At 38.3% G+C, this 72,089-nt stretch overlaps 3 protein-coding genes across 6 annotated transcripts; all 3 read left to right on the top strand.

Moving 5' to 3' along the window:
* Positions 1-32,786: 32,786 nt before the first annotated feature.
* On the top strand, positions 32,787-38,085 carry LOC110865451 (COP9 signalosome complex subunit 2). Of its 3 annotated transcripts, none has more exons than XM_022114702.2 (12): positions 32,787-33,078; positions 33,226-33,318; positions 34,749-34,827; positions 35,042-35,282; positions 35,378-35,452; positions 36,051-36,185; positions 36,790-36,977; positions 37,073-37,141; positions 37,222-37,312; positions 37,391-37,525; positions 37,605-37,717; positions 37,807-38,085. In XM_022114702.2, the coding sequence occupies exons 1-12, from the start codon at positions 33,069-33,071 to the stop codon at positions 37,895-37,897; spliced, it is 1,320 nt and encodes a 439-aa protein (XP_021970394.1). In that variant the 5' UTR covers positions 32,787-33,068; the 3' UTR covers positions 37,898-38,085. The 3 variants fall into 3 exon arrangements, with proteins under 3 accessions (XP_021970394.1, XP_021970395.1, XP_021970396.1); XM_022114703.2 differs by having other exon boundaries at positions 32,903-33,078; positions 33,232-33,318; XM_022114704.2 differs by lacking the exon at positions 32,787-33,078 and having other exon boundaries at positions 33,226-33,338.
* A 2,702-nt stretch (positions 38,086-40,787) lies between these two features.
* Positions 40,788-43,622, top strand: LOC110865452 (leucine-rich repeat protein 1). Its single transcript, XM_022114705.2, has 6 exons — positions 40,788-41,385; positions 42,667-42,738; positions 42,843-42,986; positions 43,065-43,136; positions 43,223-43,294; positions 43,374-43,622. The coding sequence occupies exons 1-6, from the start codon at positions 40,994-40,996 to the stop codon at positions 43,444-43,446; spliced, it is 825 nt and encodes a 274-aa protein (XP_021970397.2). The 5' UTR covers positions 40,788-40,993; the 3' UTR covers positions 43,447-43,622.
* Positions 43,623-65,790: 22,168 nt separating this feature from the next.
* On the top strand, positions 65,791-69,005 carry LOC110865426 (ABSCISIC ACID-INSENSITIVE 5-like protein 2). Of its 2 annotated transcripts, XM_035974739.1 has the most exons (5): positions 65,791-66,208; positions 66,298-67,141; positions 67,230-67,301; positions 68,652-68,762; positions 68,851-69,005. In XM_035974739.1, exons 2-4 carry the CDS (start codon positions 66,329-66,331, stop codon positions 68,730-68,732), a joined length of 966 nt encoding a protein of 321 aa, XP_035830632.1. In that variant the 5' UTR covers positions 65,791-66,208; positions 66,298-66,328; the 3' UTR covers positions 68,733-68,762; positions 68,851-69,005. The 2 variants fall into 2 exon arrangements, with proteins under 2 accessions (XP_035830632.1, XP_035830631.1); XM_035974738.1 differs by having other exon boundaries at positions 68,652-69,002.
* The last annotated feature ends 3,084 nt before the right edge of the window (positions 69,006-72,089 follow it).

Below are 72,089 nucleotides of genomic sequence, written 5' to 3'. Positions count from 1 at the left end.
TTCTTTATAGAAAAAGAATTCGTCTTTCGGAGGTTGACCAGATAGTTGATCTTTCTTTGCAACATACTTCTTCCCTGGTGGGGTTGAAGTTTGTTTCTTAAGTTTTTCATAAAAATCCAAAGGTACATCCATCTTAACCGGTTTGGTTGAAGATGGTTGTTTTCCATAATCAGAAACCTTTGGTTTTGGAACACTTGATGTCTTAACCTCAGATTTTGGCTTCCATGTTTGTTATGGAGAGGCAACCCGTTTGTAAAATTTATCAGTTTTCTTTACCGACTGTTTTACAGGTTCAGTTTTGACTTTGATGTTTTCATTTTTCAAAATCTTCTTCTCAACAAACATTGGAGCTTTGCCTTTGACATCATTCTTCTTTCTCGGATTCTCAACAACAACAGACTAAGGTTTTGAGTTGGTGCACTTTCGAGCAATGTGTCCAACTTCGTTGCATTTGAAGCACGTACGGGTGTCAACTACCCGACTTTTCCCTTCAGTCTGAGGCTGTGAGGCCTTCTTTGCAAAAAAATCTTCATTAGTTTTCGAAAAGATTTCCGACTCTTGCTCAGAAATTGAACTTGAGCTTTTGACAAACACTTTCTTTTCGACAAACTTTTTGTTCTGAAAGTTCCTCTTTTGATTGTTCTTACCACCCTGATAACCACCCGACCATCTGTTTTGGTTGTTATTGTTAAATCGTGGTGGTACAACATGTTTCTTATAGTAAGATTTGTCTCTTTCAAAGTTCAACAACCTTTTTAAACTTTTTAACCCTTCAATCTCATAAACCTCAATCTCAACAAATTTGAAAACTTGCTTCAATTTTTCAACATTCACTTTCTCGATTGGAAACTCAATATCTGAGTACAACTTATCAGAACCACACATCTTGTACATGACAAGAGTAGGTTCGTCATTTGATTTGTTCTGGGATTTTGGTTTCGGAATGTAGTTATTCAGAAAACACTCTCCGTCTTCAGTCGAATCACTGTCTGATTTTAATACTTTCTCTACCACATTCTTTACGACTTCAAATTGAACACTATCTTCATCAGATGATGAAGTGAATGTGACATCAATTGTTTCTGGCAAATTTACATCATTTGTTTTCTCATTTGTTTCAACTTCATTAACCAACCCAGATTGTTTCTTTGAAAAATTGTTTATCATAGGCGGTGGAACTTGATGATAACCCACCCCCATTCCTTCCGAGTACACATCTTCACTGGCTTTGTTCTTCCCAATTGGTTTGGGAACGATGTGTTGAAGAACAAAGCTAGCGGAGTTGTAACTGTTCAGTTTCAGATTTATTATTTCATTCTCAATCTTAGCTTCTTGGAATTGAAGCTTAAGACTTGCAATCTCATCCAATTGCTGATTGATTTGCTTTTCTTTTGCCTGAAGAACTCCAGACAAATGAACATTTTCTTTGTAAGTTTTACCATTTCGCTCATCAGAATCTTTTACTGTTCTTTTCAACTTCTCATAATTTTCAAAAATTTGTCTGTTTTCAAGAGTTAACTTCTCATTTTCTTTCTTAAACCGTTCAACATCACTTTTTTCTTTTTCAATCTTTTCATTTAATTCTTTAATTCTTTCATTTGAAGCTCTAAGCAGTTTATATCGATTTAAAACTTGTTTTTCAAGCATGTCGACTTTTTCAACTAGATCTTGGATCGTTTTGTTTGAGAGATACGCATGTGTGATGCAGACTTTGCACTCTTTCGTGCAATTTCTACAAACACTTTCTGTGTTAGCACCATCAGTCTTACCTGATTCATTGTTTGAACCATTATTACTGACCTTGCTTGTTGACTCAGACGCAGATTTGGAATCTACCTCGAGTGCCTTTGCCATAAGAACTTTGTCGGCCATTTTCGTCAGGTTTTTTGCCGTCATTTCCTTTGTAGTATCAATGATCCCATTGTCTACCTTTATTGACTTTAGCCTTTCTTCTTCAGCTTTCTTTGCTTCATCTCTCTTTCTTTGTTCTTCATCTGTCGCTATTGATTTTATAAGAGTTTCGACTTCGACTGATGATGGTTCTACAATCATGTTTCCTTTCGGATCTAAGTAGCATTCACGATCCGGATCCCATCTATTTGCTCTTTTTGCTTCTTTCCAAGCTGCGTAGATCTTATCCTTCGTATGTAATGCCAACATCTTTCGACAGATGTATGTTCTTTCTTCTTGTGTTTGTTTAGTTTGTGACATGAATGCAAAACCAACTGTATCATCTTCCGGCAAGAACTCACTCCAATCGAAACCTTCATTGTCCTGAATCACAGCTAAAGTTCTCGACTTCTCCTTTAGAGTTTCCTCGATCTGTTTCATTCCGGGTGGCTCTTCGCGATTTCGGTGATAAACAACTTTCTTGTAGTAGTCGTCATGAAAAGGGTTAGCTGTTTCATCCGCTGCTGAGTTTCTGCATTCCCGCTTGAAGTGCCCCTTTTGCTTACACTTGAAGCACGTCACTTTGGATTTGTCAAAACCCAGTTTTGTCGAAGGCCCTCCAATGGAATTTCTTCCTGTGATCTCCATGAATCGTTGAGCTCTTATTACGCTAGCCATGCACCAACTTATATCGATTAATTCCATCTCTTCAGGATCAATCTGGTCATAATCCTCTTTTGTCAGATTTGTATTTCCGATTTTTCCGGCGACCAGACTTTCATATGATTCTAAGATAGAAGCAAGGAACACCATTTGTTGTTTCGCTGTCTCCTCATTGAAGTTTTGAGCGTTGTTCAAGTTTACAGCGATGTTGCATTGAAAAACATTTTTTGGAACATTTTGTTGTTGTTGATTCCCTTGAACAGACGAAGAAGAACCACTATGATAACCACTGCTGGGTGATGAACTGCTGCTTTTCTTTTCTTGAGTGACCATGTTTGAACTTTCAGCAGAAAATGCGGTTTTTGGTGATATGGTTTTCGGAATCATACTACCCCTGCAGTAGAGATCAACATTCTGTTGATATGGAGTATTGTTCACTTTGTTCATTTTCTTGATTTCCAGTTCATGACTCTCGAATCTCTCAATCAGCTAATCAACCGTCATTTCAGCCATTGGTTTGGTATTTTTCAACACCAAACCGTAGTATTGCCAATTTCTCATCTGGTAAAGATTCAAACAACTTATCTACCATCTCATCTTGAGCAATTGTGACCCCGTATCTGACGAGTTCTACCTTCAGGCGGCAGAACCTTTCAATCATGTGTAACACAGTTTCATTCTTCATACATGCAAATAAGTCAAACTCCTTTTTCAACAGTCGTTTCTTGTTTTTCACAATCTCTTCTCCCCCAATACACTTCTTTTCTAGTTTAGTCCACAAATCCTTTGAATTAGTTTAGTCAATCAAGGAAATAATATCGTCTCGGACGGATTGATGAAGCAGGTGATCGGAGTGTCGCGCTCCGGTCAAAGATAATATTTATAAGCCCAAATTACCCTTAACTATGTGTTAGTGGTAGCAACGGGTCGAACCACGAAGAGTATGTGGTTTGTGTGTGGATTCGATTGAATTAAAACAATTGTCACGCTTTATGAAGCTTACTAGAATGATGTTGAGTTTTCGTTTGATTGAAAGATGTGAGTTTAAACTAAGTGAATATATTAAATTGATTAACAACTAATAATTAACAATTACGAAAAACTTGATTGCTAGAACAATAATAAGAAAAAGGAATCACACCCGGTTTCGGTAATTGTTAACCTAGGATTTCTACAAGTTTTAGATTCAACTCAAATGCATTCGATTAACGGATTTAGTGTACCGTGACTTAGGTGCTAATAACTATCAACGTCCCGAAGAACGGACAAGAATACACTTTCTAATCAACACAAGTAAATCCTAACCACGACAATGCACAATTACATATCACCATTTCGCAAAGTCATAACTTTTAACATCGTTCGACAATTCACGAATTCGTAACAAATGTAACACTATTATCAAAGGTTTCAAAAATCAAACACAAATTGTCACAAAGTTGAATCAATAAACAATTCGAAAACCTAAATTAACAACTACCTACACCGGGGTGAAACCGAGATGATTAGCCGCTCATGATTGAAGAAGCTTGATCACCGGATGATTGGGATGCGAACTGAATCATATTGAATCTTGTGGAATGGTAGAAGGATGAGGATTCGGGTGTTGGTGGATGATGATGGTGAAAGGAATGATGATTGGATGAACTAGGGTTTGGTGGATGATGAATGTGAAAGATGATGATGGTCACGATTCTTGATGAAATCGGGTTGTGATGATGAAGGTAGATGGAATAGATGATGAATGGTCATGAAAGATGGGTGCTTGATGGCTCCAAGATGAAGATTCCCACCCTCATAAGTTGTAACTTACGATTTTAATGGCTCCCCAACCAATTAGAATCGTTCCCAACAACCCAAACACCAAACTTCGCGTTTCAGCAAACCACAACCCGTCGCCGACAGCCTGGAGCCCGTCCCTGATGGAGGGTGTGAAACCCAGGTGTTAACGTGTTTAAAGATTGTGGTTTTGGTGCGTTTTACGCGGTTATATATTGCGAATATGATAACTACGTATGTTTGTGGTTTTACAGGTAAAACGCATAATATGGCGAAGTTAGAGAGTGTAGTGATGAAACGGAACAAGCGTGGATGGAAATCAAGATAATATTACATCATTGGGGACTTGTTTGGGTCGAACAAATATAACTTGGAAACCCATGAGATGGCTTGAATGCACAAGGACATACAAGAATGAAGTTGAGGGGCTGTTTAGTCATTAGTTGAAAGTTGAGATAAAAAGAATGAAGCCTACAGTTCAAATATATCAGTCTACAATGGTTTCAGCAATCTCTTAACGTAAGCTACGGTTTCCTTTTGTAGCTTACAGTATGGTGAGAATTAAGAAACAGACTTTACAAACCGTAGCCTACGGTTACTTAACGTAACTTACGGTTGGAATTAAAAGGCAACATATGGAATCTTACAACATCGCAAGTGGGGCGAGACTTGACACATGCACAAAAAAGTCAAGGGTTATTATTTTTTAATAATAACAACATCATCAAAGATATTCTTGGGGGGGGGGTGTATTGGATGGCACATGTGATGGGTTTATTCGAAAATATCACATTAATTGAATTAATTAGAAAGGCCACATCACACATCACTGAGTGGAGCATCACGTGAATTGATTTGAGGGGCATTCTTGGTAGCATATTTGAGAAGTTAATATTATCACACCATCAACATCACGTGGCTTTAAGCCATGACACAAAAGTCAACAATTAAATGAACAATATCATCAATCATGATCACGTGGATAAAGGTGGATTGATTTTTGGCGGCACATCAAAGGAAAACAACAACTGCACGTGTGGACTTCCCTATTGGGCCACACATTTAAACATATCATCATCAAGCAGCATGTGGGATAGTGGGCCGAGAGACATCTCGTGAACTTTTTTGGATTGGGCCGATAATATGATAGAATCATCATTGGATTTTCTTTTGAGAAGGGCCATAATCACGTGAACAAGACTTCAAGGACATAGGGTTTTTATTGGGAATTCGATATGAATTCATCATCATCATTCGCATCGGCTGAGTTGGAGGTGAAGATCATTCGATCCACATGAACGGCTAGTCTCCTAGTGGTTTCCTCCGGATGGAGGGTTTTTGTAAGTTAGACAAAACTATGTGTTTGTTATTATCGTTTTGATTAGGTGATCTAAGCATTCGATGCTTTTCACCTTTGATTTGATTTGATTTATTGGTTGTAAACAGTTACATTTATTTAAACCTTAATTTCTAAGCATTCAGTTCCCGAGAGTTCTAGTAATTGGGATATATTTGACATGGGGTTAGGGTTTGTAAATTGTGATTGATAATCATTCGATAACCTCCCGTTATGTATTGACCGGAGTACTTAGTCGTTGGTTATCACAATTGATGAATTAAGTTAAACACTTATGTCTATATGAGTGTTTCGATTAAACACATAATTGAATCTAGCTGCAAAACCTGAAATCTGGAGGAACCATTGTTCTCTCCAACTGTTTACAACCTCGTATTTTCGTAGTTTGTTAGTTAATTAAACAATCAAACCAACAACTGAGTTTCACTTTTTCACTAGTAGTTAATTAAAACTGAGCATTACACACTGTCCACAATCCTCCTCTGGTTCGATATCCGACTTACCCTAGCTATAGACTTAGTTGGTTTTTGCATGTCCTTAACGACAGACATCAAAATGGCGCCGTTGCCGGGGAGGCGTGCGCAAAGTGTTTAGTGTTAAGTTTTTAGTAAAATAGATAAAAAAAATTCAAAAAAAATCCAAAAATAGTTTTTTATTCGTCACATATTCCACTGTTTGCTTTTACCTTGGGTATACTAGTTTTGTCTGTGCAGATTTATTGCAGATCTTATTATGGAAAGTGCTTACTGGTCATGCCGGGGTTGTGGTAGTCCATGTCACACGCGTGACGATTGTCCTGTGTTCCGGAAAATGTGTGAGGACGAACAGAGGAGAGCAGATGAGTTGGATTTTTATTCTGATGATGATGTCCACCCATACTATTCTTATTCTGATTCGCTGCGAGTTGCATATGATTACCAGTCAGATACGAATTATTGTTATGATGAGCAGACATGGTATGAGAGTAGCTATGATCCAGGGATGGTACAAAGCGTGAGTTACCAAGAGGAGTATGACGATTGTTATGATGAATACTCTCAATTTTCTTATGAAGACCATCCTATACACTATCAGGATGCTTATCATACTCAGTATACAGTTGATCAGGGTGAGTCTGAATGTGCACCCCAGTCACATAGTTACTATCAATCACCCCAATTTAGAAGTCTTATGGAATATAGGAGACAAAGAGAGCTGGCATACATTGAAGAGCAATTGGCGAAACCTGACCTGTCAAGAGAGGACCAGTTGGAGATGTGGATTACGAAGTATAACCTTATGATGGCTGAAGTGAAGGATGATGGGCCAAGAATGACTCCAATGGAAAAACGCCAAGCCAGGGATAGATGGGTGTCTCTACAGATGTCTCCTTCTCAAGTAAGGGATGAGGTTGTGGAGGTTAATACCACACCGATGATTCTCTCAATTGTTGAACAGTTAGATGTGGAGGAAATTGTTGAAGGTGATGAGGTGAAAGAAGACATTCCGAAAAATAAGTGTGGGGATGCACATATAGAGATGAGGAAGGTGACGGTGAAGGACATCGGACAGATCATCATAAAGTGGTTGTGCAATAATCCAACTTATCTGCTGATATTGAGTAAAAAGAAACGTATGTGGAGAGTTAACTATCGAGTGTATGTTGGGAACTCGATAGGAAAGTGTGGATTGAGGCCGGATTGTAGTGCTTCAGTGGACATCTTGATAAAAATTAGACCCCGCTGGATCAACGATGTCAGGTACTGTGCATTCATGGGAAATACAAGGGGTAAGTGTGCATTGAGACCACCGTAACGCATATCAGGTACGGTCTGGCTGAAGACCTTTAAACTTAGCGCTCTCGGGAGGCAGCCCGAGGATGTAGTGTAACGCCCTGTGTTTTGTACTTTCTATTTATAGCTTGTCTTACTCGTGTTGCTAATTTTGGAAGCTTTGTATCATTGTACTCGTTCCTTCTAGTACTCGTTGTAAACTCGAGATTTTGATCATGAATGAAAACTTGCATTTCCTTGTTACATACTATACATACACCATAATACGATTAATCATGAGATCATTTGATACTTCTTTGTGATACTTACAAACATATGTTGAACTTGTAAATATGTGACATATACTTGTTACTTACAAACATGTTACATACTTGTACATTACACTTTTTGCCTAGTTAAATCATGTTTTATTTCATATTTCACCTTGTTACAAGTTAGGGGAAACATTGTTGCATATTATTACACAACTTAACTAATAAAATTACTCATTATAATGTTTTAAAAAAAATAAAAAACTAAAGAAACATGGCAGCCCAAATTCAGCAAAATTCAGCCCCATATAGTTGGGTTTTGTGGGCTAGTTTCAAGGTGTAACCCCTTCTAAACACTTCCAAAGCCCAACCCATTGAAACCCTAATCCTTCCCCCTATAAATACCACTTATAACCAGCCTCCCTACCACTTTTGCAACACTAAAAACTCTCAAAACATCCTCCAAACCGTAGCTGAAAGCAAAGGTTCGAGTAGATTGACACCCCTTCACGAAAATGAGCATAACTCACTCAATTCTTATCCGATTCACTCGATTCTTTTTCCTACTTGCTTGTATAATCATGGGGTTCGATTCCTAGACTTCTCCTTGGAGAAATCAGACCTGGAAATGCCCCGAAATAGTCCATAAACTTTCTGTTTGTTTTTATGTTCATCAAAAACTTGTTTAAATCTATGCAACTTGTGTCCAACACATCTCATACCTATGTCCTAATGCTTACAACTTATCCCATGGTTGGTTAAGCTTAAAAACAAGGTTGAGACATCTAAATCAGAGGTTAAAACCTCATAAACTTTCTGTTTTTAATTAGGGTTTTACCCACAAGTAATGTTCAAGTGTGAAACTTGTTGAATGTGTGATGGTTGGATTAGCTTGGGCTATCCTTCATAAGAATCCACTCATTACTTGATGTTTTGCTATAGATTAGTTGTTGTTAATACCTTGATACTTGTATGTTCATGACCCTCCTTGTTGTTTATAACAACAAGTGTAGTGGTGAACAATAGAGGTGCCTAAATGGAAGCTTGTTCTTCCTACCTCATGTATGTATTCTATGACACAAAGAGGTACCTAAATGGAGACATTAATCTCCTACCTCATGCTTGAATCATAAGACTTGTAAACTATATAATATCTAAGTTATTCTATATGTATACATCTAAGTAACTAAGACTTGATGATGACTTAATAGTTATTTGTTAAGTGGACGTTACATCATCTATGACCATGCCCTTGTTACGACTCTAATGGATCTTAGAATCCATGAAATCATACCAACTCTTTTGAGTTTCAATAGTGTCAAGAACAAGAGTTATGCGTACAAGATGATTATTTTCACCTATGTTACTTTCTATATATTAAAAACTCCGAATCTATAATCTTCCGTTATACGCCAAACTCACACACCTACGTTTCCTTGTGTAGAAGGACAAGGTGCTCCGAACTAATTCATCTACAAACTTGCTCTCGGAATTTCAAGTCACCACTTGTAAACCGTGAGTATACTCGTATTTCCCCTTTTTACTTTTACCACTTTTGGGGTGTAACATGTTTACCTATTAACTTACACATGAACACTTTATTAAACACATGAACGTTCCTATAACATGCTTGTATACGTGATGACTTGATACTTTAAACTTGGGTTATTCTTATGTGTTGAACTTATCATTAACTTCGTACGAGCCAAACCTTGACATATGTAGCGCTATAGGATTAACGACCCGCCCGTAAACTTGAGGTTATGTCTTGAGCATATTGCGTTTTCTTGGTTTGATATGTTAGACACATGCCATATTTAAGGTTTATCTTGAATCATATGCTTGCCATGAGGAATTGATCACACTTTTTAACTTATGCTATGTACGTACCAAACTTGTATACTCGCCTTTGCTTTTGCATTGAATTGTATTTTTAAACATGTTACAGGTTGATGATGATGAAATGAAAACGGATAGCAAAGATGCCTAAATACTCACTTAGACGTTTAGGTTTAAAGTGTTGTATCAATTTTGTTTATGTTATGTTGAACAATGTTGTTATTTGCTTTTCTTGTAATGTTTTGACATTTATTTTGGAAATGAAATTTGGATTATTAAATTATTGTCACAAATAGCGTTATGATGTCTCGAGCAATCTTCACACTTCGTCTCATCCCGATGTTTCCGCCATTGGTTGGGGTGTGACAGATTGGTATCAGAGCCATAACTATAGGGAATTAGGAAACTTTTGCCCTAGTCTATAGTTTTAGGAACTTTGTCTCTTATTTGTTGTTTAAAACATTTGTGCTCTATCTTACATGCTTCCTAGCTACACTTCTTGTTAATAAATTTATGTGCCTTTCCTAAGGCTAACACGAATACACTTTTGCTATTTTATACTCTTGTAACATCAACGAGACAACTTTACCAAAATAGGCGTGAAACCCACAATTTGGTAAACGACTCTCACTCTACCTTTAATCTATTTTTGCACGAAATTTCACCATTAAGCTAGGAGTGACATCCACAACTTAATGGTAATTTCCATTTCAACTCTAGTGGACCCTTGTCAAAGTGTCAAAATTTTATTTTGGCCGACAAGTACCAACCACATTTAGGGTACGAAATCGTCAAGTTAGGGGTGAAACCCGCATCTTGTCGATTAAGTCCCATTCCTTGATTTTTTTTATTCTCGCCAAAGTCCCGAATGTTCCAATCATTTAGAGATGTGTAGTAACCGGAAGGGTAAGATACCGTTAATCGCTTCTCGACGAGAGTATCTTACTTATAGGCCAAAGCACAATATCTCTAAATCGAAAGGACTTTCGACCCACTTTGGAATTGTCGACGTTTCTCTACCCGAAACATTCCTATGTTTTATTGAGCCTCTCTTTTATGTATCTCAATTTATATGTGATTTTATACTTGAACGTTCATTCATTTCGAAATGTCGTTTTAATCATGTCGCACATTATCGCAATCACAAACAATAATAATTCTCATGAACCAACTAAATTTATATTTTCCTATTCGCAACTTATGTGCTATACATGTTGAATGTGTGTTGGAAACTTATGCTTTATGTGAACTTTACTTGGTACTTGAACATCTACTTGCTTTGCATACACAAACCTTGTTTTCAATTAATGATCAAAGTCTCATCCTTTCCCTTCTCTTTCAAATCTTTTAGATGTCTTCTAGTTCATCCAAGAAACTCAAGTCAAAGAAGGGTTCGACCTCCTCCGCCATGTCCCAAAAGGATTGTATGAAGTTTATGGCTAAACAATTTGCAAAGGTCCTACCCGACATTGTTAGCAAGATCCAAACCGATTCACCCCATGGTTCGGTCGACTCAAAGGCCGACAAACCCAAATCGACCTTCCAATTTAAGCACTTCATGGCTTGTAAACCCTTAGAATTTACCGGCAAGAATGGCGCTACCGCCATGATGAACTGGTTTGATGCCATCGAGCTTACCTTCTTGCAAAGTGGTTGCCCTGACGAACTAAGAACCTTGAATGCAACCGGTGTGTTTCGTGAAAAGGCACTTGAGTGGTGGACAACTGAGCGTAACAAGAGAGGAAACGAGGTCGCACACGCTATGCCGTGGGACGATCTCAAACAACTTATGAAGGATCACTTTTGTCCCCCTCACGAACTCCAAAAGTTGGAAAATGAATTCTGGAACCTCACGCAAAAAGGGAGTGACATGGATGGTTTGATTACACGCTTCAAGCAGCTTAGTGTTCTATGCCCTGGTCAAGTAGAAACCGCCCCCAAAACCGTGGCCAAATTCATTCGTTGTGTTGCACCTTCTTTAACAAACCATCTTGCATCTGCCAACCCTCAAACCATTGAAGACGCGTACCGCATAGCTACCGAACTTAACAACAATTGTGTTCTTCATGGAACCTTTGACAAGGTTTCAACAAAGAATGCGCACCAAGCCACCATTGACTCCCCTAATGAGTCTAAACCCTCCCAGCAATCTAAGAGAAACCAAGGCAAGAAGCGGAAGGCTTCAAGCCAAAACTGCGCGGTCGTCACTCCGCCAAACCCACAACCCCTTCAAACTGTGCCTGCTTTCGATGGTGAACGCAAGGTTTATACTGGAACGCACCCAAAGTGCGACAAATGCCGATATCATCACCCCCCAAACGCTCATTGTCGAAAGTGTGACAAGTGTGGCCGGTATGGGCATCTCTCGCCATACTGTCGTATCCCCCCACAGGCCTACCAAAACCAAGCTCTTTTGGCTCCAAATCAAGTCGCCCCTGTGCGAGCATGCTTCACGTGTGGTGATACCAACCACATGGCCAATGTGTGTCCTCAACGATATCAACCACAACAACCTCGACAGCAACAACCACAGCCACAACCCCAACAACAACAACAGGTTCAAGAACCCGCTAGGGGTCGAGCTTTCCTTCTCACCACAGCTCAGGCTCAAAATGCAAACGACGTCATCACTGGTACGTTTCTCATTAACCATGTCTATGCTTCATGCCTATTTGATACTGGTGCCGATAAAAGTTTTGTGTCGTTAGAATTCGAGTCTTTGCTCAAGTGTAAACGCTCTAAGTTGCCAAAATCTTTCGCTGTCGAAGTTGCTAATGGTAAAACCGTCAAAGTCAATTCTGTTCTCTCCAATTGTTCACTAATCCTTAACGATCATACGTTCTCAATCGATCTCATACCTATGCAAATGGGTAGTTTCGACGTCATAGTAGGTATGGACTGGCTTAGGCGAGTTCGTGCTGAAGTTGTCTGTTCTGAGAAGTTTATTCGCTTGCCTCTTCCAAATGGTGATTCTCTACACGTCTATGGTGAAAAGCCTTCTCAAGGCCTTAAGCTTATGTCATGCATCAAGGCAAACAAGTGCTTACGCAAGGGTACCTTCGCCTTTCTCGCCCACATCGTGGAAAAGAAGGATAAAGGCCCAAGCATAAGTGACGTTCCTGTTGTACGTGACTTTCCGGATGTATTTCCCGAAGACCTTCCTGGTCCTCCTCCTGCTCGTTCTGTCGATTTTCGCATCGATTTAGTGCCTGGCGCTACGCCTGTCGCTAAGTCCCCCTATCGTTTAGCACCCTCTGAGATGCAAGAGCTCTCGAGTCAACTTCAAGAGCTTCTTAACAAAGGCTTCATACGCCCTAGTACTTCTCCTTGGGGCGCTCCCGTTTTATTCGTCAAGAAGAAAGATGGGTCCTTTCGTATGTGTATTGACTATCGTGAGCTCAACAAGCTTACTATCAAGAATCGATACCCTCTTCCTCGCATTGATGACCTCTTCGATCAATTGCAAGGCGCAACCTGCTTTTCAAAGATCGATCTTCGTTCTGGGTATCATCAACTTCGAGTACTCGAAGAAGATGCGCCTAAAACCGCCTTTCGTACGCGTTATGGTCATTATGAGTTCGTGGTCATGCCCTTTGGTTTGACCAACGCACCTGCTGTCTTTATGGACTTAATGAACCGCGTGTGCAAAGCATACTTGGACCGTTTTGTGATCGTCTTCATCGACGATATCCTCATCTATTCCAAGACGCAAGCAGAGCATGAGCAACACTTGCGCCTTATTCTTGAACTCCTTCGTACTGAACACCTATATGCCAAATTCTCCAAGTGTGAATTTTGGTTACAAGAAGTTCAATTCCTTGGTCACACTGTCAACAAACTTGGTATTCACGTTGATCCCGCAAAAATCGAAGCTGTGAAAAATTGGGTCGCACCTAAATCTCCGTCCGAAATCCGTTCGTTTCTTGGTCTTGCTGGTTACTACCGTCGTTTTATCTCCAACTTTTCAAAAATCGCTGTTCCTTTGACCTCCTTGACTCAAAAAGAGAGACCTTTTGTTTGGGGTCCCGAACAAGAAGAGTCTTTTCAAACGCTCAAGGACATGCTTTGCAATGCTCCTATCCTAACGCTTCCTGATGGTAACGATGATTTTGTCGTGTATTGCGACGCTTCAAACCTTGGTCTTGGTTGTGTCCTTATGCAACGTGACAAAGTTATCGCTTACGCATCGAGGCAACTCAAAATTCATGAGAAAAACCATACTACTCACGACCTTGAACTTGGTGCGGTCGTTTTTGCATTGAAGATTTGGCGACACTACCTTTATGGTACTAAATGTGTAGTCTTCACCGACCATAAGAGCCTTCAACACATCTTCAATCAAAAAGAACTAAACATGCGTCAACGTCGTTGGGTGGAATTGTTAAACGACTATGACTGCGAAATCAAATACCACCCGGGTAAGGCGAATGTAGTAGCCGACGCCCTGAGTCGTAAAACTCACGTCCAAAGTATCCGTTGTTTCCAACTCGTCCACGATCTTCAAAATCGCATACGTAACGCCCAGTATACATCCGTTAATGAGGGTAACCTCTACAACGAAATGCAATGTGGTGCTGAGAATAGTCTTGTGTCCAAACCCGATGGTATTCTATACTATCTCAATCGCATCTGGATTCCCAATCGTGACGATCTTCGCAATTTCCTGATGAAGGAGGCCCATAACACAAAATATTCTATTCACCCTGGTGCCGATAAGATGTACCATGATATGCGTACTTCCTATTGGTGGCCTGGAATGAAGAAGGATATAGCCACCTTCGTTTCTAAATGTCTTACGTGTTCCAAAGTAAAAGCCGAACATCAACGTCCCTCTGGCTTGCTCGAACAACCAATAATTCCCGTTTGGAAGTGGGAGAGCATTGCCATGGATTTCATCACTAAGCTTCCTCGCACTACAGCTGGTCATGACAGCATATGGGTCGTCGTTGACCGATTGACCAAATCAGCTCACTTCCTCCCCATTCGTGAAGACTTCAAAGTCGAGAAATTGGCTAAGGTCTACATGAAGGAAATCATCTGTCGTCATGGGACGCCCATTAATATCATTTCTGACCGTGATGCTCGTTTTACGTCTCGTCTTTGGGAAACTTTTCAATCTGCTATGGGTACTAAGCTTAACCTTAGCACCGCCTTCCATCCTCAGACTGACGGTCAAACCGAGCGTACTATCCAAACCTTAGAGGATATGCTTCGTTCATGCGTAATAGATTTTGGTGGCAACTGGGATTCATACTTGCCCTTGGCTGAATTCTCGTACAATAACAGCTATCACACGAGTATCCAAATGGCTCCTTTCGAAGCATTGTATGGTCGCAAGTGCCGTTCGCCTATTTCTTGGCACGAGATTGGTCAAGCCCAAATCACCGGTCCCGAGCTTATACAAGAGGCTACGGACAAGATTTTACAGGTTCGAGACAACTTATTGAAAGCCAGGAACCGACAGAAGAGTTACGCTGACAAAGGACGCAAACCTATGGAATTCGAGACAGGTGACAACGTGCTTCTCAAGGTATCCCCTTGGAAAGGCGTGGTTCGATTTGGCAAGAAAGGGAAACTCGCACCTCGCTACGTTGGTCCTTTCAAGATTCTCGAAAGGATTGGCAAGGTTGCGTATAGACTGGACCTGCCTGAAGGACTCAGCAATGTACACCCTGTCTTCCATGTGTCCAACTTAAAGAAATGCCTAGCTGACGAAGGACTCCACGTTCCTCTCGAAGACTTGCAAGTCAACGAAACAATTCACTTTGTAGAAAAACCGGTCGAAATCATGGACCAAGGAACCAAGCAATTGAGGCGCAGTCGAATTCCTATTGTCAAAGTTCGATGGGAAGGAAAACGTGGCGCTGAATTTACTTGGGAGCTCGAAAGCGAAATAAAATCGAAATATCCTCATCTTTTCCCTGAGTCTTCCTAAATTTCGGGACGAAATTTCCTAAAGGAGGGGAGACTGTAACGCCCTGTGTTTTGTACTTTCTATTTATAGCTTGTCTTACTCGTGTTGCTAATTTTGGAAGCTTTGTATCATTGTACTCGTTCCTTCTAGTACTCGTTGTAAACTCGAGATTTTGATCATGAATGAAAACTTGCATTTCCTTGTTACATACTATACATACACCATAATACGATTAATCATGAGATCATTTGATACTTCTTTGTGATACTTACAAACATATGTTGAACTTGTAAATATGTGACATATACTTGTTACTTACAAACATGTTACATACTTGTACATTACACTTTTTGCCTAGTTAAATCATGTTTTATTTCATATTTCACCTTGTTACAAGTTAGGGGAAACATTGTTGCATATTATTACACAACTTAACTAATAAAATTACTCATTATAATGTTTTAAAAAAAATAAAAAACTAAAGAAACATGGCAGCCCAAATTCAGCAAAATTCAGCCCCATATAGTTGGGTTTTGTGGGCTAGTTTCAAGGTGTAACCCCTTCTAAACACTTCCAAAGCCCAACCCATTGAAACCCTAATCCTTCCCCCTATAAATACCACTTATAACCAGCCTCCCTACCACTTTTGCAACACTAAAAACTCTCAAAACATCCTCCAAACCGTAGCTGAAAGCAAAGGTTCGAGTAGATTGACACCCCTTCACGAAAATGAGCATAACTCACTCAATTCTTATCCGATTCACTCGATTATTTTTCCTACTTGCTTGTATAATCATGGGGTTCGATTCCTAGACTTCTCCTTGGAGAAATCAGACCTGGAAATGCCCCGAAATAGTCCATAAACTTTCTGTTTGTTTTTATGTTCATCAAAAACTTGTTTAAATCTATGCAACTTGTGTCCAACACATCTCATACCTATGTCCTAATGCTTACAACTTATCCCATGGTTGGTTAAGCTTAAAAACAAGGTTGAGACATCTAAATCAGAGGTTAAAACCTCATAAACTTTCTGTTTTTAATTAGGGTTTTACCCACAAGTAATGTTCAAGTGTGAAACTTGTTGAATGTGTGATGGTTGGATTAGCTTGGGCTATCCTTCATAAGAATCCACTCATTACTTGATGTTTTGCTATAGATTAGTTGTTGTTAATACCTTGATACTTGTATGTTCATGACCCTCCTTGTTGTTTATAACAACAAGTGTAGTGGTGAACAATAGAGGTGCCTAAATGGAAGCTTGTTCTTCCTACCTCATGTATGTATTCTATGACACAAAGAGGTACCTAAATGGAGACATTAATCTCCTACCTCATGCTTGAATCATAAGACTTGTAAACTATATAATATCTAAGTTATTCTATATGTATACATCTAAGTAACTAAGACTTGATGATGACTTAATAGTTATTTGTTAAGTGGACGTTACATCATCTATGACCATGCCCTTGTTACGACTCTAATGGATCTTAGAATCCATGAAATCATACCAACTCTTTTGAGTTTCAATAGTGTCAAGAACAAGAGTTATGCGTACAAGATGATTATTTTCACCTATGTTACTTTCTATATATTAAAAACTCCGAATCTATAATCTTCCGTTATACGCCAAACTCACACACCTACGTTTCCTTGTGTAGAAGGACAAGGTGCTCCGAACTAATTCATCTACAAACTTGCTCTCGGAATTTCAAGTCACCACTTGTAAACCGTGAGTATACTCGTATTTCCCCTTTTTACTTTTACCACTTTTGGGGTGTAACATGTTTACCTATTAACTTACACATGAACACTTTATTAAACACATGAACGTTCCTATAACATGCTTGTATACGTGATGACTTGATACTTTAAACTTGGGTTATTCTTATGTGTTGAACTTATCATTAACTTCGTACGAGCCAAACCTTGACATATGTAGCGCTATAGGATTAACGACCCGCCCGTAAACTTGAGGTTATGTCTTGAGCATATTGCGTTTTCTTGGTTTGATATGTTAGACACATGCCATATTTAAGGTTTATCTTGAATCATATGCTTGCCATGAGGAATTGATCACACTTTTTAACTTATGCTATGTACGTACCAAACTTGTATACTCGCCTTTGCTTTTGCATTGAATTGTATTTTTAAACATGTTACAGGTTGATGATGATGAAATGAAAACGGATAGCAAAGATGCCTAAATACTCACTTAGACGTTTAGGTTTAAAGTGTTGTATCAATTTTGTTTATGTTATGTTGAACAATGTTGTTATTTGCTTTTCTTGTAATGTTTTGACATTTATTTTGGAAATGAAATTTGGATTATTAAATTATTGTCACAAATAGCGTTATGATGTCTCGAGCAATCTTCACACTTCGTCTCATCCCGATGTTTCCGCCATTGGTTGGGGTGTGACATGTAGAGTATTGTATTTTGTTTTGGTTTCGTTTGGTGTGTTGTGTTTTGACAGGTTTATACAATTCTATCTTCACGGATGCAATGAATCAAGTGTGGGGATGTTTGGCAACATCCCCGGTGAGATTTCAAAGAATCTATGAGGGGCGTATGTTCCGGTTAGATCGCAGCAGCTACACCACTACAAACACTCACTTGTTTTCTGATCAGGTGCATGTGTTTATCTATCTTGTGTTTTATTTGTTTTCGTGTATTTGGTGGTGTGAATTTTTGTGTTGGGAGTGGTTTCTTTGTGTTGAGTCGTCTAGTTGTTAGCCGTTCATGGTTTGTAGGTGGTATCTCTCGAGTCTAGAGTATAAATTGCACCATACATTGGGACAATGTATCCCAAGTGTGGGGATGCGGTAACTCGAGAGAGGGTTGGTATGATTGTTGATCTTGAAATGCTTGAATTGGTTGAAATTTGCTAAAAATTGAAAATTTTTAAAATTTTTTCTTGAGTATGCTTGAACTACATGAAAACCAACATTTTCAATCACTAAAGGGTTCCTACTGATATTAAACGAACTTAGATCCCTGGTCATGGTCGTCCCTTTAAGTTTCATGAGAGTATTTCTGACAAGTTTAGAGAATAATTAAACAGAGATGCCTAACTAGGGGTAACATGCTTTAAGAATTACACATGCTACGTGTCGGTAACCCATATTCCTTTTGTTCGGTGAGATATTTGAGCCTACTTATTGTTAGTTGAATTGCAATAAATGTTCATTTGCTGAGAGTAGGCCATATGTTGCTTTGTGTTAGAACTTGTATGGTTTGATACGTGTCGAGACTGTGATTTAACGTATGCATAGATGATAAAGGCATTAGGATCCCTTCATTATTTCATATGTTGATTGTTTATCCACCCATCTTAGTTAACCATGTTGAGCCTTTATCCTTCGTTTGCTACACCTTGTTTGACCCGTTTGACTACCAACCATGAATGACAAGTACGTGTTAGATGTTTGGTTGAAAAAAAAAAGAAAAAAAAAAGAAAAGAAAGAAAAAGAAAAAAAACAGAATCATTGTTATGTTCGTGTTAAATAAATGGGTTGAAAAATAAACCAAAGTGTTAGTATCATTGTGAATAAGTTGTCATGGTTTGGTATGTTCGTTTGTGTTCGTCAATAAACATAAAAAATCAAAAAATATATCCCTACCTTTACCTTTAACCCAAAACCCGTAAGTCCTTTTGATATGTGTTACGTTATTGATACAGTGGAGGTGTGATTGCTATACAAGCTTATGATTGCAAAGTAGCATATTTGGTTTTGAGTGAATTATATACTAGCACATTACACGCTAGTCTTGATTAAACCAAGAGGAGTGATTATTGTGAGGGGCGTGTGACATGTGTTTAATATCATAAGCATGTTAGTTTTAGTTAGGCAAGTCTTATGTTGTTTTAAATGCGTATTACTTATTTGTCAGATTGTCAATCTCGATTGTGTCAGTCTATGGGACAAGTATGACTTGGGACCTTAAATTGCTAATTCGGTAAGGGATCTAAAGGAGATTTGCTAATAAGGTGAGTAATGTTTGTAATGGTTGCTTGAGGACAATCAATGATAAGTGTGGGGATGTGATGGAGGGTGTGAAACCCAGGTGTTAACGTGTTTAAAGATTGTGGTTTTGGTGCATTTTACGCGGTTATATATTGCGAATATGATAACTACGTATGTTTGTGGTTTTACAGGTAAAACGCATAATATGGCGAAGTTAGAGAGTGTAGTGATGAAACGGAACAAGCGTGGATGGAAATCAAGATAATATTACATCATTGGGGACTTGTTTGGGTCGAACAAATATAACTTGGAAACCCAAGAGATGGCTTGAATGCACAAGGACATACAAGAATGAAGTTGAGGGGCTGTTTAGTCATTAGTTGAAAGTTGATATAAAAAGAATGAAGCCTACAGTTCAAATATATCAGTCTACAATGGTTTCAGCAATCTCTTAACGTAAGCTACGGTTTCCTTTTGTAGCTTACAGTATGGTGAGAATTAAGAAACAGACTTTACAAACCTTAGCCTACGGTTACTTAACGTAACTTACGGTTGGAATTAAAAGGCAACATATGGAATCTTACAACATCGCAAGTGGGGCGAGACTTGACACATGCACAAAAAAGTCAAGGGTTATTATTTTTTAATAATAACAACATCATCAAAGATATTCTTGGGGGGGTGTATTGGATGGCACATGTGATGGGTTTATTCGAAAATATCACATTAATTGAATTAATTAGAAAGGCCACATCACACATCACTGAGTGGAGCATCACGTGAATTGATTTGAGGGGCATTCTTGGCAGCATATTTGAGAAGTTAATATTATCACACCATCAACATCACGTGGCTTTAAGCCATGACACAAAAGTCAACAACTAAATGAACAATATCATCAATCATGATCACGTGGATAAAGGTGGATTGATTTTTGGCGGCACATCAAAGGAAAACAACAACTGCACGTGTGGACTTCCCTATTGGGCCACACATTTAAACATATCATCATCAAGTAGCATGTGGGATAGTGGGCCGAGAGACATCTCGTGAACTTTTTTGGATTGGGCCGATAATATGATAGAATCATCATTGGGTTTTCTTTTGAGAAGGGCCATAATCACGTGAACAAGACTTCAAGGACATAGGGTTTTTATTGGGAATTCGATATGAATTCATCATCATCATTCGCATCGGCTGAGTTGGAGGTGAAGATCATTCGATCCACATGAACGGCTAGTCTCCTAGTGGTTTCCTCCGGATGGAGGGTTTTTGTAAGTTAGACAAAACTATGTGTTTGTTATTATCGTTTTGATTAGGTGATCTAAGCATTCGATGCTTTTCACCTTTGATTTGATTTGATTTATTGGTTGTAAACAGTTACATTTATTTAAACCTTAATTTCTAAGCATTCAGTTCCCGAGAGTTCTAGTAATTGGGATATATTTGACATGGGGTTAGGGTTTGTAAATTGTGATTGATAATCATTCGATAACCTCCCGTTATGTACTGACCGGAGTACTTAGTCGTTGGTTATCACAATTGATGAATTAAGTTAAACACTTATGTCTATATGAGTGTTTCGATTAAACACATAATTGAATCTAGCTGCAAAACCTGAAATCTGGAGGAACCATTGTTCTCTCCAACTGTTTACAACCTCGTATTTTCGTAGTTTGTTAGTTAATTAAACAATCAAACCAACAACTGAGTTTCACTTTTTCACTAGTAGTTAATTAAAACTGAGCATTACACACTTTCCACAATCCTCCTCTGGTTCGATATCCGACTTACCCTAGCTATAGAGTTAGTTGGTTTTTGCATGTCCTTAACGACAGACATCAGTCCCCGACGGCCTCCAGATCTCTGAAATCCATCCAACGGCTTGTTTGGCTGTTTACGGGCACCTTTTGACGACGGGACTTTCTAGAGCCCGTCGGCGACGGCCTAGAGACCGTCCCCGACGACTTCTAGTTTTTCCTGTTTTGTCCGAAACTGTTTTCTTCATAACTTCTTCGTTATAGCTCCGTTTTACTCACCGTTTTCGCCTACGTACTCGTAATTCAGCCCTCTATCATGACATCTTCCAATATATTCATTTTAAATCCATTAACATTCCCAAAACACATCCAATCTTCGTGATTAACCCGGTTTTGTTCATTTCACATCCCCGGTTGATCCGATTCACGTCCCGGTGCTCCGTTTAGCTCCCGATTAGCTCCTTAAACTCTTTTAGACCTGTAAAACACGAATCCCATTAAAAGTAGGCTATTCAAGATTAAAAGCTATGTAAAAACATCAACTTAGGCACAAACGATAACCAGTTTTCGACCACGTATCACATCCCCACACTTGTCTTTTGCTTACCCTCAAGCAAATCTGTTTTTCACTTTCACGTGGGTCGAACAACGAATACACTTCCCATTCCCGAGACGAAGGTTAAGGTCTATTGTCATACAAAAGTTCAAACCTTTTACAATTTACAACATATTTAACGATAAAGTGAGCATTCACATATACAATGGTTATCCAAGATTAACCCGCCTGTAAAACTAGCAAGTTATGCACATCCCTCACAATGTTCTCTCAACTCGGCTTACAATTTAGCTAATGTGTATAATGTATTAGCACTTCAATCAATTAATCGCTCAAAACCGATTAGAACACCTATCCGCATAGGCTTGCAACTCAATCATTCTCCACCATCGATCACGAATACTAAGCACAAGTCATAAGGTCTTTGTAAGGGTTGTAACGGGGCTAGGCTAAGGGTAGGAAATGGGATATTTTAAAGTGGCTAAGGTGATAAAAATTCGATTTTTATTACAAAACAACGAATCTACGCACAACTAACTACCAATATCAAACTAGAAGGCAACAAGCTCTCGCCTTTTATTTCTCAACTAAGAACACATATTTTTGTTCTTTTCTCAACAATTTTCTCGTCTTTTTCATAACATTTTCTGAATTTTCTCTCTTTTTTTTTATACGCAAACAACAAACAACTATACAAACTTGACTACTATAATCGAATTTCCATCACACGCGTTTAAAAGAAAAGGTTTAAGGTTATGGGCTATAGGGTGATCAAATGAAAGGATTAGGCTCAAAATTGGCTACTAAGGGATAATTTTTGGGTAAGGATATAAAAATGGTGTAAAATGAAAAGGTTTACCTAATGCCTTAATCATTCTCATGCTTGTATTCGGTCTATGGTCTCGAACGTATCAAAAGTTGCAAGTTCTACAATACGCGACTAATGGTCCACTCAAACAAAGAAACATGTATATGTAAATCTATGATATAAAAGTGGCTCAAAACCTCACGTATAAGGGTATGGTATGTGATATGCATAAAATGCTAGTTCCTTAGGCGAATTATTCCCAAATAACCACCCGCCAAATACCCTTCATGCTATTAATTTGAACTTGACCATGACAAAAGACCAAATGGGTTGTGCCATCCCTTGTTGACTTAGTTACTTATGCTTTTAAGATCGCTTTTGAAACAAGATATTTTTGAAATTTTCCCCCATCCCCACACTTGAGGTAAACATTGTCCTCAATGTGTAGTGTTTAAATGAACGGGTCAAAATCGAAAACTTTTACTACTCCCACATCCCCACACTTGAGGTAAACATTGTCCTCAATGTGTAAGAACTAGAGTTTTTGAAACACACAAGGGATGTAACACGACTAACTTCCCAAACATTTCACCCCGGAAAAATAATATACAATTTACAATCCACTTATTTGCTAACTAAAAATCAAAACTAAAAAGAAACGTATGCACCTGATTTTGAGCTCATTCCTCGTGTGCTCCTCTTCTCTTCATGAAAGCGGTTGTCCCACGAACACAATGTACCTACAAATCTTAACCCTTGTGTAGAAGCATGCTTCTACAACCATCAAAATTTGTTAGTTACCTAGTTCTACCACTTTTATGAAAAAAAAATTACCAAGCCATATGTTATTTCACTTTGATTTATGTGGAAAATAATTTACAACAATAATAAACCTAACTCACTTTCGTAGGAATCACGGTTGCATTTAGCTTATGCAACAAGCCCTTTTAAACCACCCGATAGCTCGAGAGGATGAGTAGGTCTCGTGAGGGTTATATAGGGAACACACCCACAACGTTCATTTAACTACTAAACCGAAATAACAAAATTATACAACAACAACAATACTAACTAAACTACGGATAACAACTAAAATGAAATGCGAAATAAAATATACAACAACAATTGACTTACCACCTCATGGTGGTCGAATAGCATGCTTGCCGTCCACGAGCTCCTCAAAATCACCCACTGGTGATTCGTACCATTTGTTGCCAAACGGTCCAAACTTCCTCACCTCCTCTTCCTTTTTCTTTTCTAGAGGTGACTTCTTTGCTTTCTTCTTCTTGACCGTCTTCTTCTTTGTTTCTCCACACCTACCAACCATAGCACACACCTTTTTGTTTGGATTCATGTCCTTTTTAGGACACTTATCCTCACCGAGTGGGTTAGTAAAATTTGGAAAAACATTTAAATTTAATTCCCGGTCCCCAAACTTCATGCTTACCGTTCCCGTTGCACAATTTATTATGGCATTAGCAGTTGCCAGGAACGGTCTACCCAAGATAACTATCGGCTGGGTGTCCTCAACACACCCAACATAGTCTACTACCAAAAAGTCAATTGGGTAGTAGCAATCATCCACCTTAACTACATCCTCCACCATCCCCCTCGGATGCGTGGGGGTTTGATCGGCCAATACCATGGGAGTATCAAATTTTTTCAATGGACCAAAGTCGTATTGGTCATACAAACTCCCTAGTAAAATGCTCACACAAGCTCCAAGATCCAGGAGTGCCCTCTCTATTTTTAATGTTCCAATTTGAATTGAAATAAGAGGATCTCCTGGGTCTTGAGCTTTTTGAGGAAGGGCACTCGATAAAATAGCACTAACATGAGATATCAAATCAACCGGTTCGGGTAATTTGTTGTGCTGTTTTTCGATGCTTAACTCCTTTAAGCATTCCACTTGAGCCGGAACCTTTTTAATGTCATCTATTAACGGTAAATTAATTTTTGCTTGTTTAAAATTTTCCCACCTCTCGTCCTTTGGTGGGTACCGTTCTTCAAATTTTGATGCATTAATCGGTTTAAGTTCATTTAAACAATTTTCACAAAAAGACTTTTTAATTACATTTTCAGTTTTAATTTGTGAAATCGTTTCTTGTTCATTTTTACCTTCTGGCGCATCTCTTATATTTCCCACTACACCATCAACGCATTGTGGTGGTGGAATGCTTTCAACACTACTATAAACTTCATCATTCGAAAGAAGACTTACCGCGCTAATGTGTACATTCCTCACATTGCCCGTGCTTGAGCTTTGATGCTTCGGGTTCATTGCAGTGTCGCTTGGAAGTCTTTCTCCACTTCCACGAATCTGGGCCATTTCTTCTACAAGTTGACCAACTTGCTTTTCCAATGCCTTGTGGGATTTATCCCGTACTTCAAACTCTTTCCGCACTTCGGTTGTAAAGGTACTCATAGCATTCATGAGAGCATCCATTTTAGAATTGAACGAGTCGTCACCTTGAGAGTTTGAAGCATTACCCCCATTTCCACTTTGGTTGTAACCACGTTGATAATTGCTTTCTCGGTTTTGATACCCTTGGTTACCCCCTTGATTGTAATTCCTTTGGTAACCCCCTTGGTTACCACCTTGACGATTGTTATACGAGGACCCACCTTGACCACCTTGATTACCCGATTGAAAATTCGGGTTCATTTGATTCGAAGACTTACCATACCGGAAGTTAGGGTGATTTCTCAAACCCGGATGGTAAGTGTTGGAGTTCATGTCATATTGCTTTCGATCCCCATATACTTGGTTTACCTCCTCGGTGTAATCACACGTCCCCGTTGGACATTGCTCGGTTCTATGGCCTATGTCTCCACACTTCTCACATACTGCGAATTGAACCACATTCACTTCCTTCTTCTTCATACGAGCCATTTCCCGCTCTAAGGTGGAAATCCGATCTTTAGAGTCGAGATCGGGAAGTGACCTGGAAATGGGGTGTTTCTTAGCTCGATCAGCCGATTCTTTCTCTTTTGAGCGTTTACTCATCCGCTCCAAAAACTCCCAATCATCATCTTCATGGTTGCTTAGAAGGGTCCAATTGCTCGTTGATTCAAGTCGGTTCCATGTGTTGTCGTCTAGACCCCGTACAAAGCACTTGACCAACTCCCACTTCTCTATTTGATGATGTGGGCACTTTCGCATCAACTCCCTAAATCTTGTGAAGGCTTCATGCAACGGCTCGCCCGATGATTGGCGGAAAGACCTAATTTCATCACGAGCATCGTCGGTCTTTGCATTGAATAATACTCATCCAGAAAAGCTTGTTGCATTTCTCCCCATGTGCGAATGCTATTGGCCGGAAGTGTAAGGAACCATTGCTTCGCTTTGTCTTTCAACGAAAATTGGAACAAGCGAAGTTTGACCTCCTCTAGTGCGAAGTTATGCCCCCCGATAGTGTTGCAAATGGAAGAAAACTCCGCTAAATGTGTGTACGGTTCGTCGTTAGACCTTCCATTAAAATGAGGAAGTATGTTGATGTAATGTGGTTTACAATCAAACATCCTCCTCTCACAAACGATTGGTGAATCATTCTCGGTGACCACCGGCCTAAAACGGTCATTCACTCCCCGTGGAGGTTGTTGACGATGATGCGGACCGTTAACTTCTTGATCACCCATTCTTCGGTTATCCCTTCTATCATCTCTTCTTTCATTCCTTCTTTCACCCCTTCTTTCATTCCTACCTTGGTTACCTCTTTGATTGCCACCCCCCACAAAACGAGGAATCCGGTTATGGTGAGCATTGTTGTTATTGTTGCGACCCCCACCATTCCGGTTCCGTTGATAATCATTTCGTGGTTGACGGTTGTTCTCGTAACCATCATTTCTTCCTTCCCCATAACCATAATCGTCATCCCCAACATAGTTGCCATTTTGATAGCCAAATTCTTCATCTTCATATCCTCTTGCATTATAGCCATTACCCCGATTTATGTATCCCCAATCTTCATCATCATCCACTTGATCATCATAGTAACCCCCGTCATCCGAATTTTCTGTATGAATGCTTACATGTTCCGGCGATTGATAACCGGGAACACTATAAGGTTCGTCATCGGGGATTGCATTCCTCAAGTCATCGTTGTTGAAAAACGTGTCTTCATTCACGGGATTGCCGCGGTCTCGATTACCTCTACGGTCTGAGTTGACATTCCGATCATCAAGGTTGATGGGTAAAGAAGCTTGTCGATGAAGGTTTTGTTGTTGGGGTGTTCATTGGTTGTTATTGGGATTTTGGTTTCTGAAAGGTGGTGTGGGTGGTCTAGAGTTGACGTTACCACCCGGTTGCTCTTGAGGTATAGGTTGGACGTTTTGGGCGGGATTGAAGTTGCTTCGGTATTGATATTGGTTTTGGTTTTGGTTGGAGTTTTGATTCGCCATTGAATTGGTTTTGATGGTCGGTGTGAGTTGTGGTGTTTGGTCGGTTTGATTAGAAGCAAGTGTTGCTTCCAATCGGCTTGCTAGGTTTCTTCTTGCGACTCTTTCGATTTCCGGTTCGTAGACTAAAGGTGAAGTCCTCCCGGAGTTCCGCGTATGCATGCACTACCTGTATCCTGCACAAGTAACACACCCCGCGTAACAAGGAAAAAGACAAGTGCAAAAAGAAAGCTAAACAAATTAAACAGATAATCACGCAAATTCAAACAATAATCCAAACACAAAGCGCACGCACTCCCCGGCAACGGCGCCAAAATTTGATCTGAGTGTCGCGCTCCGGTCAAAGATAATATTTATAAGCCCAAATTACCCTTAACTATGTGTTAGTGGTAGCAAGGGTTCGAACCACGAAGAGTATGTGGTTTGTGTGTGGATTCGATTGAATTAAAACAATTGTCACGCTTTATGAAGCTTACTAGAATGATGTTGAGTTTTCGTTTGATTGAAAGATGTGAGTTTAAACTAAGTGAATAGATTAAATTGATTAACAACTAATAATTAACAATTACGAAAAACTTGATTGCTAGAACAATAATAAGGAAAAGGAATCACACCCGGTTTCGGTAATTGTTAACCTAGGATTTCTACAAGTTTTAGATTCAACTCAAATGCATTCGATTAACGGATTTAGTGTACCGTGACTTAGGTGCTAATAACTATCAACGTCCCGAAGAACGGACAAGAATACACTTTCTAATCAACACAAGTAAATCCTAACCACGACAATGCACAATTACATATCACCATTTCGCAAAGTCATAACTTTTAACATCGTTCGACAATTCAAGAATTCGTAACAAATGTAACACTATTATCAAAGGTTTCAAAAATCAAACACAAATTGTCACAAAGTTGAATCAATAAACAATTCGAAAACCTAAATTAACAACTACCTACACCGGGGTGAAACCGAGATGATTAGCCGCTTATGATTGAAGAAGCTTGATCACCGGATGATTGGGATGCGAATTGAATCATATTGAATCTTGTGGAATGGTAGAAGGATGAGGATTAGGTGAAAGGAATGATGATTGGATGAACTAGGGTTTGGTGGATGATGATTGTGAAAGATGATGATGGTCACGATTCTTGATGAAATCGGGTTGTGATGATGAAGGTAGATGGAATAGATGATGAATGGTCATGAAAGATGGGTGCTTGATGGTTCCAAGATGAAGATTCCCACCCTCATAAGTTGTAACTTATGAGTTTAATGGCTCCCCAACCAATTAGAATCGTTCCCAACAACCCAAACACCAAACTTCGCATTTCAGCAAACCACAACCCGTCGCCGACAGCCTGGAGCCCGTCCCCGACGGCCTCCAGATCTCTGAAATCCATCCGACGGCTTGTTTGGCTGTTTACGGGCACCTTTTAACGATAGGACTTTCTAGATCCCGTCGGCGACGGCCTAGAGCCCGTCCCCGACGACCTCTAGTTTTTCCTGTTTGTCCGAAACTGTTTTCTTCATAACTTTTTCGTTATAGCTCCGTTTTACTCACCGTTTTCGCCTTCGTACTCGTAATTCAGCCCTCTATCATGCCATCTTCCAATATATTCATTTTAAATCCATTAACATTCCCAAAACACATCCAAACTTCGTGATTAACCCGGTTTTGTTTATTTCACATCCCCGGTTGATCTGATTCACGTCCCGGTACTCCGTTTAGCTCCCGATTAGCTCCTTAAACTCTTTTAGACCTGTAAAACACGAATCCCATTAAAAGTAGGCTATTCAAGATTAAAAGCTATGTAAAAACATCAACTTAAGCACAAACGATAACCAGTTTTCGACCACGTATCAGTAGGGCTATGCACTTTTGTTCAGCAATAAACATCTCTTGTTCATTGTCAGCCAACTTTTCATAATCTCGTCTTCCAATATCATACCCATTCTTCAAGCACCTCCAACTCTGGTAAGTAAAAGCCTTTAGCCAACCATCAAATCTGTTTGCCCATCGGTTGTAATCTTCAATCGCCATCAACTTTGGTGGCTTATTGTTAGTTCCATAGGCATTGTCGACGGTAAGAGAATCTGCGATCGCCTTTATCGGATTTGTGTTGGAATTGGTGTTCGTGTTTGTCGATGTCTCTCCAGTGTTGTATGCGAAGATGTCGCTGAATGCATTCAGAAAATCGTCTCCCATTTTGATAACACCTGAAAAAGTCAAATACTTAGAAAAATTTCACAACTTTCAAAAATCTCGAACTATTGCACTTGGATCGAATGGTGATCCGATCGAATGGTGATTCGATCGGATGACACGGATGAGAAATGAACCAGGTGTCAAGTGTCGGATAGCACAAGTGTCGGATGGCACAAGTGTCGGATAGCACAAGTGTCGGATAGCACAAGTGTCGAATGGCTATCCGATCGGATGGTCGTTCGATCGAGGTGACTTGTGCTTTAAAAACTTTAACCCTCGAAACCAATCCGACCGGATGGTGATCCGATCGAACGAGTTTATGACGTCAACAAAGATCAATGAATCAGAATCTAGTCCAATCCGATCGGATAGATGACGTCAGCATATGCGAAGAACACGACATAGTTTTTGATCAATTTTAAGCAGTTTTAGTCCGAATATTTCAATGAAACTTTGTAGGATTGTTCTATGTTGAATTCCGATCTGATTGATATCAAACTTACTCAATTTTGTCCGTGAAATCTTGCTTAATTTTGAGTTTTTCCGGTTTTAAGGTGTGAAAATGTAAAAACTGCAAGAAATGTAGGAGAAGATGAAGAAATTGTCAGAATCTCTGGTGAGATTTAACTGAAATCTGCAAGAAAATGGCTGAAAACTCGGTGTAATGTTGTTGTAATCTCTGATCCGGCTTCCGGTAGCTCTGATACCACTTGTTAGGCCACAGTCTGGATCTGTTCTTGACGAAGTACGTAGCGGAATCGATCAGTGTCGAGGTGCGGAATCCCTCTACACCGTCTGAGAATCACTAACAACAATCTCAACGCTTAACATGTCTGATTTCATTGATTGATGGTGAAAATACAACAGTTCCTGATGAAAGACAGACAGAGCTTCGCTTCAGCAAATCAGCAAAAGGTTCTAGACAACTACCACTAACCTACTATTTATAGGCAATCAGGGAAGGAGAGGGTGTCACCCGGTCGGATGGTCATCCGATCGGATGGTCATCCGTTCTGCCATCCGTTCGGATGACACATGTCGTCCGACGGATTTCATTTAGCAGTTAAAGCACTGTTCCCTGATTTGTCTAGACATACAATAAATATACATACATATACAAAAACACACAAACAGGACAAGATACATAAGAATCGATGCAGACGGAAGCTACAGACATATGTACTAACATAGTAATATATAGTAATTATTAATGAAACCTAAAAGTGGCGTAACCCTAAAAATCTAGGCCAAAATTTGTAATTTGTAATTTATTTAAATACTATCAATTTTCAACATATTGTTGCATTATTTGGTTGTACCTTGTGTTTATGTGTGTGTCTGTGTTTTCTATGAGTAGTACTTGGTGCTTATTTGGTTGTATGGATAGTGGGTATTTAAAGTGGGTTTGTATGTGGTGTGGCTTCATTTGTAAGCTAGGTATTTCTCTACCGTCTTCTCCCCCAGCCTTGTCGACGCATCTGCGCTATCTGTGCTCCAACGTCAGTTGTCATTTTTAAATGCTATTTGTACCCATCCTTCATACATCTCTAAGACATTATATTTTCGCCTTATTCGTCGTTCAAACCTTACATTTGTGTGGTTCGTGTGGTTTCTTTAAGTTTTTTTACGACGAAGCCTTTGGTTTTGCTTTTTGATGTGGTTGCATGTTTTTGCTTGGATGTTTGAGGGTTTATGTGATGTTATGTTGCGTTGTTGTTGTCGTTGGGGCTTTTAGTTTTTTCTGATGAAGTTGTTGGCCATTGGGGCTTTTAGTTTTTCTAATGCAGTTGTTGGCCGTTGGGGCTTTATTCTTTTTGATGGAATTTTTTGTTATAGTTTTATGTCTTGTGTTCCTTTTTAGTTGATGTCGATGAAGATGAAGATGACGATTAGGTTATCATCCAAGACTGTTTGGGTAAGATGGTGTTATGCTCAACTGAGAGGGCTGGCTATGGTGGTTCTTCAAATATGGCATAGCATTTTTTCTTGCAGCCTTTTGGAGCTATTGAGCCTGATTTTTTAATGTTATGTGTTCGGTTGTGACTATGATGACACACATTGTGATTTACATGTGATCAATAAGTAACATTTGGTTGCTTTACAATGTTGTACATGTCTATCCGATTTGTTTTTGTATCTTTGACGATGGTGTGGTGCTCATGTTAGAGTAATGACTATAATGGTTATCTAGCTTTGGCATGACACTTTTTTGTTGCAACATTCTAGAGCTTACGAGTCTCATGTGATTCATGTTGTACGATCGGTTGTGGCCGTTATGACATGCATTGTGGTTTACTCATCATTAGTTTTTTCCTTGACATTCCGGTATAAATAAGCACTTCGTTACCAAGAACATGTAAACCCTAGTCTCTGTCAAAGTACAATTGTATGAATTCATTTCACGAAGTCAAAGTTGCTAGATTGTTCGACAATTCGTAAATTCAAAACAATTACAATATAATTAATATAAACTTCAAATATTCAAATGCAATTAGTCACAAATCAAAACTAAAACAAATGTCAAACCCTAGAAATCTTAGAAAATCTACACCGAGGTGAAACCCGAGAAGACTAGCCGCTCATGGTACGCAAGACTTGAACACCGGATGATAAATGCGAAGAACTAGCCATTGAGTCTTCATTGTTGATCTTAAACGAATGACTGATAGGATGATTAGGGTTATGGGATGATTGGTAAAAATTCTCCAAGAATGTTGGATAATATGATATATGCGATAATGAGTGTTGATGATGTGGTATGATGATTACGATGGTGATGATTCTTGATTGTTGTGTGTTATTGGTTTCAAAATTGTGTAACTCTAAAAAAAACGCCCAAAACGATAATATCTTCCCAAAACTTCAATCAAACAAGTCAAACCCAAGCCCTAAGAGCGCTATTTTACATCGCTGCGTCCGTGACGCTTAAGTCCCGGCATTGGCGACATAACCATGCATTTGACGCTCTATTATTCTTCCTACGGATGCACTGTTAATGTCGGTTGCGTTGGTGATGGCCAAAGGCCAAGTCGCCGACGTGGATAACTGGTTTTGTCCCCGTTTTCTTTGTTTCTCGTGTTCGGCTGGTCCTAGCCTCATCCCGATGTCTTGTAAAGCTCTCGAAATGCTCCTTAAACTTCGTTAGACCTGCAAAACGCAAACCAAATCAAAGTAGATCATTTGGAACTAAATTTCGTGTAAAAACACAAATTTAACTACGTTAAGCACCGGGCTTTCAACCACGTATCCTCTATACAAATAATGACACCGTACCGATATTTTGACGAACTGAAACGATTCCGACCAAACAACATCAGTACCGATATTAGTATTTTCGAAACCAATACCGGTATTCATTTTTTTTTGGTTTAATCTTTCGGTTGGTATAACAAGTGCCAATACCATAGCAAACCCAACTAAAACCCATCGAGTCCTCGTTGTGTAGCGAGACCGAATCGATTCCGGTCGAACATTGTTGAAAACAGATCTATTTGATAGAAAAACATCTGTACTAATATCACTATTATCAGAATAATTACCAATATTTGTTTTATCAGTATTATCGGAATCATTACCAATATTTGTTTTTGTGGTATGTAAAACTAATGTAGATATCCTTTCGGACATATCAGAACTTTATTAATTATGTGTTTTTATTACTATATGGAAATATCGGTATGATACTAATATCCTAATGAATCGAACCAAATAACCGATACAAAAGCACCTTGGGAATTCTAAGCTTGAGCCCGAATTTAAATAAGCAAATCCGTGACAAAACACCCTTCTCCAAGACATCTTCTTGAGGCACGGGGCCATACCACCAGCGAGAAATCACTGTTACATTTCCTAAACCAAACCCTAGGTCAATTATCACTCCTCCATCTTCCACTCATCGTCAAGCAACCATGGGTTCAGGTAACGTTAACCTTCACAATCTCTTCGCTACGTCTTTCAATTTCAGCCAGTTAATCGAATTATCTGTACATACATGCGTTTATTTGCTTTTTGTTTGATCAATTGATTTGCATTGTTGATCCAACGCCTTTTCGTGTTCTTCTTTAGACGCAGATATGGAGGATTATGGATTCGAGTACTCTGAGGAGGAACCTGAAGAACAAGATGTGGATATTGAGAATCAGTATTATAATTCGAAAGGTACCGGATATCGTATTTAGGTATATATAGATATGTATATACTGAACTCGTAGGTTGTAGTTTTTTAATTACTTACTGTAGTAGTAGTTTAATGTTGGTTCTTACGGTTAAATTCGTCATCCAAATTGTCAGAAGAGGTCTAGTTTAGATGTCATTTGTGTTATATAAAACTCTCACACTTTGTTTTGATGTGTTTGGTATGATTTCACATTTCCAAAAGAAGGTTTTTATTTATGAATCAGACTTATCTGACTAGAGAGGGCATTAATCTCGCTTGATTATGTGTTGAATCGCGTTAGGCATCTGTTGCTATTTATAGGCTTTTGTTTTTATGCATTTAAGAATATAGACATAAGGAAATATGACATGGGATGACAGTTTGGACAAAGTAATGTAATATGAACCTTATGTTGTTAGATTGGTTATTGTAATGTTTTGGTTGATGAGTCGTGAGGTGAGGTCACTCCTTTGTGATCAATTTTTGATGGTTTTGCTAGTAAGTCTTTTGTAAATTGTAAGTGTAACACCTAAGCAAAAGAAATGTATCAAACTATGCTCGTTCTACAGCAAGTTAAATGCTGTGTTACATCTTGCACGGTATGCAAATAAATGTTTTGTGATTATGAATCCATGTGACTGTGATAATCTGTGGGTCGTTTCTCCCAATACTTGTGATGATGAACTTTGTAGATGTAATGATGTTTTGGAATCTTAGGCAAATGAGTAATTGTGTACAAAGGCATTTGACGTGTTATAGATGAAACAGGGTGCAATAATGGCTTATGCAATCTTAAATAAAATGCTGAATGCCTTGGGCATCAGGTTAGAAACTTGAGTCAATTTAAAAATGAAAGAAAAAGAGCGTCTCTCACTAGAACAAAAGCATCGCTACCGAAAAAGCTTAATGCTATTAGTGACTTGTATATAAGAAGAATCATCTATTCAGAGTTGTAGAGGGTAATTAAAAAAATATAAGCGATAACACATGAGGAGTGTTGGAAATCTAAATACAAATGAAGTCCTTTAGGCCAGAATGGCAGAATGTCGAGTGTGAAAGTGTCAAATGGATCCTTTGTTATATGTTTATACATAAATTTCACCATTTCAATCATTATTTTCTACTTGTTAAATGTTCTATATATGCAAACTTATTGTATCGGTTAAAATGGTATGCTCTATCAAGTCTTTATGAACTGCATTGAGTTAATTTTCTGGGCCAAATAAGTTATGCAGTATGCACATCTTGCTTATATCTGAATGGGCTTTACACTTAAACAACTAGCAAAGTGTAAATCTAGAATTCAGCTAATCTTTCAATTGGTTATATAATTTGGTCAGTGTTCTATACTTTCTGCCGTATGAAGTATGACTTCTCTCATACACTGTTATATGAATCAGTTGATTGATATCTCATTTCTTGTTGCCGACAGGTTTGGTTGAGACTGACCCAGAGGGTGCACTTAGCGGATTTGCAGAAGTAGTTCAGATGGAACCAGAGAAAGCAGAATGGTGAGTTTATTGGAATCAGATAGCTAATATTTTTATGGTCATACTGTATTCAATAGGTAAAGAAATATATACCCAAAAAAAGTAAACCATGTAAGCGATTTTACTTTTTCAGAAGATAAACACGTTCTTGATTGGATCTGTGTGAATATATCATTTTTTTTTTAACAAAGTTTGTTTGCAAAGTCAACGATGATTCTTCTGTTATGTTTAACAGGGGGTTCAAAGCACTTAAACAGACTGTGAAGCTTTATTACCGTTTAGGGAGGTACAAAGAGATGACAGATGCGTATAGGGAGATGCTAACTTACATTAAGTCCGCAGTGACTCGAAACTATAGTGAAAAATGTATAAACAGTATCATGGATTTTGTATCTGGTTCCGCTAGTCAAAACTTTGGTCTTCTACAAGAGTTCTATCAAACCACCTTGAAAGCACTTGAAGAAGCAAAAAATGAGGTAATCATCGTTCATTATTTCTAATAAAGTGAGCTTAATTAATCGTTTAATCATATTAAATTCAATTATTCCATTATTTTGGTTCTGTTTTGTAGAGATTATGGTTCAAGACTAACCTTAAGCTTTGCAAGATCTATTTTGACATGGGCGAGTATGGTAGAATGAATAAGGTATGCAGCTGAACATAAAAAATCACTGTTTGATACTTGAGTTCTGTCACGGTTTAAACTGTCATTATATATTATATATATACTTAAAAGGCAATTTTGTCAACATCAATCAACTTTGGCCCCTCAACTTTGATAATGACATATTTGGCCCCTCAACTTGGTAATGACATATTTAGCCTCTCAACTTTAATAATGACATGTTTAGCCCCTCAACTTTTGTCAACCTCAACCAAATTTATCCCCTCAGCTTCGGTAATGACATACTTAGCCTCTCACCTTTGATAATGACATGTTTCGCCCCTCAACTTTTATTAGGTTTTCTTTTTTCTTTTATTAAAAAAATCATTATTTACCCTTACACTTTATTATAGTGTACTATTTAGACGCTGAACTTTTAGTTTTTTTCCTTTTACTTATTTTCTTTGGTTTCCTTTTAGTTTTTTTTTTTCTCAATGTAATGGTTTTTTCTAAAATTTCCATGTGTACCATCGTAAGTAGTTTTTTTTCTTTTACTTATTTTTATCCATGTTTCAAACCCGCTGCGAAGTGCGGGTGGTAGCCCACTCACTAGTTTAACATAAAATACTTTATATAACAGATCTTGAAGGAGCTTCACAAATCTTGTCAGCGGGCAGATGGGACCGATGATCAAAAGAAAGGAACTCAGTTGTTGGAAGTTTATGCAATTGAGATTCAAATGTACACGGAGACAAAAAACAACAAAAAACTGAAGGTGGGATGATTTAAATACTAGGTTTTTTTTATATTTACGATATGTTTTATGTTTTAAAACTTTAAGAAAGCTAGTGACAAACTGGTATTTTACTTCATCTTTTATGTTAGCGTATAAAAAGCGCATAACGTGTTTCTTTTGTGTTTGAGTAAAATGCCATATTCGTCCTCGAGGTTTGGCTAGTTTTGCGACTTCCGTCCAAATGCTTGTTTTTCCGCATCTGGATTCAAAAGGTTTGAAATCTTGCCATTTTCATCCAACTTGTTAACTCCTTCTATTTTTTAACGTTAGGTCAGGGGTATTTTCATCTTTTTAGACATTTTTTTTGTGATGATTAAAGGGTTTTGGTGGGAGAAAGTCAACAGAGGTGGATCTTTATTTCTTATAGTGTTTTTTTTTTTTTTTTAATAAAAAAATGTCTAATAAGACGGAAATGCCCCTCATTTAACGGAGAAAAATGGACGGAGTTAACAAGTTGAATGAAAATGGCAAGATTTTAAACCTTTTGGATCCGAATGCAAAAAAACAAACCTTTGGACGAAAGTCACAAAAGTGGCCAAACCTCAGGGACGAAAATGACATTTTACAATTTCTGTTTTTACAGCAACTTTACCAAAAAGCACTTACTATAAAATCAGCAATTCCCCATCCTAGGATCATGGGTATCATACACGAGTGTGGTGGCAAAATGCATATGGCAGAACGCCAATGGGCAGAAGCAGCTACTGACTTTTTTGAAGCTTTTAAAAACTATGATGAAGCTGGGAATCAAAGAAGAATTCAGTGCCTCAAGTATGCTATATACATTTTTTCAACAGCCAAATCTTATCTATGTTTTTTTGAAAATGCCATATGCTTAATTTGACCCTATATTTTATATGTTACAGATACTTGGTACTGGCTAACATGCTTATGCAATCTGAGGTCAATCCTTTTGATGGGCAAGAGGCAAAACCGTACGTGACAAACTTGATCATTTTTCTTCCTTTGAGCCTTTTATATATTACTTTCTGATTGCAAATTTTAAAAATCGCAGATACAAAAATGATCCGGAAATCTTGGCAATGACGAACTTGATTGCAGCATATCAACGGAATGAAATATTGGAATTTGAGAAGATTCTCAAGGTACAAGTTATACACGGTTAAGTTTGTCTAGTTTGTTCTAGTTTTGTAAGCACAAGTTCCCAAAATGCTTTTTTACAGAGTAACAGAAGAACTATCATGGATGATCCCTTCATCAGAAATTATATTGAAGATCTTCTTAAGAACATCAGAACTCAAGTGTTACTCAAACTCATTAAGCCGTACACAAGAATCAGGATCCCTTTCATATCAAAGGTAACGCTCTATATATACACTCCCGTGCACACATACATACTTATATGATTACATGTACTTATAAACTGGTGCTTCTCAGGAGCTTAATGTGCCTGAGGCTGATGTAGAACAGCTGTTGGTCTCTCTGATATTGGATAACCGGGTTCAAGGGCATATCGATCAAGTTAATAGGCTGTTGGAGTGTGGGGACAGGTTAAATCTTATCTACATAATCTATTTCCATATGTTATAGAAGTGATTGTTTTGTATTTATGGTAAATATGGAATTTGGACGGTGGCAGGTCAAAGGGAATGAAGAAATATACTGCTGTGGAGAAATGGAACACACAACTTAGGTCGCTTTATCAAAGTGTTGGCAACAGGGTTGGTTGAGATGTTTGAAAGTATAAGTTTTGATCAGTGAGTAGTGATTGCTACTTTGGCATATTTTGTTCATCATGGCAAGTGGGGATATTAGTTGCACACAATGTGGAGTTGATATAGTATTATTTGTCCCCTTCATCACTATCTTGCGCCTCTAATTTTACGATATCTTTATATTTCATCTTTTGAATTGATGATGTTGAGTGGTTTGACTCCATGAAAGGGTGTTTACTGTTAAAGAGTCAGTAGTAGAGGGTTGTTTGGTTTAGGGTTTTAGGTTCTAGGAGTGTTGGTCTCGATAGGTTGTTGGGTTTATTGACCCGTTCGTTTGAGTGATGAGAAATCTCGGCCAAATTGCTAACTATGGTTACGAGAATGACAAACCAAATTGGTTAGGTTGGGTTGGTCGGCTGGTTTGGTTTTGGTTGTTTGTCGGTTTAAACCTTTTTTTTGTAATTTTCTTTTAAAGTCATTAGCTTCGTTTAGAATTTTTAAAAGGATAAAATGGTTTATGGTTTTTAAAATTTTATACATTATAACTATATATTTAAAAAATGTACTATAAATATTAAAGGTTAAACAAATGGTTTGATATACAGAGCTAGTTCCAAGTTTCAAACCGTCATACCATGAAAGCCTGGATATCAAAACGACCGCCTTGCCTTGGTTTGGACGCTTGCCAACTTAAGAAGACCTGTCATATGCATTGAAAGTAATCAATATTAACATTGATCTTAAGGTTAATGCACTAAAGGATATAAGCTTGACTAGCTAGTAGCTAAGGCATCTGATTGATCCTCATCTCACCTCAAATACTATCAACGTCTCCACAGTTAAGACTGCTTGATAGGGAGCAATCTATGAGAGGTGACCTTATGTCAGATTTTCACTTGGCATGTGATTGATCCTCATCTCGCCTCAAATACTATCAACATCTCCACAATTAAGACCGCTTGATTGGGAGCAATCCATGAGAGGTGACCTTATGTCAGATTTTCACTTGGCCAACCAAGAACAAATTCGTGAGTTCCATGTAGATAATGCGGGCAATAAAAGAGAGAGAGAGAGAGAGAGAGAGAGAGAGAGAGAGAGAGAGAACAATTAGAAGGGAATCAAGAAACCTAAATTTCTTAGACTAATAATGAGTCACTACATTGTATTGGATATAAAAATACACTTCCTCGTATGAACTAAAACTTACTTCTGCAAATGACCCATGATCACATCCAATGACGTCTTTGAGAATTCACGTACCCTGTTCAAGCTCGAAAAATGGGCCCATATGCTTTAATGATAAACAATATAATTCACCTGATCTTCAACGTGTTTCACACTGAATCGCTAGTCTTCAAATCGTCGTTCAAGTTTCCTGCTGCTGTTCGTCCATCCAATTTCCTGCTGCGTATTTCTTTTTTTTTTTTAAATCATATTAGTATTGGATATGGCCCAATAAACTTATTGTTAAGTTGGGTAAATTATAAAAAATACAAATCTTTTGATAATGGGCCTCTATATTGGATTTGTTATGTGTGTACAATTTTTTTTAAAGAGTAAAATGCACGGATAGTCCCTGTGGTTTGGTGAAATTTCACCTTTAGTCCCCAACTTTTCAGAATTACACTCTTAGTCCCTGTGGTTTGACAAGTTGTTACTCGGATAGTCCCTAAAGCGGATGAAGGTTACTCGGATAGTCCCTGTGGTTTGACAAGTTGTTACTCGGATAGTCCCTGTGGGTTGACAAGTTGTTACTCGGATAGTCCTTGTCATTTCACACCCACTTAACCAGAAAAACTAATTTCCATCCTCTTTGGGGACTATCCGAGTAACAACTTGTCAAACCACAGGGACTAAGAGTGTAATTTTGAAAAGTTGGGGACTAAAGGTGAAATTTCACCAAACCACATGGACTATCTGTGCATTTTAAATAACATATATATTTCGAATTTTAAAAAAAAAAATCCCGTGCCCCTCGAAAAAACGGGCCTTGTGCGGAAGTCCTCCCCGCACACCTAAAGAGCCGCCCATGATCACATCAATAATTAATTTTGTTATTGTTGACCAACTTGAAGAATGAAAGTATAATCTAAATACCGCAATTAACTGCTACCAAATATTGAAACGCAAATCAACATGAATATAATAAAACATGAACATTTATAAACAAAATAGACTTGATCAAACGAAAAAAACAACCTTTAATAAGGGCGTTCGGGTGGAGCGGTTGAGGGTCGTGGGTACCATTGCGGGTACACCGTTGTCTGTACCAGAATAGTAGTAGAGGGTAGTGGTTTGAGGCTTGTAATCACCGCATAGATCGTATGAGAGAGGTAGAGATGGTGGGCCTCAATCATCCCCATACCCTATCATCTACCGCCCTTATTAATTTATTTAAAAAATAAAAAAAAAGTTAAAGAGGGTATTTGGGTAAAGTGTTGCACATGATTAAATGGTTTTAGGGTACTTCAAGATATATCTGACATGAAAGTGCATGATTGTGTGGAAGATGGTATTAGAGGTGTATAAAGAAATCGGTTTTTCTTTAGCCGTTTTTTTTAAACCGGTTCCAACCCAAACTGTACCGGCGGTTTGTGTAGCGGTTAGGGTTCTTGATGTTTGAAACCGGTTTTTAAAAAACCGTTTTTTGGCTAAAACCGGTTAAAAACCGAAACGAACCGGTTGGACCGATTACTGTTTTTTGTTTAAAAAACCGACTAGTAACCTAAACCGGTTATAAAAAAAACCGGTTTTTGTTTTTGAAGAAGAAAACCGATTTGTACACCTCTAGATGGTATCCACACGGTGTAAAGTCAATCCGATTTATGCCTTCGGTGTGAACAATCTATTATCCTTTCTTGTTGGGTTATCTGAAAAAGGGGCAATGAAATCATCTTCTCGAGTGAGAGCACGGATCCGAGGAAAATATTGCAACACATCAAGATGAGGAGGTTCCTATGGTCAAAAAATAGATCAAAAATCTCTGCGTTAGATTAGGAAATTTGGTACAACTTTAATTTGTTTTTTCCTAACACCACCTTGCTAGTTTGAATGAAATCGGCCTTAAAAAAAAGAAAAAAAAATGAAAAGAAAAGACAGTAGTGAGTGTGTATGAGGACATTAAAAACAAATATAATATTGGAAGCAAGAGCAAGTGAGCAACCTCTGGTCAAAAAAAAGACACCCCCTGTTTGTTTCTTTTGCACACTGGGGTCAATATCTTTGACTCCCAATATAAATTCCACAAGTACTCAAACCCTTTTTCTCAATCAGTTTGTTGATCAACCACACCACACCATGGCGTGTGCTCTGATCATCTTATTAGTAGCAGCATCCGCTTTTACGTCAACAGTCATCGCTAATTCCGAAGGTGACGCGCTCTACGCGCTTCGCCGGAGCTTGAACGATCCCGATAACGTTCTTCAGAGCTGGGATCCCAATCTTGTTAGCCCCTGCACTTGGTTTCACATCACGTGTAATCAAGACAATCGCGTTACGCGCGTGTAAGTTCGTTCTTCTGCTTTAATTTAACCTAATTTTTTGGTCAAAATACAGTTTCTGGTGACTTTTGAACCTACAAATTAGTGAATAAAAGAGGGTAGGTGTAAGTTGTTCTGCTTTAAATCCCTAAATAATTTCTGTTTGATTTAACCTATTTTTTGCACTTTAATTGTATCTTAGAACCTGAATGTCACATAAATAATTAGACTTAAACATAACAAATCAAGTAGTTAAAAATTCAAACATTATTAACATATTAGTTAAATACTTCGAAGTAGGTGTCGGTTTTTGCCGATTACCGGTTTTATGGTCTGATGCGAATTTTAGAACACTGAATGTTGCTGAAGGTGTGCACCGATGTTTGTCTGTCTAGCAAGATTTGCACTTTGTTTTGATGTAGGACTGACTAACAGATTTGATGATCAACTGTTTTAGTGAATGCTATTATTATTTATTTAAAGTTGGTAGACTTTTAGTTTTCTAAATTGAGGCATAAAATGAAACAAGTTTTGAAATGAAGGTGGAAATAGTTGTTAATAAGTTGTTTATAAGTTGCTTGTCATATATGTGTGGATTGGAGGTAAGTCGTTCTTTTTTTGTTGTTGGTTATACAACGTTATAACGTGTGATCACCATGACATACTATTTTCGGTTCGTGTTAGTGAAGTCATGAAAGAGTGTCTGGGATAGCTTAGTGAGGAATAGTATTATTATGGTTCTGATTTTGCTCAAAGCTATTAGTATATTGAATGAAAAGGCCTTAACAAGTTGAAATAGTTATTGTCTATAAATTGTGCACCTTTTGTTATGATGGTGATGATAGGTGAAATAGTGTGGGCGGATATGAAAAGATCATGCATATATCATATATGAATTATAGCGTTTATCTATTAGCTTTACAGTTACACCTTCACAGACATCAGATTATTTAAATGTCAAGATACCAGGACATCGCAATTTCAGTCATTAAGACTCTAATAAATTATCATAGTCTTGTGTAAGATTACTGAGGTTAATCCTTTAGAAGAAGAAGGCATAATATTAGGTACGGAAGATTAATCATGAATTTTTCTTGGTAGAATGAGAGAATATGTCAAACCTCTGCTTCAGTCGCATAATTTATCCGCAAAATCTTAAATCAAACCCTTGCATAACGCCTTCTATGTATGTGTATGTGACATGAAATCGAAAATTGATATGAACTAGGAAATATGTAGAGTCACATATATGTTAACCTAACTAGAAATATGAAGCCTAAATAAATTATTATTATTATTTTACAGGGATCTTGGAAATTCAAAATTGTCTGGTCATCTTGTGCCTGAACTAGGAAAACTCGAATACCTACAGTATCTGTGAGTTTTTTTTATTAGCTTTGTTCATTCAAACAATTAGTTCATTTTATCTTTAATCAACTACCATAACGTCCATGATCTATGATTTGTTTTAACTAATGCAGGGAGCTTTACAAAAATACCATTCAAGGTCCAATTCCTGCAGAGTTCGGTCACTTGAAGAACCTCATAAGTTTGGATCTTTACAACAACAATATAACCGGCAATATTCCACCTACACTCGGGAAATTGAAATCTCTAGTGTTCTTGTGAGTTTGACTATTTACAACAATGTCCATGACTTTACTGTTAATTAAAATGATTAAATTCTCATTCATACTCCGCAGGCGTCTTAATGATAATCGTCTAACTGGAAGAATCCCAAGGGAACTTACCGGCATTTCAAGCTTGAAAGTGATGTAAGTATCCAAATTTTCCAGATTACAGATTTTTTATATATTTTATAACATGCAATGTAACAATGTTAAAAACATGTTTTGTGCAGGGACGTATCAAACAACGACCTCTGTGGCACGATTCCCACCACCGGACCGTTTGAACATATCCCTTTGAACAAGTAAGACTTCACCGTTTTGACAATTATTTCAGTTTTTTCGTTGTTAATTTAATATCTTAATGATGATTGTGTTTTGCAGCTTTGAGAATAATCCTCGTTTGGAAGGACCCGAGTTGCTGGGACTAGCAAGTTATGATACAAACTGCTCGTAAAAGCGTTTACTAGTTGTCTTGTATGTCAAGTTTGCTGCTTTTATAAACCCGTTATAAGTTGCAAAACTCTTGTGATAACATATAACATCTGGATAGTTTGTGATTTCGTCTGTAAAATCTATGAAACGAGTTGGGATCTATAAATTAATTATAAACTTTCAGTGGGACTTTAAATATCAGGTTTTGGTTCATGCATAGCATACGCATGGAATCTAGTACACAACATAAGTGTCCTTGTTGCTTGATTCTTAAAGTTGACATGTTATAGTTGTCGCATTGCATACCCAATCATAGACCCATGTCTCATACCTGTTGGGTATGTGTTACATATTATATATACCCGTTATGGTCTTATTTGGTTAAAAGTTACCCATTAGGATACACGTATCAACTAAAAGTCATTCTTAAACTCAACTAAAAACCGACTTCAAATATAAAAGATTCAGCTAAACTTTTCTCAGTATTTTTATAGTTTTAATAATTTCAAGTTCTGTAACAACTTGAACATAGTATATTTAATATATTTGGTTTTGATTCGGATAAATTGGTTCGAGTAATTGGATACATTGTCATCTTCCATAGAATTACTAAAAGTTTAAATGAATACCCATCTCATTACCTGTTTAGAATACTTTGAGTTTGGTATTTTCACTTCGGGTTGGTTTGAGTTCAATATTTTTTCCCTCCCCTAATTAATAGATGTGACTAAGATAAGAATAAAGGCATATTTATATTTATATTTATATTTATATTTAAGGTAGGGATATGGTAAAAAGTGTCTAAAATGTAAGAAGGGTAAGAAGTGTTTTAAACCATTGGATATTTGATCTAATGGTTGAGATCAATAGGGTATAAAATGTAAATTGTGTTTTAATTAGAGGGACCTTATGTAAAAATTGAAGGGCAATAGTGACTTTTCCAACGTTTCAAATATGGTAACCGTTTCAAAACCCTCATCAACTTCCTAAAGATCAGCGAATTATATGGTAACCGTCATCAATCTCCAAAAAATCAACGAATTTCTTCATACTTTATCATAAATAGATCTATAATCAGATTCATGGCGTGGTGTTTTAAAACAACTGGATAAATTGACTATGATTCAGGTCATGGTGTTTTATCTGGAGACATTGTTCATGTCGTGGTGTTTTAAACGCTTATGATTCAAGTCATGGTGTTTTATCTGGAGACATTGTTCATGGCGTAGTGTTTTATCAATAGAAAACATTCCCAGATTTTTAAAACACCATGACTATGATTCAAGTCATGGTGTTTTATCTGGAGACATTGTTCATGGCGTGGTGTTTTAAAACATCTATGATTCAAGTCATAGTGTTTTATCAGGAGACATTGTTCATGGCGTGGTGTTTTATCAATACAAAAACATTCCCAGATTTTAAAACACCATGACTATGATTCAAGTCATGGTGTTTTATCTGTAGACATTGTTCATGGTGTGCTGTTTTAAACATCTATGATTCAAGTCATGGTGTTTTATATGGAGACATTGTATAATCAGATTCATGGCGTGGTGTTTTAAAATAACTGGATAAATTGACTATGATTCAAGATGGTCGGAGAAGATGATCTGAATCGGAGATGGAAATGAAACGATCAATCCCTAAAAATTCTCATCGCCAGTTTTTTTTCCAGTTATATTTGTAAATCAATTAAATGACAAAAATGTACAATTACTAATCTACCCTTTTGAATTAATTAAGAGGAGGGACACTTGTCATTCCAAGATTATTTCTTACACTTCTTACAAAAGATAGACTTTTTACAGGATCCTTTACCTTTATATTTATATTTATATTTATATTTATATTTATACACACTACATTCACTATTAGGGGAAATAGTATCAGGCAGACATCCCATCATTAGTCGTGGCCTCTTGTATTATATTTTTAAATCTTCTACTTCACTAATACGCGTTTAGCTCTTGGCACTTCCTTATTGACTCTAACAAATTACGATTTTCCCCCGGTTCAAATTTACAGTCTTCCATCATTTTAGGTTCATTTTATTGACAAAACTACGGTAGTGTCTTGTTTTAATTGATTGATTCAATGTAATTTTCTTTCGTGTCAGGCGACTGCCTATCACTTGCTCATTGGCCCTGACAAATCACAATTTTACCCACAGTTAAAAATTACAATCTTGCCATCGTTTTGGCTTTATGCAAAACTATGGTATTGTTTTTTTAATCAATTGATTCGATGTAATTTTTATTGAGATCATGTTATCAGTAGTATGTACAAGTAACCAAAACACATGTGTACATATTATTGAATTGAGAAATATTCGGCTTAGCGTCCCGTAATGTGGATGTAGCATAAAACTAGTATAGGTACATTTGAAAAATGAAGATATGTATTACCTTTTATAAACATAATTATATTGCTTGATCATCCAAGAGTCATAAGTGTGGATAAAAAGGTTTTTGATTATCTATACTACTTTGAATGGTTCTGAAATTATTATGTTGAGAACACTGGTGTAACATTATCGTTTTGGTCGAATTTTATGTACTTATTCAATAAATGTATATTATTAGATCTAACAAACACACACCACTAACCAAATTACTTATAAAGTATACATGCTTAAATGATTATTTGGTGTAACAATCATTTTTAAGTTTTTTTTCTTCTCAAACTGACTTTTTATAACCATAATAATGGATTAAAGAAATATATCTCATTTGCGGCAATTACATTGATACATGACATATTAAACACAATTAACCGACACTTATATTAATAAATACTTTAGAGTTTGTCAAAGACTCAAATCTCTTTATTTAAAAAATAAAAAAAAATGTTAATAAATTTGAGATTCTAACACTAATTGATATGAACTCGAAACTTATATTCGGAACAAGAACTTAAACATAAAACAAGTTTTTGTGGATTAACACAGACATGATCTATGAAACTCACGTATATCAACTTATATATTACAAGTTTTCAAAAAAAAATTAATAAAAATACAAACTATTATAAAAAATTACGATTAAACTGCAAAACTCATTTCCCATTTCTTTTTTATTTTTAAAATTTGTTATAAAATACCCAATTCATTTAAGCTATTTACCCTAGGCCTATATTAGTTAGCAATTTTTCTTCCCCTCAAAAACACTATTCATTTTAGTTTGACTTTTGTTGACTTCCCTCTTTTTACTTTGCTTTTGCTTTTGTTTTTTTTTCTTTAAACTTTATCACTTAAACTATTATATTATATTATATATATATAGTTTTCGAAGTACTAATTTTAAAATTTAAAATAATATATAGCTTTTAATATTTTATGATATTAATTTTTTTTTAATATTTGCTTTTAACTTTTAACATATTTTATTTTTTTTCTATTTACTTTTAGCTTTTAATGTATTTTTATTTTTTTCTTTTCTAGAACCATATTTCCTTTATCATTTATTTTGTTTTTAATATTTTTTTTTCTTTTTTTAAATCTATCTTTACTTTATCAATTAATTTGATATTTCTTTAATAACTTATGTTCGTTAATTTTTTTTTATAAAAACTTAAGTATGTGGTTGAGCTTAATTTTTATCCTCGATTAGTATAAGTTTTATTAAAAACGAATTCATATTAAAAAATAAAGTATTATTTGCTATCGTAAAATGATACTATGATAAACTGAACCGATTCTAACGGTTTGACTTTCTAAACAGTATGCTATATTTTCAAATAACGTTTGTTTTACATTATCATTTGCTCCGTTTCATCACAACGCGCGACTGAAAAAAAAACCTAGTATATAATATATATGATGTGCTAAACTCAGACATGATCCATTAAACTCACTTTTTAGTATACCAACTTATATATTACAAGTTTTCAAAAAAAAAAAAAATACAAATTATTATAAAAAAAAACTTAGAGTGAATTTCAAGAATTATCCTTTATCTTTATACCCATTTTCAGGCGCTGTCCTTTATGTTCAAAATTGGCGAGTTTTGTCCTTTATGTTTTCATATCATACACATTTTGTCCTTTAGGCCTAACCCAGTTAGTTATTTCAGTAAAATTGGTCATGTACTTTGCACATGAGGGCATTTTTGTCAATTCAAAGGTAAGTTCAACGGCAGATTTACAGCTCAAATCTTCTGCAACCTTTGAATTGACAAAAATGCCCTCATGTGAAAAGCACATGACCAAATATAACTGAAAAAAACTATCTGGGTTAGACCTAAAGGACAAAACGTGTATGATATGAAAACACAAAGGAAAAACTCGTCAATTTTAAACATAAAAAACAGCGCCTGAAAATGGGTATAAAGATAAAGGACAATCCTTGAAATTCACTCAAAAACTTACGATTAAACTGCAAAACTCATTTCCCATTTCTTTTTTATTTTTAAAATTTGTTATAAAATATCTAATTCGTTTAAGCTATTTGCCCTATATTAATTAGCAATTTTTCTTCCCCTCAAAAAACACTATTCATTTTAGTTTGACTTTTGTTGACTTCCCTTTTTTTACTTTGCTTTCGCTTTTGTTTTTTTTTCTTTAAACTTTATCACTTATACTATATATAATATGGGTAGAGAGGGTTGAGATCCTGTACAAACAGTGCTAATTATAAGAACCGTAAGAACAGATCTGAACCATTGTTAATTTAAATCAAGGGTTGATATTGATTATAAATAAAACTCTTATAATTAAAAATTACTACTAACAAATTAGGGGTAATTTTGTAAAATTGCTAGTCATTTGACCATTTTCTATTAAATACAAATTCCACCAAGGTTTTTTAAACTAAAATAACTTTTATATACTTCATTATTTTTTTTAAAAATATATACCATAAAATCAAGTATTTTTTTATCTTTAATATGAGTACCATATTGCTATACCTTTTTGTATTTATAAAAGTGTTTTTTAAAAAAAGTTAACAAAAGGTGTTTTATATTTGTGCTAATAAGGTGCTGATTATGTGTTAATTACAAAATAATACAAACAAACACCAAAAGTAGATATAATCAGCACATCTGGTGTGCTGATAATGGAGAACGATTGAAGATGTTGTGCTAATGTCGTTTATGTTGATAATGGAGAACGATTCGAGGACGATGTGCTGATAATGAAGAACGATTAATGATGTTGTGCTAATTATATAGTGTTGTGCTGATTATATTTTTTGTAATTATTTTTAATTAGTTATAAATAAATATGTTCAAAAAGTCTAAATTACCCCTAAACTAATTTTTTATTGATGGACACTTGTCAATTATGTATTGGTTCTTATAGTTCTTACAAACTTAAGTGTTTGTATTTGATCCCATTCCTGGGTAGAGATACAATAGAAAGTTTATTTGGCTAGGAAGGCAAGGAAGTGATCTTGACCATCCATTAAGTTAATCAAGGGCTAAGATTAAATCAGGAAAATTGAAAGGAAGAAAAGAGACGCGTGAGTTTGTTCAAGGGCATTCTAGTCAATCCAAGTCAATAGTTTCTCTCTCCTCCAATTCCCCCCCACTTTTTAAACGTTAATAACTCTTTCATACGACATTATTTTTTTATAAAAATTGCACCAAAAAAACGAGCGTTTTTTTATCTTTAAAACGAGTATACTATTGCTATATTTAAAAAAAAAATTTAAAACCCAGTTGTGTAAAACGCAATAGAAAAACCACCAGTTACGTAAAACGCAATGAAAAAAAAAAACCTAAAAAATGACATTTTTCAAAAACGCAATGCACCCAAAACACAAAGAAATGACTTATTTGTAAAACGCAATGGTGAGAAAACACAAAGAAATGTCTTCTTTGTAAAACACAATGGCTAGAAAACACATAAAAAAGTGTTTTACCTAAAACGCAATGCACAAAAAACACATAAAAAAGTGTTTTACCTAAAACGCAATGGCCAGAAAACACAAAGAAATGTTTTATTTGTAAAACGCAATGGCCAGAAAACACTTAAAAATGTCTGTTTTCTAAAACGCAATGACCTAAAAAAACAAAAGAAAGTGTTCTCTGTAAAACGCAATGGACTGAGAACACCTAAAAATGTGTTTTACCTAAAACGCAATGACTAAAAACACTTCAAAAATGTGTTTTACCTAAAACGCAATGACTAAATATACTTAAAAATGTGTTTTTTCTAAAACGCAATAGCTAGAAAACACATAAAACTCTCTTATTTCTAAAACGCAATGGACACATAAAACTGTTTGTGAATTGTCAGTGAACTGTCTGAATTGTCTACGAATTACTGTCTTCGAAATGAGCCAATTTCTGGAAAATTAATTTTTCTGATGCGTTTTTAGCCAGGGGCTCTGCCCCTTGGACCCCGCCAGGGGCTGCCGCCCCTGGGACCCCACTACCAGGGGCTGCCGCCCCCGGACCCCCGCCAAGATCGTAAAACGCAATGACTAAATAAAAACCCAGATCGTGAAAATGAAATTAAAGAATTTCTTACATGGATCGAAGCCGGGTTTTTCATCAATTGACGAAATTTGAATGATAGAAACACTTATCAGCGATTGAATCGAACAAATCGAGTGATTATCTTCAAAATCACCAGAAAAAACGAGATTTTGAATGAAATTAAACTGGGTTTTCTTCGAAAAAAGCTGAAGAACACGTTGATCGGGTTTTGAATCATTGATTGATGATGAAAATCGCACTATAATGTAGTGATTATTGAGATAGAAAGTGAAGAAATGGTTGAAGATGGTGGGTTTTGAAAATGGTGGGTTTTGAAGTTACTGGGTTTTGAAAAAGGAAGAAGAAGGAGTTGGATTGACTAAAATACTCTTTTTCTTTATTTTAAATGTTGCCACATGTCATAATTCTATGGCTTCCTATCCTTCCTAGCCAAAATTAACTTCCTATTTGATCTTTTCCCTATATAATATATATGATGTGCTAAATATGATCTATAGAAACTAACTAAGTTTAACACTAAACTAGACACTCTAAGTTTTAAATTTATAAACTAAGGTGGTGTTTGTTTTTTGGCCAGAAGTGCTTCTGGCCACTTATGTCTGCGTCGCGCAGACGCGCGCAGACGTTTGATGTCTGCAGCTTGTTTGTTTTCCGGAAGCACTTCTCACCAAAAAGGTCTTCCCCACCTCTTCCCCAAGCAGACATGTCCCAACCTCTTCCAACTTCTTCTCTCTGCCAAAACAGACCTGCATTCATCTGCCGCCCACCCCTGCTCCGCCACCACCTCCACCTCCGACAACATCTGCTCCACCTCCACTCCGCCACCACCTCCGCCGCTCCAGCCCTTGCTCCGCCGCTCCAGCCCTTGCTCCGCCACCACCTCCAAATCGAAAACAACATCACAAACAGCCCTGCTCCGCCGCTCCTGCCAAAACCCCCATCATCATCAACATCGCAAACAAAACCCCCAAATCGAAAACCCTCATCATCATCAACATCGATCGCAAACAAAACCCTAAATCAGCGGTGGTGGTGGGTTTTGATGGCGGTGGTGGAACGAAGAGAGAGAGAGATCGTAGGGAGAGGGGGCGGCGGTGGTGGTGGGTTTTGATGGCGCTGGTGGAACGAAGAGAGAGAGAGATCGTAGAGAAAGGGGGCGGCGGTGGTGGTGGGTTTTGATGGCAGGAGAGAGAGAGAGGGAAAGAAGAGAGAGAGATCGGCGGTGGTGGTGGGTTTTGATGGCGGTGGTGGTGGCCGACGTGGTGGTGGCGGATGGTTGTGGTGGTGGTAGTAGATGGCAGAGAGAGAGAGAAGAGAGAGGAGAAGGTATGTGGTTGTGTGGTGGTGTGAAGAGGTTTTTATGTAAAAAAAACAAACCCTCTTCTCCTTGCAGACTAAAGACATTTGGTCCACTTCTTCTCCTGCAGATGGCTGCAGATGTGGTCCGCAGATTGCATGTGACAACTCGAAACTTAGAACCTTTCGTTGTATCTTGATGTAACATGCTTGAACACTATGTGACTAGTTAACTTGTCAATTTAGTAAATGTTATAAGTGAACCTTCTATGTGATTATGTGTGTGCTTGTATGTATATTATGTATATATGTGTAAGTGAGCCGAGAACCAAGAACCCGACTCGAGACCATGCGGTCTCGAGTGAACAAGTGTAACAATGGGCCGGTTGGGCCATTTAATCACACCCGAAACCCATTAGGGTGCACCATGTAGAACTAGTATATATATTACACTCATAACCATGTTCACCATTTCTTTGGACAACACACACACTCTCCCTTTCTCTAAGTCTCAACACCCTTCTCCTCTCATTCTCTTGGATTCAAACCGGCGATACTAGGACCTTCGGTTCAAGCTTGGAATCGGTATTCGGAGTTCACCCTTCCTATCCTCTAGCCGGTCAGTGTCTCATTTAGTTGTATAATGAAAAATACATGAGAAATGATTGTTTATCTATGATATAGATGTTTGCTTGATAGGAAGTAGTCATTTGTTGTCAAGTGATGATATTATGTGATGATGAAATGTTAGAAATCGGCTTATTATGGATTTAAACCCGAATGGCTTGGTCATGTTTAGGAGGTTTGTGTTCATGAAATCGGATTAGCATATGTTGATGATAAATCTTATTTAGGCATGTTGTTACATTGTTTGAATGTGATAGATGTAGGAACCGATGATGTTATCAACTTGAGTTCATGCTAGTATAAACTTTATTGATGAAGTATGTTGTAAAACAAAAACCCTAAAATGAAGAACTAGTTGAATGAATGAAGAACAACATGAACATGATTTGAATATATGAAGAACTTGTTGAGCATGATATGAATGTGTTATGAATATTTGAAATCTGATTGTTTGATCCATTTTGGTTAATTGTTAGACAACAAAACATGTTTAGTGGATAGTACATAATGTTGCATGAAATCAAAACTCTATTGGATAGTACACTGTGCAGAATCAGCAGGTGCTGGGAGTCGAGACACCTGATTTCGACTCGAGACCATGAACATGATAACTCGAGACCGCAGTTTGCGACACAGGTTACGAGTCGAGAAACCCTAGTCTCGACTCGAGACCACACATGACCATCACACAAACATCATGACCCGAGACCATGCTTGCGAGTCCGGTTGCGACTCGAGACCAATACATGCATGACCCAAAACCACCTCGGTTGCGACTCGAGATCTTGTAAGCTACACTCGAGACCGCACAGTCTCGACTAGAGACCGCACAGTCTCGACTCGAGACCATATGCATGTACACACTATTTGGACTTCCACACTGCTACGGGTTTGGGTAGTTGGGCCGGACTTATGGGCTTCTTGTGTTACTGTTGAATGCGTATTTTGGGCTTGCGTGCTATTACGAGACCAACTGTTTGGGTCACACTTAGACTTTGGTTATTACATGAATGTTACTGTGGAACTCGTTGCGAACTGTTGTTGAACTGCCATGCTAGATATGTATGCCATGATTGTTACTTGTGTACAATACGTGTAGAACATACGTGCACTACTTGGATACAAACCTGACTCGAATGGTATCTATGTTAGGACGTAGTTGACCACTTACAACTTGATTGACTTTTCTGTGTATCTGCCGAGCAAACCAAGGTGAGTTCACACCCTCTACAAAGCATGGGATTCCCTGGGTTGGGAATGGGGTTAAGGAACGTAGATTCCTCGTTCTCCTTGGGTAGGACAGCAATGGTTCAGGAATGTAATTCCTCGTCCTCACGGACAGATAACTCGTACTAGACCAAAACTCTATCACGAAGTCCCTCCTTTTATATCGACTTAATCGCCGGGCCAATGGCGAGCGGGTCATTAGTTTGATAGCGTTATTTAGGTCTGACAAACCTCACACCGTGCCGCAGAGGACGGGCGTGAACTAATGGATCTGGGGCACGTCAATGATGATAGACATTGACAGTTTCAGGGCACATAAACATGACTACAGTCAGCAGTCGATATGGTAACGAGTCTAGTGTATACATGGGGTAGCCCCCACGGCCGAAATGCCAGATAACTAACACGGGGTAGCCCCCACGGCTGGAATGCCAGAGTAACCGGGATAAACAAGTCACGTTTTTAACTATGGGGTAACCCCCACGGCAGGATGCCAGATAAAGGATACTGTTTTTGAAACAACTTAAAACGAACACCCAACCGTGAACTCACTCAACTAGTTGTTGACTCGTTACTACATGCTTTGCAGGACCATAGATACTTAGCTGGAGCTTGCACGGAGGAGAGTCGTTGTGGGACATGGATAGATGCGTGCCATGTTAAACTTGGAAACAATTGAACTTATGTTTGGTTTTAAATTTTATGCTTCCGCTTGCAACTTAAACTATGTTTTGTTTGAACACCAATTGTATTGGTTGGATTTTTATAACTACTTATATGCCTGTTCAATATGATTGGTGGCTGGATCCTGGTCAGTCACTCCTCCAAGCTGTAGTACTCCGCATGTGGATTTTGGGGGTGTGACACATTGGTATCAGAGCCATTGGTTATAGTGAACTTGGTTTTAATAAAGGAGAAACATTTTTGTTAAAACCAGACTATAACTTGTACAGTGCTCAACGGTCCACAACGACGCTTCACTCCACATGCAAGGCTCGACGTTCTAGGTGATATGATCTATATATTGCCTACTTGTTAGTTACATAGTACAATGCTTATGGTATGCTTGGTTAGTATAACTACTATTGCTTGAACACATGCGTGCTTACTCCCTTCTACCATCGCACTTTCGCGAACCTCTCTCACTCATGTTTCCCTCTTGTATGAAGATCATGAGTGGACGCGTTAACATGACTCAAGCCCAGTTGACGGCTCTGATCAACGAACGAGTTGCCGCAGCACTTGCAGCTGCATACGCAGGAGGTATATCCTGCAGTCCGAACTCATTCTAGGATCTTTAGGATCCTACTCTCGTGAACCAACCTTTGTGCTAAACTCTGTCTTTCTTTCACCTACCTTAGGTCAACATGCTCAGCCACTGGTGTGCACCTTTAAGACCTTTATGGACTGCCGACCCACTACTTTTAGCGGAACTGAAGGAGCAGTAGGTCTCCTCCACTGGTTTGAGAAACTAGAATCCGTGTTCGAAATGTGTGAATGCCCTGAAGCGCGCAGGGTGAAGTATGCTACCGGTACTCTCGAGGGTTTAGCCCTCACGTGGTGGAACGCTCAAGTTCAAATGCTGGGGTTGGTTGCTGCCAACGCCACCCCATGGGAAACTTTCAAGGAAATGATCAGGGAGGAATACTGCAGTCGTGATGACATTCATAAACTGGAAGACGAGTTCTACAACCTCAAGATGACGGGGTCCAAAATTGAGGCGTATAGTAAGAGATCGCATGAGCTTGCCTTATTGTGTCCTACTATGGTGGACCCTCCATTTAAGCGAATTGAACTCTTTCTCAAGGGGTTGGTGCCAGAAATCCAAAGTCATGTGACTTCAGCAAACCTGGCCACTATCCAGCAGGTTGTTCAGTTGGCTCACCGTCTTACTGATCAGGCGGTGGAGCAGAACAAGTTACCAAAGCGCATAGGTGCTGCAACTACTTCTGGTACCTCTAGTGACAACAAACGGAAATGGGATGGAGCTTCAAGCAAGGGTTCAACTTCTGTGCAATCTCAGTCTCAGCAGAGAAAGACTGATGACTACAAGAGCCCTAGTCAGCAATCGTCTGGTGGTCAAAGTCATGGTGGGTACAAAGGGAATCACCCCAAATGCAATCGCTGCAACCTACACCACAGTGGGCCATGCACCAGGGGCAACTGTCATCGGTGCAACAAGCCAGGTCACGCCGCCAAAGATTGCAGAAGCTTGTACCCCGCCAGCCAGAATCGTCAACAACATGCCCCACAGAACCAGTGGCAGCAGCAGGGTAACAACAAAGGGTGCTTTCAGTGTGGAGCTGAAGGCCACTTCAAGAAAGATTGTCCCCAACTGAACCAGAACCAGAACAACAACAACAATAACAACAACCAGGGGAATGGTAACAATGGGAACCACAACAACAACAATGGTGCCAGGGGGCGGGTGTTCGTGATTGGCCAAGGTGAAGCAAGGGATGACCCCAACGTGGTGACGGGTAAGTTCCTCCTCGACGACTTTTATGTTACAGTTTTATTTGATTCGGGTGCCGATACTAGCTATGTGTCACTAGAAGTTAGTCAAATGCTTAAGCGTATTCCAACACCCTTGAGCAACAAGCACACTGTAGAGCTGGCAAATGGTAAGAGTTTGGAGGCCTCACACATAGTCAAAGGTTGCAAACTTATTCTTGCTAACCAGACCTTCTCTATTGACCTTATTCCTATCGTCTTGGGTAGTTTCGACGTTGTCATTGGGATGGATTGGTTATCCCAACACCGAGCAGAGATTCTTTGCAACGAGAAGATCGTTCGTATTCCTGGTTCCGGTAGTGAACCTCTCATAATTCGTGGCGACAAGAGGAGTGCTGTTGAAAACGTCATCTCTTTCCTTAAGGCCCAGAAATGCTTACGAAAGGGCCACACTGCCGTTTTGGCTCTCGTTACTGACACCTCAGAGAAAGAGAAGAAGATAGAAGATTTTCCAGTTGTACGTGACTATCCTGAGGTATTCCCTAAGGAATTACCTGGTCTTCCACCCCATCGCCAAGTCGAGTTTCAGATTGAACTAGCTCCCGGAGCTGCGCCTATAGCTCGTGCACCTTATCGTTTAGCCCCATCAGAGTTGGAAGAACTCTCTACGCAACTACAAGAACTCTTAGATAAGGGTTTTATTCGTCCAAGTTCATCGCCCTGGGGAGCCCCAGTGTTATTTGTGAAGAAGAAAGATGGTACCTTCAAAATGTTTATCGACTATCGTAAACTCAACAAGGTGACGGTGAAGAATCGTTATCCTCTACCACGTATTGACGACTTGTTCGACCAGTTGCAGGGTTCGAGCTACTACTTAAAGATCGATCTGAGATCGGGATACCACCAGCTGAGAGTTCGGGAAGAGGGTGTCTCTAAGACAGCCTTTAGAACTCGTTATGGGCACTATGAGTTTTTGGTCATGCCGTTTGGGCTGACAAACGCACCCGCGGTTTTCATGGACTTGATGAACCGAGTGTGCAAGCCATACCTGGACAAATTCGTTATAGTCTTCATCGACGACATCCTGATCTATTCTAAGAGTCAAGAGGAACACGAGCAGCATCTACGACTTATTCTGGAACTCCTTCGAACCGAACAACTTTACGCAAAGTTCTCGAAATGCGACTTCTGGCTTCGTGAGGTCCATTTCCTAGGCCACGTGGTAAACAAGGATGGGATTCACGTTGATCCATCCAAGGTAGACTCTATTAAGAACTGGCCTGCACCTCGCACACCAAGGGAAATTCGCCAATTCTTGGGATTGGCAGGTTACTACAGGAGGTTCATTAAGGATTTTTCTAAGATCGCACAGCCTCTCACCTCGCTAACGCAGAAAGGCGTTGTTTATCGCTGGGGAAATGCACAGGAGTTAGCCTTTCAGCACCTAAAGGATAGACTTTGTAGTGCACCTATTCTTTCACTGCCAGAGGGCACAGACGATTTTGTGGTTTACTGCGACGCATCAATTCAAGGCCTTGGTTGTGTATTGATGCAACGAGGTAAGGTTATAGCCTATGCCTCACGCCAACTCAAAGTTAACGAGAAGAACTACACTACACACGATTTAGAGCTGGGAGCTGTAATTTTCGCACTTAAGTTATGGCGACATTACCTGTACGGTACCAAGTGCGCCATCTACACCAACCACAGGAGCCTAGAGCACATATTCAAGCAGAAGGAACTGAATATGCGGCAACGATGATGGGTCGAGCTACTGAATGACTGCGAGTGCTCCATCAGGTATCACCCGGGCAAGGCCAATGTCGTGGCAGACGCCCTTAGTCGAAAGGACACTGCGCCTAAGCGCGTGAGAGCTTTACAACTCACGATCCACTCTAGTCTTCCTTCCCAAATACGAGCTGCTCAGATAGAAGCACTGAAACCAGAAAACGTCAGGGCTGAAGCCTACGCGGGTCAGGACAACGCTTAGAACAGAAGGAAGACGGTGCTTACTACGTAACGGGATGCATTTGGGTTCCACTCTATGGCAACCTACGAGAACTTGTGATGGATGAGGCACAAAGGTCCCGCTACTCGGTACACCCTGGTTCGGATAAGATGTACCACGATATTAAAACTACGTATTGGTGGCCTAGCATGAAGGCCCACATAGCAACTTACGTCAGCAAGTGTTTGACTTGTGCGAGAGTCAAGACAGAATACCAGAAGCCCCCAGGTTTACTTCAACAACCAGAGATACCCCAATGGAAATGGGAGCAAATTTCCATGGATTTTGTTACTGGCTTGCCTAGATCCCAGCACGGAAACGATACTATTTGGGTGATCATGGATCGACTCACAAAATCCGCACACTTCTTGGCGATTAAGGAAACGGATAAATTCTCCACTCTAGCGGAAATATACCTCAAGGAAGTTGTTTCGAGGCACGGGTGCCCACCTCTATCATCTCCGATCGAGATGCACGTTTTACTTCAGAGCTGTGGCAAGCAATGCACAAGTCCTTTGGCTCACGTTTAGATATGAGCACAGCGTATCACCCTCAGACGGACGGGCAGTCCGAGCGCACTATTCAGACCTTAAAAGACATGCTTCGTGCATGTGTAATCGACTTTGGCAACAGCTGGGAAAAGCATCTACCACTTGTGGAATTCTCGTACAATAACAGCTACCACACCAGCATTAAAGCTGCTCCGTTTGAGGCATTGTACGGGCGTAAATGCCGGTCACCTCTTTGTTGGGCAGAGGTGGGGGATAGTCAAATCACTGGTCCGGAACATGTGGTGGACACTACTGAACGGATTGCTCAAATACGACAACGCATGGCGGCCGCTCGTGACCGTCAGAAAGCCTACGCCGATAAGGGCAGGAAACCACTTGAGCTCCAGGTTGGGGAGCGGGTACTACTCAAAGTTTCACCCTGGAAGGGTGTGGTTCGTTTTGGTAAACGAGGCAAACTCAACCCACGATACGTTGGACCATTTGAAATCATTGAGAAGATAGGCAGAGTGGCCTACAGACTAAACTTACCAGCAGAACTCGGTGCAGTTCACAACGTTTTTCACGTGTCGAATCTGAAGAAGTGTCTGTCAGATGAGACCCACATAGTTCCTCTGAAGGAACTCACTATCGACGAGCAGTTACGATTCGTCGAAGAACCAGTTGAAATCACGGACCAGGATGTTAAGGTCCTCAAGAGCACTAGAATATCCCTCGTTCGAGTTCGTTGGAACTCACGTCGCGGCCCAGAGTTCACCTGGGAGCGCGAAGACCGGATGAAACAAAAGTATCCCCAACTGTTCGTAAACAGTACAACCACTACTGAGGCTGAAGCTACGGAATTTCGGGACGAAATTCCAGATCAACGGGGGGTGGATGTGACACCCCAAGAAAACCGGGAAAACCACACAACTTAACTAGCTTCCTCAGTGAGTGCCTATCAAATTTCGGGACGAAATTTCTTTCAACTTGGGGATGATGTGACAACTCGAAACTTAGAACCTTTCGTTGTATCTTGATGTAACATGTTTGAACACTATGTGACTAGTTAACTTGTCAATTTAGTAAATGTTATAAGTGAACCTTCTATGTGATTATGTGTGTGCTTGTATGTATATTATGTATATATGTGTAAGTGAGCCGAGAACCAAGAACCCGACTCGAGACCATGCGGTCTCGAGTGAACAAGTGTAACAATGGGCCGGTTGGGCCATTTAATCACACTCGAAACCTATTAGGGTGCACCATGTAGACTAGTATATATATTACACTCATAACCATGTTCACCATTTCTTTGGACAACACACACACTCTCCCTTTCTCTAAGTCTCAACACCCTTCTCCTCTCATTCTCTCGGATTCAAACCGGCAACACTAGGACCTTCGGTTCAAGCTTGGAATCGGTATTCGGAGTTCACCCTTCCTATCCTCTAGCCGGTTAGTGTCTCATTTAGTGGTATAATAACAAATACATGAGAAATGATTGTTTATCTATGATATAGATGTTTGCTTGATAGGAAGTAGTTATTTGTTGTCAAGTGATGATATTATGTGATGATGAAATGTTAGAAATCGGCTTATTATGGATTTAAACCCGAATGGCTTGGTCATGTTTAGGAGGTTTGTGTTCATGAAATCGGATTAGCATATGTTGATGATAAATCTTATTTAGGCATGTTGTTACATTGTTTGAATGTGATAGATGTAGGAACCGATGATGTTATCAACTTGAGTTCATGCTAGTATAAACTTTATTGATGAAGCATGTTGTAAAACAAAAACCCTAAAATGAAGAACTAGTTGAATGAATGAAGAACAACATGAACATGATTTGAATATATGAAGAACTTGTTGAGCATGATATGAATGTGTTATGAATATTTGAAATCTGATTGTTTGATCCATTTTGGTTAATTGTTAGACAACAAAACATGTTTAGTGGATAGTACATAATGTTGCATGAAATCAAAACTCTATTGGATAGTACACTGTGCAGAATCAGCAGGTGCTGGGAGTCTAGACACCTGATTTCGACTCGAGACCATGAACATGACAACTCGAGACCGCAGTTTGCGACACAGGTTGCGAGTCGAGAACCCCTAGTCTCGACTCGAGACCACACATGACCATCACACAAACATCATGACCCGAGACCATGCTTGCGAGTCCGGTTGTGACTCGAGACCAATACATGCATGACCCGAAACCACCTCGGTTGCGACTCGAGATCTTGTAAGCTACACTCGAGACCGCACAGTCTCGACTAGAGACCGCACAGTCTCGACTCGAGACCATATGCATGTACACACTATTTGGACTTCCACACTGCTACGGGTTTGGGTAGTTGGGCCGGACTTATGGGCTTCTTGTGTTACTGTTGAATGCGTATTTTGGGCTTGCGTGCTATTACGAGACCAACTGTTTGGGTCACACTTAGACTTTGGTTATTACATGAATGTTACTGTGGAACTCGTTGCGAACTGTTGTTGAACTGCCATGCTAGATATGTATGCCATGATTGTTACTTGTGTACAATACGTGTAGAACATACGTGCACTACTTGGATACAAACCTGACTCGAATGGTATCTATGTTAGGACGTAGTTGACCACTTACAACTTGATTGACTTTTCTGTGTATCTGCCGAGCAAACCAAGGTGAGTTCACACCCTCTACAAAGCATGGGATTCCCTGGGTTGGGAATGGGGTTAAGGAACGTAGATTCCTCGTCCTCCTTGGGTAGGACAACAATGGTTCAGGAATGTAATTCCTCGTCCTCACGGACAGATAACTCGTACTAGACCAAAACTCTATCACGAAGTCCCTCCTTTTATATCGACTTAATCGCCGGGCCAATGGCGAGCGGGTCATTAGTTAGATAGCGCTATTTAGGTCTGACAAACCTCACACCGTTCCGCAGAGGACGGGCGTGAACTAATGGATCTGGGGCACGTCAATGATGATAGACATTGACAGTTTCAGGGTACATAAACATGACTACAGTCAGCAGTCGATATGGTAACGAGTCTAGTGTATACATGGGGTAGCCCCCACGGCCGAAATGCCAGATAACTAACACGGGGTATCCCCCACGGCTGGAATGCCAGAGTAACCGGGATAAACAAGTCACGTTTTTAACTATGGGGTAACCCCCACGGCAGGATGCCAGATAAAGGAAACTGTTTTCGAAACAACTTAAAACGAACACCCAACCGTGAACTCACTCAACTAGTTGTTGACTCGTTACTACATGCTTTGCAGGACCATAGATACTTAGCTGGAGCTTGCACGGAGGAGAGTCGTTGTGGGACATGGATAGCTGCGTGCCATGTTAAACTTGGAAACAATTGAACTTATGTTTGGTTTTAAATTTTATGCTTCCGCTTGCAACTTAAACTATGTTTTGTTTGAACACCAATTGTATTGGTTGGATTTTTATAACTACTTATATGCCTGTTCAATATGATTGGTGGCTGGATACTGGTCAGTCACTCCTCCAAGCGGTAGTACTCCGCAGGTGGATTTTGGGGGTGTGACATTGCAGACCTTTTCCCGCAGAAAAAACAAACAGCACCTAAGACTCTCTAAAACCTAGACCACACAACCAGCAAGTGTACCGGTCAATGTAGTAAATCTCAAGTAAGACCGAGTATCGAACCCATGAGACTCTACTAATTACGAATATTAGACTTGATTACTGCTAACTAAACTGACTCGACTATTTCTGTTTTGTTTTTTGTTTTTTTTTTTTTGGGGGGGGGGGGTTCTAACAAACTACTAAACTTAATTAAATTAATAACAAGAATGACTAAACACAAATATTGTGCAGACGAATTCAGATGATGAGAAACACACTACCCAGGTCAGACTCCTACACATGATTGACACGTTCTATCGGTTATAGAACTTTTGGGGAAATCGGGATCTTAAAATACTAAACTTAAAGGATAACCTAAAGGACCCTCGACCCTTCTCGAGGAGAAACCTATGGATCCTGAAAGCCGTTAAACCACCGGTTTAAAGGATTCCCTCAAGGGCTTTCCTACTGTAATAATAAAGTACCATCTAGACAATCTACCTCACAACATGAAAGTCACATGTAACTATGAATTTCTGATTAGACTCAATAAGAAAATAGTGAAAGGGAAACTAAGGAGATTTTCTCACAAAGTATCTAACCCTAACAATCTAACACTAAAGATAGACCGACAACCTCTCACCTCATAACTATTGAGATCGGTAGAAGACCTAATCCTATTCAAAGACCTAATCATAGTTCCTACGGAAATCATGCATAATTAATTGTAAACTAATCGCTAACACACAGTCCACGACCTAAATTGCATTCATACACGGAAGACATCCACAAAAAATGCAAGTGAAACATGTGATAAGATTTAAACTAGATTAAATACGCATAAACATCTAATCATTAAAACCAAAGTTGTTTACTTTATGAAAAATCCACAATTCAATCCATAAACTAAAAGAAACATATATCAAACAAGTGTATTCATCTTTGACCTAGGTAGTGAGTTTAGCCTAACATGATTGCTAAAACATAAACACGTTCAATCTTAGGTTCACAAGACATGATGAAAACGAAGTAAACAAGAAAACAAAGAAGCCGTAAGTGGAACACTCGAAGAAACTTGATTCCAAGCTTGAAACTTCGATCTCGAGCACTCTTGATCTCCAAAATCACCTCTTGATGTTGCCAAATTTGTCCTAATTGTTGTTAATTTTCGTCCATGTTATTGTTTTTATTATGATTAGATTTTCTGAATATAGCATGCTGATCCAAACGCTCCTCATTATTTTCTGCGAATAATGGCCCTTCGCGTCGCGTGAGGGGTATATCATTCCTTTCTCGCGTCACACGAGATGTGCGAAAGTCAATCTGGGTCAAACATCCCCTCGCGTCATGCTAGAGGTCTTCCCTTCCCCTGTCGCATGACAAGCCAGGGCCTTTTTCTTTTATTTTTGTTCTCGTTCATCTCCTGTCGCGTGACGAACCAGAGGCTTGGTTTTCTTCATATTTTCTCGTTTTAGCTTCTTTCTCCTCCGGAACCCAACAAAAGACAAACGACTCGATAATATACAGAAAACACTAAAATCGACACAATACGGACTCAAAAACTGTACAAACTATACACAGAACTAGATGTATTTTGCAATATATCAAATATCCCCATACTCCATTTTCATTCCTGATAAAAGAATTATGCTGTTGAATCATAATTTGGTTTACATCTAGTTTCAAAAACTAGGTTACTTACATTTAAAATCTAATATCAGGTTCTGGTCCATGCATAACATACGTATGGAATCTAGTACACAACATAAGTGTCCTTGTTACATGATTCTTAAAGTTGATATGTTATAGTTGTCACATAGCATACCCAATCATAGACCCATGTCTCATACCTGTTGGGTATGCGTTACATATTATATATACCCGTTTATGGTCTTATTTAGTTAAAAGTTACCTGTTAGGATACGTATCACCTAAAAGTCATTCTTAAACTCACCTAAAAACCGACTTTGAATATAAAACATTCAATTAAACTTTTAGCATTTTTATAGCTTTAATAATTTCAAGTTTTGTAACAAGTTGAACGTACTATATTTAATATATCTAGTTTCGATACGAATAAATTGGTTTGAGTAATTGGATCACATTGTCATCTTCCATAGAATTGTTAAAAGTTTAAATGAAACCTTATCAGAATGCTTTAAGTTTAAATGTCATCTTCCATAAAGGTTTTGATTCAAGATTTTTTCCCTCCCCCTAATTAATAGATGGTACATTCGAAGAATGAAGATACGTATTACCTTTTATAAACATGATTTTATATTGCTTGATCATCCATGAGTTATAAGTGTGGATAAAAAGGTTTTTGATTATCTATACTTTGAATGGTTCTGAAATTATTATGTTGGGAACATTGGTGTAACATTATCGTTTTCGTCGAATTTTATGTACTTATTCAATAAATGTATATTATTAGCTCTAACAAACACACATCACTAACCAAATTACATATAAAGTATACATGCTTAAATGATTATTTGGTGTAACAATCATTTTTAAGTTTTTTTTCTCAAACTGATTTTTTTATAACCATGATAATGGGGAATATATCTCATTTATACTTTTTTAATGTTAAAGGGCGGCAATTACATTGATACATGATTTTTTCCATAGATGTATTTTGTAAACATTACATATTAAACGCAATTAACCGGCACTTATATCAATAATTTCTTTAGAGTTTGTCATATCTCATCATCTGTCTTCATAGATGTATTTTGTAAACTTGACATATTAAACGCAATAAACCGACATATATATTAGTAAATTCTTTAGAGTTTGTCAAAAGACTCAAATCTCCCTTATCTAAAAAACCCAAAAAAATGTTAATGAGGTCATAAGGTGTTAAATGCATTGTGTTCGTGAGTAGAATCTGACACAAATTTGAGATTCATACACTAATAATCTGAACATGATATGAACTTGAAACTCATGTTAGGAACAAGAACTTAAACATGACATAAGTTTTTGTGGATTGACACATACATAATCTATTAAACTCACCTTTTTAGTATACCAACTTATAAATTACAAGTTTTCAAAAAGTTTAAACAAAAATACAAATTATTATAAAAAAAAAGTTATGATTAAACTACAAAACTCATTTACCATCTCTTTTATATTTAAAATTAGTTATAAAATACCTAATCCGTTTAAGCTATTTACCCTATATTAATTAGCAAATTTTCTTTCCCGAACAACAACACTATTCATTTTAGTTTTACTTTTGTTTACTTCCTTTTTTTTTTTTTTTTTACTTTGCTTTGGCTTTTTTTTCATTCAACTTTATCACTTATACTGTATATAATATATACATTTAATTCGTTTGATTTCTAATTTTATTTCACTTGATAACTTTTGTTCTTTAAAAAAAAAAACTTAATATGAGGTTGTGTTTAAGTTTTTGTTCCTCGATATTCTGGTATAAATTTGATCGAAAACAGAGTCGTATTTGAAGTAGATCATTTTTTTGGTATAATAAGATACAGCGAGTGCGGGTAAGTCTTATCGTATTATCAAAACAGATACCTGTATTTATTTTTACATATATTTTTTACCAAATTTTGTTACACTCACATATTTACTATTCGTTTTCTTTTTACTTTAACCCCTAAACTTTTCGTCTTTTACATAATTCTCACAACACATTTTTTATTTTCAACCCCAGCACTTTTTTACTTTAACGTTCGTCCCATAAATTTTTCGTCTTTTACACTTTTATCTAAATTTTGTGAGTTAACACGCTGAAACGTACGTGAGTGGTTGTATGTTTTTCCGTCTGTTTTTCCCCGTTTAACGGCCGAGTCACAACTTGCAGGTCCTGAGTCGACTTCGTTATTCTTTTCTATGTTTTACGTTTCGGTAAATTTTTTGTGCGTTAACATGCCACAACGGACGCACATGGTTCAATATTTTTATGTCTACTTTTCGTTCGGTTTAATGGTCCCGTAACAACGCACGGGTCCCATATACTAGTTACGTAAAAACAATAAATCTAGAACAAAACATGTTATACGAGTCAATCCGTAAACCCGTCATATCAATCCAGACACGATCCGTTTAGCTAAACATTTCCACGACTCAACCCAAAACTATTCAAACCCGTTTAGACAAAACACAAACACATAAACTTAGTGTTACATTCATGCTTTGTTTTCGTTTCGTCCACACCAACTTATAAATAAATGATTCTTACCCAAATCAAAAACCACCAATCGAAAATAAAAAGAAGGTGAAAGAAGAACACAAGGGGGCAGGCAGTTTTCCGTTTTCAAGAATCAGATCGGATCCTTAACTACCCAACTCAGCATATCCATCTTTATGTATGTTTCCACTTTAATTAATTTTTTTTTTTTAATAATTTCTATCAACCTGCCATCAAATTTTATCTCCCCCAATTCTTGGTGGGGTTACTGAGAAAATAATAAAAATCACACCTTTATAATAATATTATAATCAAATCCACCATTTCTTGTTCTTTGAGAGTACGAGAATCTAGAATGTGGTCATATGCTTTGTTTATGTTGGATTAACCCAATTCATAAATCCACACTGGGGTTCAAATGGGTTTGTTTTTCTTGATGAAAGCAACAATCTTGGAGATTCTGCACAAGGGTTTTGTGTTTCTGGTGAGTTCTTGATTTTGTGATGGATTCAACAGTTATTTTCTTGATATTAACAAAGGGGTTTTGAATTCTGATCAATCTTTTTGCTTCAGTTAATTGTTTAGTGGATAGTTGGGTGAGGTAATGGGATCAAATGGTGGTGGTGATGGTGGCGGTGAACCGCAACCGCGACGGGCCGAATCGGGTGGGTTGGGGAGACTGAGTTCATTGTATGACCTAACTTTAGATGAGGTACAACACCAATTAGGGGATCTTGGAAAGCCTTTGAGTAGTATGAATCTTGATGAGCTTTTGAAGAGTGTTTGGACTGCTGAGAGTAACATGAATGTTGATTACTCTCATCTTGGTCAACATGTTCCGGGTCCGTCTTTGGCTCGCCAGTCGAGCATCAATCTTGCTCAAGATCTGCGCAAAAAGACGGTGGATGAGGTGTGGCAAGGTATCCAACAAGGTAAAAACAAAGGTAGTAATAATAGTAGTGGTAGTGGTAATAATGATGGTGATAAAAGGGGTAATCGAGAGCGACAACCGACGCTAGGTGAGATGACTTTGGAGGATTTCTTGCTCAAAGCCGGGGTTGTTACCGGATCCGGAAAGAAAAATGTGGATGTGAATCAAGAGAACGCGAATCATCAACAAGCGCAGTGGATGCAGTATCAGGTTGCACCGATACCGCAGCAACATGTATATATGTCAGGGCATCATCCGGTTCAACAGTCTTTGTCGATTGGGGCGAACCCGATGATGGATATGGTTTATCCGGAGACCCAAATGGCAATGTCTCCGTCGCATTTGATGCATAATTTATCTGATACGCAGACGCCTGGGAGGAAACGCGTTGCGTCTGGTGACGTGATAGAGAAGACTGTCGAAAGGAGGCAAAAGAGAATGATAAAGAATAGAGAATCGGCTGCGCGTTCGCGTGCAAGAAAACAGGTATGTTTTTTCAGAAGTCGACTTTGATTTCAACTAGGTATCGACGTACTGTAAACATGTTATAAAAGATACCCTTTTGGTTAAACAGGCTTACACACATGAACTGGAGAACAAAATCTCACGTTTGGAAGAGGAAAACGAACTACTTAAGAGACAGAAGGTATGCTTGTTTTTCTTTCTTTATATTTACTTTTTACAAGATTGTTGAATTGTTCGAGTGTTTATGTCCTGAGGCTGCAAGAAAAGATAGTGCATTCTTTTATTTTAGCTAGTCCAAAACTATAGAATGGTTGATCATGGTTACACGACGATGAAATCATCTAACGATTGAATGAAAGTGGATGCAAGTTTTTTCTTTCTTTGAGCAAAAACCATGCTGCTTAGGTGACATTATTTTGGTTATGATTCTCAAAGGTTCCTAGTGGTTATTTGATGTGAAACCCTAGAACAGTAAAGCCTAGTTTGTTGCTTGTGTTTCCAAATTATTTAGGCTCTTTTTTCGGTAAAGAGGACGACAACCCGACAAATCATACTAAATTAAAAAAAAAAGAGTTAAATGCCATTTTAGTCCCTGTGGTTTGGGTCATTTTGCCAGTTTAGTCCAAAGGTTTAATTTTTCGCCTGTGGGTCCAAAAAGGTTTCACCGTTGCCATTTTAGTCCACTGGGTTAACTTCATCCATTTTTTCTTTTAATGAGAAGACCAATTCGGTCATTTTATATGTAATTATGTTAACTAGAAGGGCAATTCGGCCATATAAAATATAAAATGACCGAATTTGCCTTCTCGTTAACAGAAAAAATGGATGAAGTTAACCCAGTGGACTAAAATGGCAACGGTGAAACCTTTTTGGACCCACAGGTGAAAAATGAAACCTTTGGACTAAACTGGCAAAATGACCCAAACCACAGGGACTAAAATGGCATTTAACTCTAAAAAAGTAAACGAATACAAGGACAGCATTTGGGCCTCCCTAAGGAAAACACTAGCAGAAACATTAATCAATAAATTGGGCCCATAGCAGAATAGAAGAACCTAAAAGTGGATAAACAGTCCATATTCAGGAGCCATGCAAGGCCCAAACAGAAACACGGCTAAAATTGTAAAATGCAGCACTATTCTAGAGAAAAAACAGGCCTAACCAGACTCTTGCTGTCCGCACTACCACTTTGGAGGGCTACTTGTAACCAACTTCAGATACGCTATATATTTTCTAATATGTGCTGTGCGATCTTAAAATCTCTATAAACAATAACGGCAAGTTCGGCAACACTATAGAATTATCATTTACTATCCTTGGTAAAGTAAAGTGTTAAGAGCATAGTATCTATCGCCATGTCAAAATAGATAGAAAATTGCAGCTATCATAATAATGAACATAGAGGACCGATTTTAGTACTAGAACTTTTGAAGTTAATTATGGATATATTTTGGGCTGAAACACAGCCAGCCAGTCCAGTCGGTCTTTTTTCTGGTTTCGCTAACTAACTATCTGTGAGTCCCATGTGCAGGAGGTAGGGATGGTATTGCCGAGCGCACCACCACCCAAACCCAAGTACCAGCTCAGAAGAACAAGCTCGGCTTCTTTCTAACAGTTTGTTTTCATCTTAATAAGAATATTAGTATGTTATGTAGAGCCAATTTTTTCCCTTTTCTCAGTTTTTGTTAGGAGACATGGTTTTTATGCATTAAGTTTGCTGATTTTCTTAGGTTTCTACAAACAGTGTATCGGGTCAATATTATGGTCGACGAATGTGCTGTCCCCAACTGTTGTCTTTGCGATTGTGTGGTCGTGATTATCGTTGTGATTGTGATTTCTCTAAATTGCTTTTCCTTGTATATATATAGTTTACCTTCATTGATTCTGTAGTTTACCTTTACTAGTAGTAGTACAATGTTCCATTGCAGTTTCTATGTATGCAATGCCCGTTCATTGTTTTGGGCCTGACACTTGGCTTACTGCTCAATCCGGTTTAGTCCATGGACTTAGGCCCAACACCCAATAAATATTATTACTTGCGTGTAGTTGTTCATGGATATGATGCTTGTAGGCAAGATATATTAGTTGTAATTTTCATTAAATAATAATATATTTTTATAAACTTTATTCTATAAGTTTGGTAACCATAACCATTTGAACAAACTAAATTATTGATCGACTTATATAATGAAAAATGTTAGGCTTTATATGCGGATGATGTAAGCTACCCAACAACACCAGGACCCCAATTGATATTACTAATTCATACATTGAAATAAATACAAGAGTTAATTACTGTTTTCGTCCCTGTGGTTTGTCAAAAATCACTATTTCAGTCCATTAGTTTAAAAATTGCGATTTCAGTCCCTGCTGTTTCACTTTCGTAACCATTTCAGTCCCTGTGGTTTCACTTTCGTAACCATTTCAATCCATTATTCTGTTAAGTACAGGGACTGAAATGGTTACGAGGTGGACTGAAATGGTTACGAAAGTGAAACTACAGGGACTAAAATCGCAATTTTTAAACTAATGGACTGAAATACTGATTTTTGACAAACCACAGGGACGAAAACAGTAATTAACTCTAAATACAAATAACATAAAATGCGACATCCTCTCGTTCTAACATCACATCCTCGGAGTCCACCTCAACATTTAGGTCAATGGCTATGTTTTTCCTTCCCGTGAGTTGAGCATCTCTTTCTTGTTGTAGCGGTCTTGGTATTGGGGCATTAATAAACCCGGGATTCCTGAATGGATCTAGGTTGTCAAATGGGAATTGGAGGAGAGGAGACCAAAAAACTAGTTGACTTGCTTGGTTGACGTGTGTTGAAGAACCCCACGTCTTAAAATTTTGATTTGAACCCGGGAAAGATAACATAGTCACAATCTTGACCACTTCTACACATTTCTGGTAATCTATAAAGAATCGAATCATAAGGGGTCCAAATGAGCATAGCCTCGGACAAGGAATTAAATTGCGAACGATATGCAGATAAAACGTGTGATGCTGTCTCCAGATAATAATGAACAATCTTGCCACCTGTTAAATAAATAAACACGTCAATCTTAATTTATGAAAAAAAAAGTTAATTAATTATCCAAAAAATATTAAGTGCAAAAATATATAACTTGTATACTACTTTATTGTGACAAGTACCTAGCACAATACGGTTTATCCCAATTTATTAGGTCTACGTTTAGTCTAGGCTTTGTGCAAGGCAATCTTTCCTACGCTCATAACTGTAACAGAAACACCAGACTACCAATCTCTGTAGTTGTAACACTTATTGCCCTGCATAGTTGACTATACAAAAATGCTAAAACGGCTCCCCAACTATGTTTGTTGCACGTAGATAAATCATATAGGAAGCCTAAATATTTAACATCGACATATTGGGTTGCAGAACCAGGAAATAGGTGAGAACCAATTAGAAGAAATAATTGTCCTGGCGCGTTGAAGACATTCATGGTCGGTTGGATTTTCTGGAAAGTTTGTTTCCTTTAAAATATTCAAAACATATGGCATATTTATTTTTGAGTAAATTGCCATTTTAGTCCCTGAGTTTTGTCCAAATTTGCCATTTTAGTCCAAATATTTTTTTCCTGCCTCTGGGTCCCTGGCTTTTCCCTTTTGTTGCCATTTTGATCACATTGCTTAACTCAGTCAAAAAACATGGTTATAACTAGGGGTATTTTTGTCATTATAAAAAAAAGTTTATAAAGTGCCATTTTAGTCCAAACCTATATGTTTTTTACCATTTCTTTTTCACCTTATGTACTTATTTTTAAATTTTATTATTTAAACAAACACACCTATATTAAATAATCAAACCCAACTCTCTCTCATCCAAGATCACCGCCACCACCATTCCTCACCACAAACACCACTTCCACCGCCGTGCACCACCACTCCCACTACCATTCCCCACCTCTCCCACACACACCAACACACCACCACCCAAAATTTCCCCACCACCGCCAACCCCATGGTCCACTACCATCATCGACACCCCTAATCAAAACCCACCACCATTGTAATTAAAAATAAAAACTTGTAATTTATCTCATCCAATTCCTGCAACTATCTCCAAAGAATAAGAAGAAAAACATTCAGAAAAAAACCCACCACCATGGCACCTCCATTAAACAGGAACCAAATTATATTTCAACACTCCTAAATCTGGATCCGATCTAAGGTTTCAACCCAAATCTAGAAAATTTTTTGAAGGTGTGATTAGGGCTTCGAAGGTGCGATTTGGTTCAAGAAGGTGTAGCGGTGGTGGGGGTGGTTGAGGCAGTGGGTTCGTGGTGCTTGTGGGGTGGGTTCGTGGTGGCAGTGGAGGTGGTTGTGCCGTTGGATTGGTGGTGGCGTTGTGGGGCGGTGTGTCGTTGGGTTTGTGGTGCGTTGTGGGGCTGTGTGGAAGGTGGGTTTGTGGTGGCAGTAGGGGTGGTTGTGGCGGTGGGTTTGTGGTGGCGTTGTGGGGCTGTGTGGCGGTGGGTTTATGGTGGCAGTAGGGGGTGGTTGTTGCGGTGGGTTAGTGGTGGCTGTTAGAGTTGGCTGTGGTGATGATGATGTGGTTTAGTCTAAGATAATGGTGCTGGTGATTTTGTTTGGGAGATCTAGAGAGAGAGAGAGAGATGATAGTGAGAGAGTGTGTGAGTATGTGTAGAGTGTGTGTGTATATATATATATATATCTGAATAAAAGAAAAAAAATATGTTTTTTGGATCAAAATGGCAAATACCAAACTATTAACTTTGAGTTAACTGACATTTTTTAACGAAGTTAGTGGGTTGGATAAAAATAGCAACAAAAAGGAAAAGTCAGGGACCCAGAGGCGAAAAAAAAACTATTTTGACTAAAATGGCAAATTTGAACAAAACTCAGGGACTAAAATGGCAATTTACTCTTTATTTTTTGATTATAAATAGCTCTATTGTCCAAAAAAACCCGTTAAACTATAAA

The sequence above is a fragment of the Helianthus annuus genome, chromosome 6 (assembly GCF_002127325.2).
Source record: "Helianthus annuus cultivar XRQ/B chromosome 6, HanXRQr2.0-SUNRISE, whole genome shotgun sequence".
Classification (NCBI taxonomy): Eukaryota; Viridiplantae; Streptophyta; class Magnoliopsida; order Asterales; family Asteraceae; genus Helianthus; species Helianthus annuus.
Note: the sequence above shows the minus strand (reverse complement) of the source record. Positions and strands in the feature narration are given on the sequence as shown.

Excerpts from the sequence above, each read along its gene's own strand:
- LOC110865426 (XM_035974739.1), top strand. The coding sequence starts at position 66,329 with ATGGGATCAAATGGTGGTGGTGATGGTGGCGGTGAACCGCAACCGCGA. Across the intron at positions 67,142-67,229 it reads GTTCGCGTGCAAGAAAACAG|GCTTACACACATGAACTGGA; the intron begins GTATGTTTTTTC and ends TTGGTTAAACAG. Across the intron at positions 67,302-68,651 it reads AACTACTTAAGAGACAGAAG|GAGGTAGGGATGGTATTGCC; the intron begins GTATGCTTGTTT and ends TCCCATGTGCAG.
- LOC110865452 (XM_022114705.2), top strand. The coding sequence starts at position 40,994 with ATGAGGACATTAAAAACAAATATAATATTGGAAGCAAGAGCAAGTGAG. Across the intron at positions 42,987-43,064 it reads TTGAAATCTCTAGTGTTCTT|GCGTCTTAATGATAATCGTC; the intron begins GTGAGTTTGACT and ends CATACTCCGCAG. Across the intron at positions 43,295-43,373 it reads GAACATATCCCTTTGAACAA|CTTTGAGAATAATCCTCGTT; the intron begins GTAAGACTTCAC and ends TGTGTTTTGCAG.
- LOC110865451 (XM_022114702.2), top strand. Across the intron at positions 35,283-35,377 it reads TTGAAGAAGCAAAAAATGAG|AGATTATGGTTCAAGACTAA; the intron begins GTAATCATCGTT and ends TCTGTTTTGTAG. Across the intron at positions 37,313-37,390 it reads AATTTGAGAAGATTCTCAAG|AGTAACAGAAGAACTATCAT; the intron begins GTACAAGTTATA and ends GCTTTTTTACAG.